Consider the following 72,089-nt stretch of genomic DNA (forward strand, 5'->3'; position numbering starts at 1 on the left):
TGAGAAACCAGAGTAAAACTTTCTACTGCAAACCTTTCCCTTTGTGCTAGATGAACGAACGTCTCTCCACATGCTCAGATCTGAGAGATAAGTGTGTGTGAGAGCCGTCCTTCACATAGATTGTTGGGAACACATAGTTTCTTTTCAGTTGCAAACTCCAGTCCATACATATATATGGGGAGGTACTATCTCCAACACGGTTTTAGAGTGCAAACTGCAGGAACTTCATATCGGCACTAGGAAACAGACTGAGAAACCAGAGTAAAAGTTTCTCTTGTAACCTGTTCACTTTGTGCTAGATGAACGAACATCTCTCCACAGGCTCAGTTCTGAGAGGTAAGCATTTGTGTAAGCCGTACTTCACCTAGCATGTTGGGAATACAAAGTTTCTTTTCACTTGCAAACACCACTCCTTAAATATATATGGGGAGGTACTAGCTCCAAATCGGTTTTACAGTGAAAACTGCAGGAACTTCAAACCGGCACTAGGAATCAAACTGAGAATCCAGAGTAAAAGTTTCTCCTGCAACCAGTTCCTTTTGTGCTAGATGAACAAACGTCTCTCCACAGGCTCAGTTCTGAGAGGTAAGTCTGTGTGAAAGCCGTACTTCACCTAGCATGTTGGGAACACAAAGTTTCTTTTCACTTGCAAACACCACTCCTTAAATATATATGGGGAGGTACTAGCTCCAAATCGGTTTTACAGTGAAAACTGCAGGAACTTCAAACCGGCACTAGGAATCAAACTGAGAATCCAGAGTAAAAGTTTCTCCTGCAACCCGTTCCCTTTGTGCTAGATGAACGAACGTCTCTCCACATGCTCAGTTCTGAGAGATAATTGTGTGTGGAAAGCCGTTTTTCACCAAGCTTGATGGGAACACAAAGTTTCTTTTATGTTGCAAACTCCTCTCCTTAAATATATATGGGGAGGTACAAGCTCCAACTCGGTTTTACAATGCAAACTGCAGGAATTTCAAACTGGCACTAGGAAACAGACTGAGAAACCAGAGTAAAAGTTTCTAATGCAACCCGTTCCCTTTGTGCTAGATGAATGAACGTCTCTCCCCATGCCCAGTTCTGAGAGATATTTGTGGGTGAAAGCCATCCTTAATCTAGCTTGTCGGGAACACATAGTTTCTTTTCAGTTGCTAACTCCACTTCATATATATATATGGGGAGGTTCTAGCTCCAACAAGGTTTTACAGTTAAAACTGCAGGAACTTCAAACCTGCACTAGGAATCAGACTGAAAAACCAGAGTAAATGTTTCTCCTGCAACCCGTTCAGTTTGTGCTAGATGAACGAACGTCTCTCCACAAGCTCAGTTCTGAGAGATTTTTGTGTGTGAAAGCCGTCCTTCAAATATCTTGTTGGGAACACAAAGTTTCTTTTCAGTTGCAAACTCCAATCCATACATATATATGGGGAATTTCTAGCTCCAACTCGGTTTTAGAGTGAAAACTGCATGAACTTCAAACCGGCACTAGAAAAAGACTGAGAAACCAGAGTAAAATTTCTCCTGCAACCCGTTCCCTTTGTGCTAGATGAACGAAAGTCTCTCCACATGCTCAGTACTGAGAGATAGGTGTGTGTGAAAGCCGTCCTTCACCAAGCTTGTTGGGAACACAAAGTTTCTTTTCAGTTGCAAACTCCACTCCTTACATATATATGGGGAGGTACAAGCTCCAACTCGGTTTTACAGTGCAATCTGTAGGAACTTCAAACTGGCACTAGGAAACAGACTGAGAAACCAGAGTAAATGTTTCTCCTGCAACCCGTTCCCTTTGTGCTAGATGAACGAACGTCTCTCCACATGCTCAGTTCTGAGAGATAAGTGTGTGTGAAAGCCGTATTCACCTAGCTTGTTGGGAACACATAGTTTCTTTTCAGTTGCAAACTCCATTCCATACATATATATGGGGATGTACAAGCTCCAACCTGATTTTACAGTGAAAACTGCAGGAACTTCAAAATGGCACTAGGAAACAGACTGAGAAACCAGAGTAATAGTTTCTCCTGCAACCCGTTCCGTTTGTGCTAGATGAACGAAAGTCTCTGCACATGCTCAGTTCTGAGATATAAGTGTGTGTGAAAGCCGTGCTTAATCTAGCTTGTTGGGAACACATAGTTACTTTTCAGTTGCTAACTCCACCCCATATATATATATGGGGAGGTTCTAGCTCCAACAAGGTTTTACAATTAAAACTGCAGGAACTTCAAACCGGCACTAGGAATCAGACTGAAAAACCAGAGTAAATGTTTCTCCTGCAACCCGTTCCCTTTGTGCTAGATGAACGAACGTCTCTCCACAAGCTCAGTTCTGAGAGATTTGTGTGTGTGAAAGCCGTCCTTCAACTATCTTGTTGGGAACACAAAGTTTCTTTTCAGTTGCAAACTCCACTCCATACATATATATGGGTAATTACCTGCTCCAACTCGGTTTTAGAGTGAAATCTGCAGGAACTTCAAACCGGCACTAGAAAAAGATTGAGAAACCAGAGTAAAATTTCTCCTGCAAACCGTTCCCTTTGTGCTAGATGAACGAAAGTCTCTCCACATGCTCAGTTCTGAGAGATAGGTGTGTGTGAAAGCCGTCCTTCACCATGCTTGTTGGGAACACAAAGTTTCTTTTCAGTTGCAAACTCCACTCCTTACATATATATGGGGAGGTACAAGCTCCAACTCGGTTTTACAATGCAAACTGCAGGAACTTCAAACTGGCACTAGGAAACAGACTGAGAATCCAGAGTAAAAGTTTCTCCTGCAACCCGTTCCCTTTGTGCTAGATGAACGAACGTCTCTCCACATGCTCATTTCTGAGTGATAAGTGTGTGTGAAAGCCGTCCTTCACCTAGCTTGTTGGGAACACAATGTTCCTTTTCAGTTGCAAACTCCACTCCATAAATATATATGGGGAGGTACTAGCTCCAACTCGGTTTTACAGTGAAAACTGCAGGAAATTCAAACCGGCAATAGGAAAGATACTGAGAAACCAGAGTAAAAGTTTCTCCTGCAAACCGTTCCCTTTGTGCTAGATGAACGAACGTCTATCCACATGCTCAGTTCTGAGAGATAAGTGTGTGTGAAAGCCGCCCTTCACATAGCTTGTTTGAAACACAAAGTTTCTTTTCAGTTGCAAACTCCACCCAATGCATATATATGGAGAGGTACTAGCTCCAACTCTATTTTACAGTGAAAACTGCAGGAACTTCAAACCGGCACTAGGAATCAGACTGAGAAAACAGAGTAAAAGTTGCTCCTGCAACCCGTTCTCTTTGTGCTAGATGAACGAACGTCTCTCCACATGCTCAGTTCTGAGAGATAAGTGTGTGTGAAAGCTGTCCTTCACCTAGATTGTTGGGAACAAAAAGTTTCATTTCAGTTGCAAACTCCACTCCATACATATATATGGGGAGGTACTAGCTCTAACTCGGTTTTAGAGTGCAAACTGCAGGAACTTCAAACCGGCACTAGGAAACAGACTGAGAAAACAGAGTAAAAGTTTCAACTGTAACCAGTTCCCTTTGTTCTAGATGAACGAACGTCTCTCCACAGGCTCAGTTCTGAGAGATAAGTGTGTGTGAAAGCCGTACTTCACCTAGCATGTTGGGAACACAAAGTTTTTTTCACTTACAAACACTACCCCTTACATATATAAGGGGAGGTACCAGCTCCAAATCGGTTTTACAGTGAAAACTGCAGGAACTTCAAACCGGCACTAGGAATCAAACTGAGAAACCAGAGAAAAAGTTACTCCTGCAACCCGTTCCTTTTGTGCTAGATGAACGAACGTCTCTCCACAGGCTCAGTTCTGAGAGATATGTGTGTGTGAAAGCCGTCCTTCAACTAGCTTGTTGGGAACACAAACTTTCTTTTCTGTTGCAAACTCCAATCCATAAATATATATGGGGAGGTACTAGCTCCAACTCGATTTTACAGTGGAAACTGCAGGAACTTCAAACCGGCACTAGGAAACTGACTGAGAAACCAGAGTAAAAGTTTCTCCTGCAACCCGATCCCTTTGTGCTAGATGAACGAAAGTCTCTCCACATGCACAGTTCTGAGAGATAAGTGTGTGTGAAAGCCATCTTCACCTAGCTTGTTGGGAACACATAGTTTCTTTTCTGTTGCAAACTCCAGTCCATACATGTATATGGGGAGGTACAAACTCCAACTCGATTTTACAGTGAAAACTGCAGGAACTTCAAACCGGCAGTAGGAATCAGACTGAGAAACCAGAGTAAAACTTTCTCCTGCAACCCTTTCCCTTTGTGCTAGATGAACGAACGTCTCTCCACATGCTCAGATCTGAGAGATAAGTGTGTGTGAGAGCCGTCCTTCACCTAGATTGTTGAGAACACAAAGTTTCTTTTCAGTTGCAAACTCCACTCCATACATATATATGGGGAGGTACTAGCTCCAACACGGTTTTAGAGTGCAAACTGCAGGAACTTCATATCGGCACTAGGAAACAGACTGAGAAACCAGAGTAAAAGTTTCTCCTGTAACCTGTTCAATTTGTGCGAGATGAACGAACATCTCTCCACAGGCTCAGTTCTGAGAGGTAACTCTGTGTGAAAGCCGTACTTCACCTAGCATGTTGGGAACACAAAGTTTCTTTTTACTTGCAAACACCACTCCTTAAATATATATGGGGAGGTACTAGCTCCAAATCGGTTTTACAGTGAAAACTGCAGGAACTTCAAACCGGCACTAGGAATCAAACTGAGAATCCAGAGTAAAAGTTTCTCCTGCAACCAGTTCCCTTTGTGCTAGATGAACGAAAGTCTCTCCACATGCTCAGTTCTGAGATATATGTGTGTGTGAAAGCCGTCCTTCACCAAGCTTAATGGGAACACAAAGTTTCTTTTCAGTTGCAAACTCCACTCCATACATATATATGGGGAGGTACTAGCTCTAACTCGGTTTTAGAGTGCAAACTGCAGGAACTTCAAACCGGCACTAGGAAACAGACTGAGAAAACAGAGTAAAAGTTTCTACTGTAACCAGTTCCCTTTGTTCTAGATGAACGAACGTCTCTCCACAAGCTCAGTTCTGAGAGATAAGTGTGTGTGAAAGCCGTACTTCACCTAGCATGTTGGGAACGCAAAGTTTTTTTCACTTGCAAACACTACCCCTTACATATATAAGGGGAGGTACCAGCTCCAAATCGGTTTTACAGTGAAAACTGCAGGAACTTCAAACCGGCACTAGGAATCAAACTGAGAAACCAGAGAAAAAGTTTCTCCTGCAACCCGTTCCCTTTGTGCTAGATGAACGAACGTCTCTCCACAGGCTCAGTTCTGAGAGATATGTGTGTGTGAAAGCCGTCCTTCAACTAGCTTGTTGGGAACACAAAGTTTCTTTTCTGTTGCAAACTCCAATCCATAAATATATATGGGGAGGTACTAGCTCCAACTCGATTTTACAGTGAAAACTGCAGGAACTTCAAACCGGCACTAGGAAACTGACTGAGAAACCAGAGTAAAAGTTTCTCCTGCAACCCGATCCCTTTGTGCTAGATGAACGAAAGTCTCTCCACATGCTCAGTTCTGAGGGATAAGTGTGTGTGAACGCCGTCCTTCACCTAGCTTGTTGGGAACACAAAGATTCTTTTCAGTTGCAAACTCAACTCCATACATATATATGGGTAGGTACTAGCACCAACTCTTTTTTACAGTGATAACTGCAGGAACTTCAAACCGGCACTAGGAATCAGACTGAGAAACCAGAGTAAAAGTTTTTCTTGCAACCCGTTCAATTTGTGCTAGATGAACGAACGTCTCTCCACATGCACAGTTCTGAGAGATAAGTGTGTGTGAAAGCCGTCTTCACCTAGCTTGTTGGGAACACATAGTTTCTTTTCTGTTGCAAACTCCAGTCCATACATATATATGGGGAGGTACAAACTCCAACTCGATTTTACAGTGAAAACTGCAGGAACTTCAAACCGGCAGTAGGAATCAGACTGAGATACCAGAGTAAAACTTTCTCCTGCAACCCTTTCCCTTTGTGCTAGATGAACGAACGTCTCTCCACATGCTCAGATCTGAGAGATAAGTGTGTGTGAGAGCCGTCCTTCACCTAGATTGTTGGGAACACAAAGTTTCTTTTCAGTTGCAAACTCCACTCCATACATATATATGGGGAGGTACTAGCTCTAACTCGGTTTTAGAGTGCAAACTGCAGGAACTTCAAACCGGCACTAGGAAACAGACTGAGAAAACAGAGTAAAAGTTTCTACTGTAACCAGTTCCCTTTGTTCTAGATGAACGAACGTCTCTCCACAAGCTCAGTTCTGAGAGATAAGTGTGTGTGAAAGCCGTACTTCACCTAGCATGTTGGGAACGCAAAGTTTTTTTCACTTGCAAACACTACCCCTTACATATATAAGGGGAGGTACCAGCTCCAAATCGGTTTTACAGTGAAAACTGCAGGAACTTCAAACCGGCACTAGGAATCAAACTGAGAAACCAGAGAAAAAGTTTCTCCTGCAACCCGTTCCCTTTGTGCTAGATGAACGAACGTCTCTCCACAGGCTCAGTTCTGAGAGATATGTGTGTGTGAAAGCCGTCCTTCAACTAGCTTGTTGGGAACACAAAGTTTCTTTTCTGTTGCAAACTCCAATCCATAAATATATATGGGGAGGTACTAGCTCCAACTCGATTTTACAGTGAAAACTGCAGGAACTTCAAACCGGCACTAGGAAACTGACTGAGAAACCAGAGTAAAAGTTTCTCCTGCAACCCGATCCCTTTGTGCTAGATGAACGAAAGTCTCTCCACATGCTCAGTTCTGAGGGATAAGTGTGTGTGAACGCCGTCCTTCACCTAGCTTGTTGGGAACACAAAGATTCTTTTCAGTTGCAAACTCAACTCCATACATATATATGGGTAGGTACTAGCACCAACTCTTTTTTACAGTGATAACTGCAGGAACTTCAAACCGGCACTAGGAATCAGACTGAGAAACCAGAGTAAAAGTTTTTCTTGCAACCCGTTCAATTTGTGCTAGATGAACGAACGTCTCTCCACATGCACAGTTCTGAGAGATAAGTGTGTGTGAAAGCCGTCTTCACCTAGCTTGTTGGGAACACATAGTTTCTTTTCTGTTGCAAACTCCAGTCCATACATATATATGGGGAGGTACAAACTCCAACTCGATTTTACAGTGAAAACTGCAGGAACTTCAAACCGGCAGTAGGAATCAGACTGAGATACCAGAGTAAAACTTTCTCCTGCAACCCTTTCCCTTTGTGCTAGATGAACGAACGTCTCTCCACATGCTCAGATCTGAGAGATAAGTGTGTGTGAGAGCCGTCCTTCACCTAGATTGTTGGGAACACAAAGTTTCTTTTCAGTTGCAAACTCCACTCCATACATATATATGGGGAGGTACTAGCTCCAACACGGTTTTAGAGTGCAAACTGCAGGAACTTCATATCGGCACTAGGAAACAGACTGAGAAACCAGAGTAAAAGTTTCTCCTGTAACCTGTTCAATTTGTGCTAGATGAACGAACATCTCTCCACAGGCTCAGTTCTGAGAGGTAAGTCTGTGTGAAAGCCGTACTTCACCTAGCATGTTGGGAACACAAAGTTTCTTTTCACTTGCAAACACCACTCCTTAAATATATATGGGGAGGTACTAGCTCCAAATCGGTTTTACAGTGAAAACTGCAGGAACTTCAAACCGGCACTAGGAATCAAACTGATCATCCAGAGTAAAAGTTTCTCCTGCAACCAGTTCCCTTTGTGCTAGATGAACGAACGTCTCTCCACAGGCTCAGTTTTGAGAGATAAATGTGTGTGAAAGCCGTCCTTCACCTAGCTTGTTGGGAACTCAAATTTTTTTTCACTTGCAAACTCCTCTCCATACATATATATGGGGAGGTACTAGCTCCAACCCGGTTTTACAGTGAAAACTGCAGGAAATTCAAACCGGCACTAGGCAACAGACTGAGAAACCAGATTAAAAGTTTCTCCTGCAAAACGTTCCCTTTGAGCTAGATGAAAGAACGTCTCTCCTCAAGCCCAGTTCTGAGAGATATTTGTGTGTGAAAGCCGTCCTTCAACTAGCTTGTTGGGAACACAAACTTTCTTTTCTGTTGCAAACTCCACTCCATATATATATATGGGGAGGTTCTAGCTCCAACACGGTTTTACAGTTAAAACTGCAGGAACTTCAAACCGGCACTAGGGATCAGACTGAAAAACCAGAGTAAATGTTTCTCCTGCAACCCGTTCACTTTGTGCTGGATGAACGAACGTCTCTCCACAAGCTCAGTTCTGAGAGATTTGTGTGTGTGAAAGCCTTCCTTCAACTATCTTGTTGGGAACACAAAGTTTCTTTTCAGTTGCAAACTCCACTCCATACATATATATGGGGAATTACTAGCTCCAACTCGGTTTTAGAGTGAAAACTGCAGGAACTTCAAACCGGCACTGGAAAAAGACTGAGAAACCAGAGTAAAATTTCTCCTGCAACCCGTTCCCTTTGTGATAGATGAACGAAAGTCTCTCCACATGCTCAGTTCTGAGATATATGTGTGCGTGAAAGCCGTCCTTCACCAAGCTTAATGGGAACACAAAGTTTCTTTTCAGTTGCAATCTCCACTCCTTACATATATATGGGGAATTACTAGCTCCAACTCGGTTTTAGAGTGAAAACTGCAGGAACTTCAAACCGGCACTGGAAAAAGACTGAGAAACCAGAGTAAAATTTCTCCTGCAACCCGTTCCCTTTGTGCTAGATGAACGAACGTCTCTCCACATGCTCAGTTCTGAGAGAAAATTGTGTGTGAAAGCCGTATTTCACCAAGCTTGATGGGAACACAAAGTTTCTTTTCAATTGCAAACTCCACTCCTTACATATATATGGGGAGGTACAAGCTCCAACTCGGTTTTACAATGCAAACTGCAGGAACTTCAAACTGGCACTAGGAAACAGACTGAGAAAACAGAGTAAAAGTTTCTACTGTAACCAGTTCCCTTTGTTCTAGATGAACGAACGTCTCTCCACAGGCTCAGTTCTGAGAGATAAGTGTGTGTGAAAGCCTTACTTCACCTAGCATGTTGGGAACACAAAGATTTTCACTTGCAAACACTACCCCTTACATATATAAGGGGAGGTACCAGCTCCAAATCGCTTTTACAGTGAAAACTGCAGGAACTTCAAACCGGCACTAGGAATCAAACTGAGAAACCAGAGAAAAAGTTTCTCCTGCAACCCGTTCCCTTTGTGCTAGATGAACGAACGTCTCTCCACAGGCTCAGTTCTGAGAGATATGTGTGTGTGAAAGCCGTCCTTCAACTAGCTTGTTGGGAACACAAACTTTCTTTTCTGTTGCAAACTCCAATCCATAAATATATATGGGGAGGTACTAGCTCCAACTCGATTTTACAGTGAAAACTGCAGGAACTTCAAACCGGCACTAGGAAACTGACTGAGAAACCAGAGTAAAAGTTTCTCCTGCAACCCGTTCCCTTTGTGCTAGATGAACGAACGTCTCTCCACATGCACAGTTCTGAGGGATAAGTGTGTGTGAAAGCCGTCTTCACCTAGCTTGTTGGGAACACATAGTTTCTTTTCTGTTGCAAACTCCAGTCCATACATATATATGGGGAGGTACAAACTCCAACTCGATTTTACAGTGAAAACTGCAGGAACTTCAAACCGGCAGTAGGAATCAGACTGAGAAACCAGAGTAAAACTTTCTCCTGCAAACCTTTCCCTTTGTGCTAGATGAACGAACGTCTCTCCACATGCTCAGATCTGAGAGATAAGTGTGTGTGAGAGCCGTCCTTCACCTAGATTGTTGGGAACACAAAGTTTCTTTTCAGTTGCAAACTCCACTCCATACATATATATGGGGAGGTACTAGCTCCAACACGGTTTTAGAGTGCAAACTGCAGGAACTTCATATCGGCACTAGGAAACAGACTGAGAAACCAGAGTAAAAGTTTCTCCTGTAACCTGTTCAATTTGTGCTAGATGAACGAACATCTCTCCACAGGCTCAGTTCTGAGAGGTAAGTCTGTGTGAAAGCCGTACTTCACCTAGCATGTTGGGAACACAAAGTTTCTTTTCACTTGCAAACACCACTCCTTAAATATATATGGGGAGGTACTAGCTCCAAATCGGTTTTACAGTGAAAACTGCAGGAACTTCAAACCGGCACTAGGAATCAAACTGATCATCCAGAGTAAAAGTTTCTCCTGCAACCAGTTCCCTTTGTGCTAGATGAACGAACGTCTCTCCACAGGCTCAGTTTTGAGAGATAAATGTGTGTGAAAGCCGTCCTTCACCTAGCTTGTTGGGAACTCAAATTTTTTTTCACTTGCAAACTCCTCTCCATACATATATATGGGGAGGTACTAGCTCCAACCCGGTTTTACAGTGAAAACTGCAGGAAATTCAAACCGGCACTAGGCAACAGACTGAGAAACCAGATTAAAAGTTTCTCCTGCAAAACGTTCCCTTTGAGCTAGATGAAAGAACGTCTCTCCTCAAGCCCAGTTCTGAGAGACATTTGTGTGTGAAAGCCGTCCTTCAACTAGCTTGTTGGGAACACAAACTTTCTTTTCTGTTGCAAACTCCACTCCATATATATATATGGGGAGGTTCTAGCTCCAACACGGTTTTACAGTTAAAACTGCAGGAACTTCAAACCGGCACTAGGGATCAGACTGAAAAACCAGAGTAAATGTTTCTCCTGCAACCCGTTCACTTTGTGCTGGATGAACGAACGTCTCTCCACAAGCTCAGTTCTGAGAGATTTGTGTGTGTGAAAGCCTTCCTTCAACTATCTTGTTGGGAACACAAAGTTTCTTTTCAGTTGCAAACTCCACTCCATACATATATATGGGGAATTACTAGCTCCAACTCGGTTTTAGAGTGAAAACTGCAGGAACTTCAAACCGGCACTGGAAAAAGACTGAGAAACCAGAGTAAAATTTCTCCTGCAACCCGTTCCCTTTGTGATAGATGAACGAAAGTCTCTCCACATGCTCAGTTCTGAGATATATGTGTGCGTGAAAGCCGTCCTTCACCAAGCTTAATGGGAACACAAAGTTTCTTTTCAGTTGCAATCTCCACTCCTTACATATATATGGGGAATTACTAGCTCCAACTCGGTTTTAGAGTGAAAACTGCAGGAACTTCAAACCGGCACTGGAAAAAGACTGAGAAACCAGAGTAAAATTTCTCCTGCAACCCGTTCCCTTTGTGCTAGATGAACGAACGTCTCTCCACATGCTCAGTTCTGAGAGAAAATTGTGTGTGAAAGCCGTATTTCACCAAGCTTGATGGGAACACAAAGTTTCTTTTCAATTGCAAACTCCACTCCTTACATATATATGGGGAGGTACAAGCTCCAACTCGGTTTTACAATGCAAACTGCAGGAACTTCAAACTGGCACTAGGAAACAGACTGAGAAAACAGAGTAAAAGTTTCTACTGTAACCAGTTCCCTTTGTTCTAGATGAACGAACGTCTCTCCACAGGCTCAGTTCTGAGAGATAAGTGTGTGTGAAAGCCTTACTTCACCTAGCATGTTGGGAACACAAAGATTTTCACTTGCAAACACTACCCCTTACATATATAAGGGGAGGTACCAGCTCCAAATCGGTTTTACAGTGAAAACTGCAGGAACTTCAAACCGGCACTAGGAATCAAACTGAGAAACCAGAGAAAAAGTTTCTCCTGCAACCCGTTCCCTTTGTGCTAGATGAACGAACGTCTCTCCACAGGCTCAGTTCTGAGAGATATGTGTGTGTGAAAGCCGTCCTTCAACTAGCTTGTTGGGAACACAAACTTTCTTTTCTGTTGCAAACTCCAATCCATAAATATATATGGGGAGGTACTAGCTCCAACTCGATTTTACAGTGAAAACTGCAGGAACTTCAAACCGGCACTAGGAAACTGACTGAGAAACCAGAGTAAAAGTTTCTCCTGCAACCCGTTCCCTTTGTGCTAGATGAACGAACGTCTCTCCACATGCACAGTTCTGAGGGATAAGTGTGTGTGAAAGCCGTCTTCACCTAGCTTGTTGGGAACACATAGTTTCTTTTCTGTTGCAAACTCCAGTCCATACATATATATGGGGAGGTACAAACTCCAACTCGATTTTACAGTGAAAACTGCAGGAACTTCAAACCGGCAGTAGGAATCAGACTGAGAAACCAGAGTAAAACTTTCTCCTGCAAACCTTTCCCTTTGTGCTAGATGAACGAACGTCTCTCCACATGCTCAGATCTGAGAGATAAGTGTGTGTGAGAGCCGTCCTTCACCTAGATTGTTGGGAACACAAAGTTTCTTTTCAGTTGCAAACTCCACTCCATACATATATATGGGGAGGTACTAGCTCCAACACGGTTTTAGAGTGCAAACTGCAGGAACTTCATATCGGCACTAGGAAACAGACTGAGAAACCAGAGTAAAAGTTTCTCCTGTAACCTGTTCAATTTGTGCTAGATGAACGAACATCTCTCCACAGGCTCAGTTCTGAGAGGTAAGTCTGTGTGAAAGCCGTACTTCACCTAGCATGTTGGGAACACAAAGTTTCTTTTCACTTGCAAACACCACTCCTTAAATATATATGGGGAGGTACTAGCTCCAAATCGGTTTTACAGTGAAAACTGCAGGAACTTCAAACCGGCACTAGGAATCAAACTGAGAATCCAGAGTAAAAGTTTCTCCTGCAACCAGTTCCCTTTGTGCTAGATGAATGAACGTCTCTCCACAGGCTCAGTTCTGAGAGATATGTGTGTGTGAAAGCCGTACTTCAACTAGCTTGTTGGGAACACAAACTTTCTTTTCTGTTGCAAACTCCAATCCATAAATATATATGGGGAGGTACTAGCTCCAACTCGATTTTACAGTGAAAACTGCAGGAACTTCAAACCGGCACTAGGAAACTGACTGAGAAACCAGAGTAAAAGTTTCTCCTGCAACCCGATCCCTTTGTGCTAGATGAACGAAAGTCTCTCCAAAGGCTCAGTTCTGAGAGATATGTGTGTGTGAAAGCCTTACTTCACCTAGCATGTTGGGAACACAAAGTTTTTTTCACTTGCAAACACTACCCCTTACATATATAAGGGGAGGTACCAGCTCCAAATCGGTTTTACAGTGAAAACTGCAGGAACTTCAAACCGGCACTAGGAATCAAACTGAGAAACCAGAGAAAAAGTTTCTCCTGCAACCCGTTCCCTTTGTGCTAGATGAACGAACGTCTCTCCACAGGCTCAGTTCTGAGAGATATGTGTGTGTGAAAGCCGTCCTTCAACTAGCTTGTTGGGAACACAAACTTTCTTTTCTGTTGCAAACTCCAATCCATAAATATATATGGGGAGGTACTAGCTCCAACTCGATTTTACAGTGAAAACTGCAGGAACTTCAAACCGGCACTAGGAAACTGACTGAGAAACCAGAGTAAAAGTTTCTCCTGCAACCCGATCCCTTTGTGCTAGATGAACGAAAGTCTCTCCACATGCTCAGTTCTGAGGGATAAGTGTGTGTGAACGCCGTCCTTCACCTAGCTTGTTGGGAACACAAAGATTCTTTTCAGTTGCAAACTCAACTCCATACATATATATGGGTAGGTACTAGCACCAACTCTTTTTTACAGTGATAACTGCAGGAACTTCAAACCGGCACTAGGAATCAGACTGAGAAACCAGAGTAAAAGTTTCTCCTGCAACCCGTTCCATTTGTGCTAGATGAACGGACGTCTCTCCACATGCACAGTTCTGAGAGATAAGTGTGTGTGAAAGCCGTCTTCACCTAGCTTGTTGGGAACACATAGTTTCTTTTCTGTTGCAAACTCCAGTCCATACATATATATGGGGAGGTACAAACTCCAACTCGATTTTACAGTGAAAACTGCAGGAACTTCAAACCGGCAGTAGGAATCAGACTGAGATACCAGAGTAAAACTTTCTCCTGCAACCCTTTCCCTTTGTGCTAGATGAACGAACGTCTCTCCACATGCTCAGATCTGAGAGATAAGTGTGTGTGAGAGCCGTCCTTCACCTAGATTGTTGGGAACACAAAGTTTCTTTTCAGTTGCAAACTCCACTCCATACATATATATGGGGAGGTACTAGCTCCAACACGGTTTTAGAGTGCAAACTGCAGGAACTTCATATCGGCACTAGGAAACAGACTGAGAAACCAGAGTAAAAGTTTCTCCTGTAACCTGTTCAATTTGTGCTAGATGAACGAACATCTCTCCACAGGCTCAGTTCTGAGAGGTAAGTCTGTGTGAAAGCCGTACTTCACCTAGCATGTTGGGAACACAAAGTTTCTTTTCACTTGCAAACACCACTCCTTAAATATATATGGGGAGGTACTAGCTCCAAATCGGTTTTACAGTGAAAACTGCAGGAACTTCAAACCGGCACTAGGAATCAAACTGATCATCCAGAGTAAAAGTTTCTCCTGCAACCAGTTCCCTTTGTGCTAGATGAACGAACGTCTCTCCACAGGCTCAGTTTTGAGAGATAAATGTGTGTGAAAGCCGTCCTTCAACTAGCTTGTTGGGAACACAAATTTTTTTTCACTTGCAACCTCCTCTCCATACATATATATGGGGAGGTACTAGCTCCAACCCGGTTTTACAGTGAAAACTGCAGGAAATTCAAACCGGCACTAGGCAACAGACTGAGAAACCAGATTAAAAGTTTCTCCTGCAAAACGTTCCCTTTGAGCTAGATGAAAGAACGTCTCTCCTCAAGCCCAGTTCTGAGAGATATTTGTGTGTGAAAGCCGTCCTTAAAATAGCTTGATGGGAACACATAGTTTCTTTTCAGTTGCTAACTCCACTCCATATATATATATGGGGAGGTTCTAGCTCCAACACGGTTTTACAGTTAAAACTGCAGGAACTTCAAACCGGCACTAGGGATCAGACTGGAAAACCAGAGTAAATGTTTCTCCTGCAACCCGTTCACTTTGTGCTAGATGAACGAACGTCTCTCCACAAGCTCAGTTCTGAGAGATTTGTGTGTGTGAAAGCCTTCCTTCAACTATCTTGTTGGGAACACAAAGTTTCTTTTCAGTTGCAAACTCCACTCCATACATATATATGGGGAATTACTAGCTCCAACTCGGTTTTAGAGTGAAAACTGCAGGAACTTCAAACCGGCACTGGAAAAAGACTGAGAAACCAGAGTAAAATTTCTCCTGCAACCCGTTCCCTTTGTGATAGATGAACGAAAGTCTCTCCACATGCTCAGTTCTGAGATATATGTGTGTGTGAAAGCCGTCCTTCACCAAGCTTAATGGGAACACAAAGTTTCTTTTCAGTTGCAAACTCCACTCCTTACATATATATGGGGAATTACTAGCTCCAACTCGGTTTTAGAGTGAAAACTGCAGGAACTTCAAACCGGCACTGGAAATAGACTGAGAAACCAGAGTAAAATTTCTCCTGCAACCCGTTCCCTTTGTGGTAGATGAACGAACGTCTCTCCACATGCTCAGTTCTGAGAGATAATTGTGTGTGAAAGCCGTATTTCACCAAGCTTGATGGGAACACAAAGTTTCTTTTCAATTGCAAACTCCACTCCTTACATATATATGGGGAGGTACAAGCTCCAACTCGGTTTTACAATGCAAACTGCAGGAACTTCAAACTGGCACTAGGAAACAGACTGAGAAAACAGAGTAAAAGTTTCTACTGTAACCAGTTCCCTTTGTTCTAGATGAACGAACGTCTCTCCACAGGCTCAGTTCTGAGAGATAAGTGTGTGTGAAAGCCTTACTTCACCTAGCATGTTGGGAACACAAAGTTTTTTTCACTTGCAAACACTACCCCTTACATATATAAGGGGAGGTACCAGCTCCAAATCGGTTTTACAGTGAAAACTGCAGGAACTTCAAACCGGCACTAGGAATCAAACTGAGAAACCAGAGAAAAAGTTTCTCCTGCAACCCGTTCCATTTGTGCTAGATGAACGAACGTCTCTCCACAGGCTCAGTTCTGAGAGATATGTGTGTGTGAAAGCCGTCCTTCAACTAGCTTGTTGGGAACACAAACTTTCTTTTCTGTTGCAAACTCCAATCCATAAATATATATGGGGAGGTACTAGCTCCAACTCGATTTTACAGTGAAAACTGCAGGAACTTCAAACCGGCACTAGGAAACTGACTGAGAAACCAGAGTAAAAGTTTCTCCTGCAACCCGATCCCTTTGTGCTAGATGAACGAAAGTCTCTCCACATGCTCAGTTCTGAGGGATAAGTGTGTGTGAACGCCGTCCTTCACCTAGCTTGTTGGGAACACAAAGATTCTTTTCAGTTGCAAACTCAACTCCATACATATATATGGGTAGGTACTAGCACCAAATCTTTTTTACAGTGATAACTGCAGGAACTTCAAACAGGCACTAGGAATCAGACTGAGAAACCAGAGTAATAGTTTCTCCTGCAACCCGTTCCCTTTGTGCTAGATGAATGAACGTCTCTCCACATGCACAGTTCTGAGGGATAAGTGTGTGTGAAAGCCGTCTTCACCTAGCTTGTTGGGAACACATAGTTTCTTTTCTGTTGCAAACTCCAGTCCATACATATATATGGGGAGGTACAAACTCCAACTCGATTTTACAGTGAAAACTGCAGGAACTTCAAACCGGCAGTAGGAATCAGACTGAGAAACCAGAGTAAAACTTTCTCCTGCAACCCTTTCCCTTTGTGCTAGATGAACGAACGTCTCTCCACATGCTCAGATCTGAGAGATAAGTGTGTGTGAGAGCCGTCCTTCACCTAGATTGTTGGGAACACAAAGTTTCTTTTCAGTTGCAAACTCCACTCCATACATATATATGGGGAGGTACTAGCTCCAACACGGTTTTAGAGTGCAAACTGCAGGAACCTCATATCGGCACTAGGAAACAGACTGAGAAACCAGAGTAAAAGTTTCTCCTGTAAACTGTTCAATTTGTGCTAGATGAACGAACATCTCTCCACAGGCTCAGTTCTGAGAGGTAAGTCTGTGTGAAAGCCGTACTTCACCTAGCATGTTGGGAACACAAAGTTTCTTTTGACTTGCAAACACCACTCCTTAATTATATATGGGGAGGTACTAGCTCCAAATCGCTTTTACAGTGAAAACTGCAGGAACTTCAAACCGGCACTAGGAATCAAACTGAGAATCCAGAGTAAAAGTTTCTCCTGCAAACAGTTCCCTTTGTGCTAGATGAACGAACGTCTCTCCACAGGCTCAGTTTTGAGAGATAAGTGTGTGTGAAAGCCGTCCTTCACCTAGCTTGTTGGGAACACAAATTTTTTTTCACTTGCAAACTCCTCTCCATACATATATATGGGGAGGTACTAGCTCCAACTCGGTTTTACAGTGAAAACTGTAGGAAATTCAAACCGGCACTAGGCAACAGACTGAGAAACCAGATTAAAAGTTTCTCCTGCAAAACGTTCCCTTTGAGCTAGATGAAAGAACGTCTCTCCTCAAGCCCAGTTCTGAGAGATATTTGTGTGTGAAAGCCGTCCTTAAAATAGCTTGTTGGGAACACATAATTTCTTTTCAGTTGCTAACTCCACTCCATATATATATATGGGGAGGTTCTAGATCCAACACGGTTTTACAGTTAAAACTGCAGGAACTTCAAACCGGCACTAGGGATCAGACTGAAAAACCAGAGTAAATGTTTCTCCTGCAACCCGTTCACTTTGTGCTAGATGAACGAACGTCTCTCCACAAGCTCAGTTCTGAGAGATTTGTGTGTGTGAAAGCCTTCCTTCAACTATCTTGTTGGGAACACAAAGTTTCTTTTCAGTTGCAAACTCCACTCCATACATATATATGGGGAATTACTAGCTCCAACTCGGTTTTAGAGTGAAAACTGCAGGAACTTCAAACCGGCACTGGAAAAAGACTGAGAAACCAGAGTAAAATTTCTCCTGCAACCCGTTCCCTTTGTGATAGATGAACGAAAGTCTCTCCACATGCTCAGTTCTGAGATATATGTGTGTGTGAAAGCCGTCCTTCACCAAGCTTAATGGGAACACAAAGTTTCTTTTCAGTTGCAAACTCCACTCCTTACATATATATGGGGAATTACTAGCTCCAACTCGGTTTTAGAGTGAAAACTGCAGGAACTTCAAACCGGCACTGGAAAAAGACTGAGAAACCAGAGTAAAATTTCTCCTGCAACCCGTTCCCTTTGTGCTAGATGAACGAACGTCTCTCCACATGCTCAGTTCTGAGAGATAATTGTGTGTGAAAGCCGTATTTCACCAAGCTTGATGGGAACACAAAGTTTCTTTTCAATTGCAAACTCCACTCCTTACATATATATGGGGAGGTACAAGCTCCAACTCGGTTTTACAATGCAAACTGCAGGAACTTCAAACTGGCACTAGGAAACAGACTGAGAAAACAGAGTAAAAGTTTCTACTGTAACCAGTTCCCTTTGTTCTAGATGAACGAACGTCTCTCCACAGGCTCAGTTCTGAGAGATAAGTGTGTGTGAAAGCCTTACTTCACCTAGCATGTTGGGAACACAAAGTTTTTTTCACTTGCAAACACTACCCCTTACATATATAAGGGGAGGTACCAGCTCCAAATCGGTTTTACAGTGAAAACTGCAGGAACTTCAAACCGGCACTAGGAATCAGACTGAGAAACCAGAGTAATAGTTTCTCCTGCAACCCGTTCCCTTTGTGCTAGATGAACGAACGTCTCTCCACATGCACAGTTCTGAGGGATAAGTGTGTGTGAAAGCCGTCTTCACCTAGCTTGTTGGGAACACATAGTTTCTTTTCTGTTGCAAACTCCAGTCCATACATATATATGGGGAGGTACAAACTCCAACTCGATTTTACAGTGAAAACTGCAGGAACTTCAAACCGGCAGTAGGAATCAGACTGAGAAACCAGAGTAAAACTTTCTCCTGCAACCCTTTCCCTTTGTGCTAGATGAACGAACGTCTCTCCACATGCGCAGATCTGAGAGATAAGTGTGTGTGAGAGCCGTCCTTCACCTAGATTGTTGGGAACACAAAGTTTCTTTTCAGTTGCAAACTCCACTCCATACATATATATGGGGAGGTACTAGCTCCAACACGGTTTTAGAGTGCAAACTGCAGGAACCTCATATCGGCACTAGGAAACAGACTGAGAAACCAGAGTAAAAGTTTCTCCTGTAACCTGTTCAATTTGTGCTAGATGAACGAACATCTCTCCACAGGCTCAGTTCTGAGAGGTAAGTCTGTGTGAAAGCCGTACTTCACCTAGCATGTTGGGAACACAAAGTTTCTTTTGACTTGCAAACACCACTCCTTAAATATATATGGGGAGGTACTAGCTCCAAATCGGTTTTACAGTGAAAACTGCAGGAACTTCAAACCGGCACTAGGAATCAAACTGAGAATCCAGAGTAAAAGTTTCTCCTGCAACCAGTTCCCTTTGTGCTAGATGAACGAACGTCTCTCCACAGGCTCAGTTTTGAGAGATAAGTGTGTGTGAAAGCCGTCCTTCACCTAGCTTGTTGGGAACACAAATTTTTTTTCACTTGCAAACTCCTCTCCATACATATATATGGGGAGGTACTAGCTCCAACTCGGTTTTACAGTAAAAACTGTAGGAAATTCAAACCGGCACTAGGCAACAGACTGAGAAACCAGATTAAAAGTTTCTCCTGCAAAACGTTCCCTTTGAGCTAGATGAAAGAACGTCTCTCCTCAAGCCCAGTTCTGAGAGATATTTGTGTGTGAAAGCTGTCCTTAAAATAGCTTCTTGGGAATACATAGTTTCTTTTCAGTTGCTAACTCCACTCCATATATATATATGGGGAGGTTCTAGATCCAACACGGTTTTACAGTTAAAACTGCAGGAACTTCAAACCGGCACTAGGGATCAGACTGAAAAACCAGAGTAAATGTTTCTCCTGCAACCCGTTCACTTTGTGCTAGATGAACGAACGTCTCTCCACAAGCTCAGTTCTGAGAGATTTGTGTGTGTGAAAGCCTTCCTTCAACTATCTTGTTGGGAACACAGTTTCTTTTCAGTTGCAAACTCCACTCCATACATATATATGGGGAATTACTAGCTCCAACTCGGTTTTAGAGTGAAAACTGCAGGAACTTCAAACCGGCACTGGAAAAAGACTGAGAAACCAGAGTAAAATTTCTCCTGCAACCCGTTCCCTTTGTGATAGATGAACGAAAGTCTCTCCACATGCTCAGTTCTGAGATATATGTGTGTGTGAAAGCCGTCCTTCACCAAGCTTAATGGGAACACAAAGTTTCTTTTCAGTTGCAAACTCCACTCCTTACATATATATGGGGAATTACTAGCTCCAACTCGGTTTTAGAGTGAAAACTGCAGGAACTTCAAACCGGCACTGGAAAAAGACTGAGAAACCAGAGTAAAATTTCTCCTGCAACCCGTTCCCTTTGTGCTAGATGAACGAACGTCTCTCCACATGCTCAGTTCTGAGAGATAATTGTGTGTGAAAGCCGTATTTCACCAAGCTTGATGGGAACACAAAGTTTCTTTTCAATTGCAAACTCCACTCCTTACATATATATGGGGAGGTACAAGCTCCAACTCGGTTTTACAATGCAAACTGCAGGAACTTCAAACTGGCACTAGGAAACAGACTGAGAAAACAGAGTAAAAGTTTCTACTGTAACCAGTTCCCTTTGTTCTAGATGAACGAACGTCTCTCCACAGGCTCAGTTCTGAGAGATAAGTGTGTGTGAAAGCCTTACTTCACCTAGCATGTTGGGAACACAAAGTTTTTTTCACTTGCAAACACTACCCCTTACATATATAAGGGGAGGTACCAGCTCCAAATCGGTTTTACAGTGAAAACTGCAGGAACTTCAAACCGGCACTAGGAATCAGACTGAGAAACCAGAGTAATAGTTTCTCCTGCAACCCGTTCCCTTTGTGCTAGATGAACGAACGTCTCTCCACATGCACAGTTCTGAGGGATAAGTGTGTGTGAAAGCCGTCTTCACCTAGCTTGTTGGGAACACATAGTTCCTTTTCTGTTGCAAACTCCAGTCCATACATATATATGGGGAGGTACAAACTCCAACTCGATTTTACAGTGAAAACTGCAGGAACTTCAAACCGGCAGTAGGAATCAGACTGAGAAACCAGAGTAAAACTTTCTCCTGCAACCCTTTCCCTTTGTGCTAGATGAACGAACGTCTCTCCACATGCGCAGATCTGAGAGATAAGTGTGTGTGAGTGCCGTCCTTCACCTAGATTGTTGGGAACACAAAGTTTCTTTTCAGTTGCAAACTCCACTCCATACATATATATGGGGAGGTACTAGCTCCAACACGGTTTTAGAGTGCAAACTGCAGGAACCTCATATCGGCACTAGGAAACAGACTGAGAAACCAGAGTAAAAGTTTCTCCTGTAACCTGTTCAATTTGTGCTAGATGAACGAACATCTCTCCACAGGCTCAGTTCTGAGAGGTAAGTCTGTGTGAAAGCCGTACTTCACCTAGCATGTTGGGAACACAAAGTTTCTTTTCACTTGCAAACAACACTCCTTAAATATATATGGGGAGGTACTAGCTCCAAATCGGTTTTACAGTGAAAACTGCAGGAACTTCAAACCGGCACTAGGAATCAAACTGAGAATCCAGAGTAAAAGTTTCTCCTGCAACCAGTTCCCTTTGTGCTAGATGAACGAACGTCTCTCCACAGGCTCAGTTTTGAGAGATAAGTGTGTGTGAAAGCCGTCCTTCACCTAGCTTGTTGGGAACACAAATTTTTTTTCACTTGCAAACTCCTCTCCATACATATATATGGGGAGGTACTAGCTCCAACTCGGTTTTACAGTAAAAACTGTAGGAAATTCAAACCGGCACTAGGCAACAGACTGAGAAACCAGATTAAAAGTTTCTCCTGCAAAACGTTCCCTTTGAGCTAGATGAAAGAACGTCTCTCCTCAAGCCCAGTTCTGAGAGATATTTGTGTGTGAAAGCCGTCCTTAAAATAGCTTGTTGGGAACACATAGTTTCTTTTCAGTTGCTAACTCCACTCCATATATATATATGGGGAGGTTCTAGATCCAACACGGTTTTACAGTTAAAACTGCAGGAACTTCAAACCGGCACTAGGGATCAGACTGAAAAACCAGAGTAAATGTTTCTCCTGCAACCCGTTCACTTTGTGCTAGATGAACGAACGTCTCTCCACAAGCTCAGTTCTGAGAGATTTGTGTGTGTGAAAGCCTTCCTTCAACTATCTTGTTGGGAACACAGTTTCTTTTCAGTTGCAAACTCCACTCCATACATATATATGGGGAATTACTAGCTCCAACTCGGTTTTAGAGTGAAAACTGCAGGAACTTCAAACCGGCACTGGAAAAAGACTGAGAAACCAGAGTAAAATTTCTCCTGCAACCCGTTCCCTTTGTGATAGATGAACGAAAGTCTCTCCACATGCTCAGTTCTGAGATATATGTGTGTGTGAAAGCCGTCCTTCACCAAGCTTAATGGGAACACAAAGTTTCTTTTCAGTTGCAAACTCCACTCCTTACATATATATGGGGAATTACTAGCTCCAACTCGGTTTTAGAGTGAAAACTGCAGGAACTTCAAACCGGCACTGGAAAAAGACTGAGAAACCAGAGTAAAATTTCTCCTGCAACCCGTTCCCTTTGTGCTAGATGAACGAACGTCTCTCCACATGCTCAGTTCTGAGAGATAATTGTGTGTGAAAGCCGTATTTCACCAAGCTTGATGGGAACACAAAGTTTCTTTTCAATTGCAAACTCAACTCCTTACATATATATGGGGAGGTACAAGCTCCAACTCGGTTTTACAATGCAAACTGCAGGAACTTCAAACTGGCACTAGGAAACAGACTGAGAAAACAGAGTAAAAGTTTCTACTGTAACCAGTTCCCTTTGTTCTAGATGAACGAACGTCTCTCCACAGGCTCAGTTCTGAGAGATAAGTGTGTGTGAAAGCCTTACTTCACCTAGCATGTTGGGAACACAAAGTTTTTTTCACTTGCAAACACTACCCCTTACATATATAAGGGGAGGTACCAGCTCCAAATCGGTTTTACAGTGAAAACTGCAGGAACTTCAAACCGGCACTAGGAATCAGACTGAGAAACCAGAGTAATAGTTTCTCCTGCAACCCGTTCCCTTTGTGCTAGATGAACGAACGTCTCTCCACATGCACAGTTCTGAGGGATAAGTGTGTGTGAAAGCCGTCTTCACCTAGCTTGTTGGGAACACATAGTTTCTTTCCTGTTGCAAACTCCAGTCCATACATATATATGGGGAGGTACAAACTCCAACTCGATTTTACAGTGAAAACTGCAGGAACTTCAAACCGGCAGTAGGAATCAGACTGAGAAACCAGAGTAAAACTTTCTCCTGCAACCCTTTCCCTTTGTGCTAGATGAACGAACGTCTCTCCACATGCACAGATCTGAGAGATAAGTGTGTGTGAGAGCCGTCCTTCACCTAGATTGTTGGGAACACAAAGTTTCTTTTCAGTTGCAAACTCCACTCCATACATATATATGGGGAGGTACTAGCTCCAACACGGTTTTAGAGTGCAAACTGCAGGAACCTCATATCGGCACTAGGAAACAGACTGAGAAACCAGAGTAAAAGTTTCTCCTGTAACCTGTTCAATTTGTGCTAGATGAACGAACATCTCTCCACAGGCTCAGTTCTGAGAGGTAAGTCAGTGTGAAAGCCGTACTTCACCTAGCATGTTGGGAACACAAAGTTTCTTTTCACTTGCAAACACCACTCCTTAAATATATATGGGGAGGTACTAGCTCCAAATCGGTTTTACAGTGAAAACTGCAGGAACTTCAAACCGGCACTAGGAATCAAACTGAGAATCCAGAGTAAAAGTTTCTCCTGCAACCAGTTCCCTTTGTGCTAGATGAACGAACGTCTCTCCACAGGCTCAGTTTTGAGAGATAAGTGTGTGTGAAAGCCGTCCTTCACCTAGCTTGTTGGGAACACAAATTTTTTTTCACTTGCAAACTCCTCTCCATACATATATATGGGGAGGTACTAGCTCCAACTCGGTTTTACAGTAAAAACTGTAGGAAATTCAAACCGGCACTAGGCAACAGACTGAGAACCCAGATTAAAAGTTTCTCCTGCAAAACGTTCCCTTTGAGCTAGATGAAAGAACGTCTCTCCTCAAGCCCAGTTCTGAGAGATATTTGTGTGTGAAAGCCGTCCTTAAAATAGCTTGTTGGGAACACATAGTTTCTTTTCAGTTGCTAACTCCACTCCATATATATATATGGGGAGGTTCTAGATCCAACACGGTTTTACAGTTAAAACTGCAGGAACTTCAAACCGGCACTAGGGATCAGACTGAAAAACCAGAGTAAATGTTTCTCCTGCAACCCGTTCACTTTGTGCTAGATGAACGAACGTCTCTCCACAAGCTCAGTTCTGAGAGATTTGTGTGTGTGAAAGCCTTCCTTCAACTATCTTGTTGGGAACACAAAGTTTCTTTTCAGTTGCAAACTCCACTCCATACATATATATGGGGAATTACTAGCTCCAACTCGGTTTTAGAGTGAAAACTGCAGGAACTTCAAACCGGCACTGGAAAAAGACTGAGAAACCAGAGTAAAATTTCTCCTGCAACCCGTTCCCTTTGTGATAGATGAACGAAAGTCTCTCCACATGCTCAGTTCTGAGATATATGTGTGTGTGAAAGCCGTCCTTCACCAAGCTTAATGGGAACACAAAGTTTCTTTTCAGTTGCAAACTACACTCCTTACATATATATGGGGAGGTACAAGCTCCAAATCTGTTTTACAGTGCAAACTGCAGGAACTTCAAACTGGCACTAGGAAACAGACTGAGAAACCAGAGTAAATGTTTCTCCTGCAACCCGTTCCCTTTGTGCTAGATGAACGAACGTCTCTCCACATGCTCAGTTCTGAGAGATAAGTGTGTGTGATAGCCGTATTCACCTAGCTTGTTGGGAACACATAGATTCTTTTCAGTTGCAAACTCCATTCCATACATATTTATGGGGATGTACAAGCTCCAACCTGATTTTACAGTGAAAACTGCAGGAAATTCAAACCGGCACTAGGAATCAGACTGAGAAACCAGAGTAAAAGTTTCTCCTGCATCCGATCCTTTGTGCTAGATGAACGAACGTCTCTCCACATGCTCAGTTCTGAGAGATAAGTGTGTGTGAAAGCCGTCTTCACCTAGCTTGTTGGGAACACATAGTTTCTTTTCAGTTGCTATCTCCAGTCCATACATATATATGGGGAGGTACAAGTTCCAACTCTGTTTTACAGTAAAAACTGCAGGAAATTCAAACCGGCACTAGGCAATAGACTGAGAAACCAGAGTAAAAGTTTCTCCTGCAAAACGTTCCCTTTGAGCTAGATGAAAGAACGTCTCTCTTCAAGCCCAGTTCTGAGAGTTATTTGTGTGTGAAAGCCATCCTTAAAATAGCTTGTTGGGAACACATAGTTTCTTTTCAGTTGCTAACTCCACTCCATATATATATATGGGGAGGTTCTAGCTCCAACTCGATTTTACAGTGAAAACTGCAGGAACTTCAAACCAGCACTAGGAATCAGACTGAGAACCCAGAGTAAAAGTTTCTCCTGCAACCAGTTCCCTTTGTGCTAGATGAACGAACGTCTCTCCACAAGCTCAGTTCTGAGAGATAAGTGTGTGTGAAAGCCGTCCTTCACCTAGCTTGTTGGGAACACAAAGTTTCTTTTCAGTTGCAAACTCCACTCCATACATATATATGGGGAATTACTAGCTCCAACTCGGTTTTAGAGTGAAAACTGCAGGAACTTCAAACTGGCACTAGAAAAAGACTGAGAAACCAGAGTAAAATTTCTCCTGCAACCCGTTCCCTTTGTGCTAGATGAACGAACGTCTCTCCACATGCTCAGTTCTGAGAGATAATTGTGTGTGAAAGCCGTATTTCACCAAGCTTGATGGGAACACAAAGTTTCTTTTCAATTGCAAACTCCACTCCTTACATATATATGGGGAGGTACAAGCTCCAACTCGGTTTTACAATGCAAACTGCAGGAACTTCAAACTGGCACTAGGAAACAGACTGAGAAACCAGAGTAAAAGTTTCTCCTGCAACCCGTTCCCTTGTGCTAGATGAACGAACGTCTCTCCACATGCCCATTTCTGAGAGATATTTGTGTGTGAAAGCCGTCCTTCAAATAGCTTGTTGGGAACACATAGATTCTTTTCAGTTGCTAACTCCACTCCATATATATATATGGGGAGGTTCTAGCTCCAACACGGTTTTACAGTTAAAACTGCAGGAACTTCAAACCGGCACTAGGAATCAGACTGAAAAACCAGAGTAAATTTTTCTCCTGCAACCCGTTCACTTTGTGCTAGATGAACGAACGTCTCTCCACAAGCTCAGTTCTGAGAGATCTGTGTGTGTGAAAGCCGTCCTTCGCCAAGCTTGTTGGGAAGACAAAGTTACTTTTCAGTTGCAAACTCCACTCCATACATATATATGGGGAGGTACAAGCTCCAACTCGATTTTACAGTGAAAACTGCAGGAACTTCAAACCAGCACTACGAATCAGACTGAGAACCCTGAGTAAAAGTTTCTCCTGCAACCTGTTCCCTTTGTGCTAGATGAACGAACGTCTCTCCACATGCTCAGTTCTGAGAGAAAAGTGTGTGTGAAAGCCGTCCTTCACCTAGCTTGTTGGGAACACAAAGTTTATTTTCTGTTGCAAACTCCACTCCATACATATATATATGGGGAATTACTAGCTCCAACTCGGTTTTAGAGTGAAAACTGCAGGAACTTCAAACCGGCACTAGAAATAGACTGAGAAACCAGAGTAAAATTTCTCCTGCAACCCGTTCCCTTTGTGCTAGATGAACGAACGTCTCTCCACATGCTCAGTTCTGAGAGATATTTGTGTGTGAAAACCGTCCTTCAACTAGCTTGTTGGGAACACATAGTTTCTTTTCAGTTGCTAACTCCACTCCATATATATATATGGGGAGGTTCTAGATCCAACACGGTTTTACAGTTAAAACTGCAGGAACTTCAAACCGGCACTAGGGATCAGACTGAAAAACCAGAGTAAATGTTTCTCCTGCAACCCGTTCACTTTGTGCTAGATGAACGAACGTCTCTCCACAAGCTCAGTTCTGAGAGATTTGTGTGTGTGAAAGCCTTCCTTCAACTATCTTGTTGGGAACACAAAGTTTCTTTTCAGTTGCAAACTCCACTCCATACATATATATGGGGAATTACAAGCTCCAACTCGGTTTTAGAGTGAAAACTGCAGGAACTTCAAACCGGCACTGGAAAAAGACTGAGAAACCAGAGTAAAATTTCTCCTGCAACCCGTTCCCTTTGTGATAGATGAACGAAAGTCTCTCCACATGCTCAGTTCTGAGATATATGTGTGTGTGAAAGCCGTCCTTCACCAAGCTTAATGGGAACACAAAGTTTCTTTTCAGTTGCAAACTACACTCCTTACATATATATGGGGAGGTACAAGCTCCAAATCTGTTTTACAGTGCAAACTGCAGGAACTTCAAACTGGCACTAGGAAACAGACTGAGAAACCAGAGTAAATGTTACTCCTGCAACCCGTTCCCTTTGTGCTAGATGAACGAACGTCTCTCCACATGCTCAGTTCTGAGAGATAAGTGTGTGTGATAGCCGTATTCACCTAGCTTGTTGGGAACACATAGATTCTTTTCAGTTGCAAACTCCATTCCATACATATTTATGGGGATGTACAAGCTCCAACCTGATTTTACAGTGAAAACTGCAGGAAATTCAAACCGGCACTAGGAATCAGACTGAGAAACCAGAGTAAAAGTTTCTCCTGCATCCGATCCTTTGTGCTAGATGAACGAACGTCTCTCCACATGCTCAGTTCTGAGAGATAAGTGTGTGTGAAAGCCGTCTTCACCTAGCTTGTTGGGAACACATAGTTTCTTTTCAGTTGCTATCTCCAGTCCATACATATATATGGGGAGGTACAAGTTCCAACTCTGTTTTACAGTAAAAACTGCAGGAAATTCAAACCGGCACTAGGCAATAGACTGAGAAACCAGAGTAAAAGTTTCTCCTGCAAAACGTTCCCTTTGAGCTAGATGAAAGAACGTCTCTCTTCAAGCCCAGTTCTGAGAGTTATTTGTGTGTGAAAGCCATCCTTCAAATAGCTTGTTGGGAACACATAGTTTCTTTTCAGTTGCTAACTCCACTCCATATATATATATGGGGAGGTTCTAGCTCCAACTCGATTTTACAGTGAAAACTGCAGGAACTTCAAACCAGCACTAGGAATCAGACTGAGAACCCAGAGTAAAAGTTTCTCCTGCAACCAGTTCCCTTTGTGCTAGATGAACGAACGTCTCTCCACAAGCTCAGTTCTGAGAGATAAGTGTGTGTGAAAGCCGTCCTTCACCTAGCTTGTTGGGAACACAAAGTTTCTTTTCAGTTGCAAACTCCACTCCATACATATATATGGGGAATTACTAGCTCCAACTCGGTTTTAGAGTGAAAACTGCAGGAACTTCAAACTGGCACTAGAAAAAGACTGAGAAACCAGAGTAAAATTTCTCCTGCAACCCGTTCCCTTTGTGCTAGATGAACGAACGTCTCTCCACATGCTCAGTTCTGAGAGATAATTGTGTGTGAAAGCCGTATTTCACCAAGCTTGATGGGAACACAAAGTTTCTTTTCAATTGCAAACTCCACTCCTTACATATATATGGGGAGGTACAAGCTCCAACTCGGTTTTACAATGCAAACTGCAGGAACTTCAAACTGGCACTAGGAAACAGACTGAGAAACCAGAGTAAAAGTTTCTCCTGCAACCCGTTCCCTTGTGCTAGATGAACGAACGTCTCTCCACATGCCCATTTCTGAGAGATATTTGTGTGTGAAAGCCGTCCTTCAAATAGCTTGTTGGGAACACATAGATTCTTTTCAGTTGCTAACTCCACTCCATATATATATATGGGGAGGTTCTAGCTCCAACACGGTTTTACAGTTAAAACTGCAGGAACTTCAAACCGGCACTAGGAATCAGACTGAAAAACCAGAGTAAATTTTTCTCCTGCAACCCGTTCACTTTGTGCTAGATGAACGAACGTCTCTCCACAAGCTCAGTTCTGAGAGATCTGTGTGTGTGAAAGCCGTCCTTCGCCAAGCTTGTTGGGAAGACAAAGTTACTTTTCAGTTGCAAACTCCACTCCATACATATATATGGGGAGGTACAAGCTCCAACTCGATTTTACAGTGAAAACTGCAGGAACTTCAAACCAGCACTACGAATCAGACTGAGAACCCTGAGTAAAAGTTTCTCCTGCAACCTGTTCCCTTTGTGCTAGATGAACGAACGTCTCTCCACATGCTCAGTTCTGAGAGAAAAGTGTGTGTGAAAGCCGTCCTTCACCTAGCTTGTTGGGAACACAAAGTTTCTTTTCAGTTGCAAACTCCACTCCATACATATATATATGGGGAATTACTAGCTCCAACTCGGTTTTAGAGTGAAAACTGCAGGAACTTCAAACCGGCACTAGAAATAGACTGAGAAACCAGAGTAAAATTTCTCCTGCAACCCGTTCCCTTTGTGCTAGATGAACGAACGTCTCTCCACATGCTCAGTTCTGAGAGATATTTGTGTGTGAAACCGTCCTTCAACTAGCTTGTTGGGAACACATAGTTTCTTTTCAGTTGCTAACCCCACTCCATATATATATATGGGGAGGTTCTAGCTTCAACACGGTTTTACAGTTAAAACTGCAGGAACTTCAAACCGGCACTAGGAAACTGACTGAGAAACCAGAGTAAAAGTTTCTCCGGCAACCCGATCCCTTTGTGCTAGATGAACGAAAGTCTCTCCACATGCTCAGTTCTGAGAGATAAGTGTGTGTGAACGCCGTCCTTCACCTAGCTTGTTGGGAACACAAAGTTTCTTTTCAGTTGCAAACCCCACTCCATACATATATATGGGGAGGTACTAGCTCCAACACGGTTTTAGAGTGCAAACTGCAGGAACTTCATACCGGCACTAGGAAACAGACTGAGAAACCAGAGTAAAAGTTTCTCCTGTAACCTGTTCAATTTGTGCTAGATGAACGAACATCTCTCCACAGGCTCAGTTCTGAGAGTTAAGTCTGTGTGAAAGCCGTACTTCACCTAGCATGTTGTGAACACAAAGTTTCTTTTCACTTGCAAACACCACTCCTTAAATATATATGGGGAGATACTAGCTCCAACTCGGTTTTACAGTGAAAACTGCAGGAACTTCAAAACGGCACTAGGAATCAAACTGAGAAACCAGAGTTAATGTTTCTCCGGCAACCCGTTCCCTTTGTACTAGGTAAACGAACGTCTCTCCACATGCTCAATTCTGAGAGATAAGTGTGTGTGAAAGCCGACTTCACCTAGATTGTTGGGAACACAAAGTTTCTTTTCAGTTGCAAACTCCCCTCCATACATATATAAGGGGATGTACTAGCTCCAACTCGGTTTTACAGTGAAAACTGCAGGAACTTCAAACCGGCACTAGGAAACACACTGAGAAACCAGAGTAAAAGTTTCACCTGTAACCCGTTCCCTTTGTGCTAGGTGAACGAGCGTCTCTCCACATGCTCAGTTCTGAGAGATAAGTGTGTGTGAAAGCCGACTTCACCTAGCTTGTTGGGAACACAAAGTTTCTGTTCAGTTGCAAACTCCACTCCATACATATATATGGGGAGGTACTAGCTCCAACACGGTTTTACAGTGCAAACTGCAGGAACTTCAAACTGGCACTAGGAAGCAGACTGAGAAACCAGAGTAATAGTTTCTCCTGCAACCCGTTCCCTTTGTGCTAGATGAACGAACGTCTCTCCACATGCTAAGATCTGAGAGATAAGTGTGTGTGAAAGCCGTCCTTCACCTAGCTTGTTGGGAACACAAAGTTTATTTTCTGTTGCAAACTCCACTCCATTCATATATATGGGTAGGTACAAGCTCCAACTCGGTTTTACACTGAAAAATGCAGGAACCTCAAACCGGCACTAGGAAACAGACTGTGAATTCAGAATAAAAGTTTCTCCTGCAACCCGTTCCCTTTGTGCTAGATGAACGAACGTCTCTCCACATGCTCAGTTCTGAGAGATAATTGTGTGTGAAAGCCGCCCTTCACCTAGCTTGTTGGGAACACAAAGTTTCTTTTCAGTTGCAAACCCCACTCCATACATATATATGGGGAGGTACTAGCTCCAACACGGTTTTAGAGTGCAAACTGCAGGAACTTCATACCGGCACTAGGAAACAGACTGAGAAACCAGAGTAAAAGTTTCTCCTGTAACCTGTTCAATTTGTGCTAGATGAACGAACATCTCTCCACAGGCTCAGTTCTGAGAGGTAAGTCTGTGTGAAAGCCGTACTTCACCTAGCATGTTGTGAACACAAAGTTTCTTTTCACTTGCAAACACCACTCCTTAAATATATATGGGGAGGTACTAGCTCCAACTCGGTTTTACAGTGAAAACTGCAGGAACTTCAAAACGGCACTAGGAATCAAACTGAGAAACCAGAGTTAATGTTTCTCCGGCAACCCGTTCCCTTTGTACTAGGTAAACGAACGTCTCTCCACATGCTCAATTCTGAGAGATAAGTGTGTGTGAAAGCCGACTTCACCTAGATTGTTGGGAACACAAAGTTTCTTTTCAGTTGCAAACTCCCCTCCATACATATATAAGGGGAAGTACTAGCTCCAACTCGGTTTTACAGTGAAAACTGCAGGAACTTCAAACCGGCACTAGGAAACACACTGAGAAACCAGAGTAAAAGTTTCACCTGTAACCCGTTCCCTTTGTGCTAGGTGAACGAGCGTCTCTCCACATGCTCAGTTCTGAGAGATAAGTGTGTGTGAAAGCCGACTTCACCTAGCTTGTTGGGAACACAAAGTTTCTGTTCAGTTGCAAACTCCACTCCATACATATATATGGGGAGGTACTAGCTCCAACACGGTTTTACAGTGCAAACTGCAGGAACTTCAAACTGGCACTAGGAAGCAGACTGAGAAACCAGAGTAATAGTTTCTCCTGCAACCCGTTCCCTTTGTGCTAGATGAACGAACGTCTCTCCACATGCTAAGATCTGAGAGATAAGTGTGTGTGAAAGCCGTCCTTCACCTAGCTTGTTGGGAACACAAAGTTTATTTTCTGTTGCAAACTCCACTCCATTCATATATATGGGTAGGTACAAGCTCCAACTCGGTTTTACACTGAAAAATGCAGGAACCTCAAACCGGCACTAGGAAACAGACTGTGAATCCAGAATAAAAGTTTCTCCTGCAACCCGTTCCCTTTGTGCTAGATGAACGAACGTCTCTCCACATGCTCAGTTCTGAGAGATAATTGTGTGTGAAAGCCGCCCTTCACCTAGCTTGTTGGGAATACAAATTTTCTTTTCAGTTGCAAACTCCATTCCATACATATATATGGGGAGGTACTAGCTCCAACTCGGTTTTAAAGTGCAAACTGCAGGAACTTCAAACCGGCACTAGGAAACAGTCTGAGAAACCAGAGTAAAAGTTTCTCCTGCAACCCGTTCCCTTTGTGCTAGATGAACGAAAGTCTCTCCACATGCTCAGTTCTGAGAGATAAATGTGTGTGAAAGCCTTCCTTCACCTAGCTTGTTGGGAACACAAAGTTTCTTTTCAGTTGCAAACTCCACTCTATACATATATATGGGGAGGTACTAGCTCCACCTCTGTTTTACATTGAAAACTGCAGGAACTTCAAACCAGCACTAGGAAACAGACTGAGAAAACTGAGTAAAAGTTTCTACTGCAACCCGTTCCATTTGTGCTAGATGAACGAACGTCCCTCCACATGCTCAGTTCTGAGAGATAAGTGTGTGTGAAAGCCGTCCTTCACCTAGCTTGTTGGGAACACAAAGATTCTTTTCAGTTGCAAACTCCATTCCATACATATATATGGTGAGGTACTAGCTCCATCGCGGTTTTACAGTGAAAACTGCAGGAACTTCAAACCGGCACTAGGAAAAAGACTGAGAAACCAGAGTAAAATTTTCTCCTGCAACCCGTTCCCTTTGTGCTAGATGAACGAACGTCTCTCCACATGTTCAGTTCTGAGAGATAATTGTGTGTGAAAGCCTTCCTTCACCTACCTTTTTGGGAACACAAAGTTTCTTTTCAGTTGCAAACTCCACTCCATACATATATATGGGGAGGTACTAGCTCCAACTCGGTGTTACAGTGAAAACTGCAGGAACTTCAAACCGGCACTAGGAAACAGACTGAGAAACCAGAGTAAAAGTTTCTCCTGCAGCCCGTTCCCTTTGGTCTAGATGAACGAACGTCTCTCCACATGCTCAGTTCTGAGAGGTAAGTGTGTGTGAAAGCCGTCCTTCACCTAGCTTGTTGGGAACACAAAGTTTCTTTTCACTTGCAAACTCCACTCCATATATATATATGGGGTGGTACGTTCTCCAAATCTGTTTTACAGTGAAAACTGCAGGAACTTCAAACCGGCACTAGGAAACAGACTGAGAAACCAGAGAAAGATTTTCTCCTGCAACCCGTTCCTTTTTTGCTAGATGAACGAACGTCTCTCCACATGCTCAGTTCTGAGAGATAAGTGTGTGTGAAAGCCGTAATTCACTTAGCTTGTTGGGAACACAAAGTTTATTTTCAGTTGCAAACTCCACTCCATTCATATATAAGGGGAGTTACGAGCTCCACTTCTGTTTTACAGTGAAAACTGCAGGAACTTCAAACCGGCACTAGGAAACAGACTGAGATACCAGAGTAAATTTTCTCCTGCAAACCATTCCCTTTGTGCTAGATGAACGAACGTCTCCCCACATGCTCAGTTCTGAGAGATAAGTGTGTGTGAAAGCCGTCCTTCACCTAGCTTGTTGGGAACACAAAGTTTCTTTTCAATTGCAAAATCCTCTCCATATATATATATGGGTAGGTACGAGCTTCAACTCTGTTTTACACTGAAAACTGCAGGAAATTCAAACCGTCACTAGGAAACAGACAGAGAAACCAGAGTAAAAGTTTCTTTTGCAACCCGTTTCCTATGTGCTAGATGAACGAACGTCTCTCCACATGCTCAGATCTGAGAGAAAAGTGTGTGTGAAAGCCGTCCTTCACCTAGATTGTTGGGAACACAAAGTTTATTTTCACTTGCAATCTCCACTCCATACATATATATGGGGAGGTACTAGCTCCAACTCGGTTTTACAGTGAAAACTGCAGGAACTTCAAACCAGCACTAGGAAACAGACTGAGAAACCAGAGTAAAAGTTTATCCTGCAACCCGCTCCCTTTGTGCTAGATGAACGAACGTCTCTCCACATGCTCAGTTCTGAGAGATAAGTGTGTGTGAAAGCCATCATTCACATAGCTTTTTGGGAACTCAAAGTTTCTTTTCAATATCCAACTCCACTCCATACATATATATGGGGATGTATGAGCTCCAACTCGGTTTTACAGTGAAAACTGCAGGAACTTCAAACCGGCACTAGGAAACAGACTGATTAACCAGAGTAAAAGTTTCGCTTGCAAACCGTTAACTTTGTGCTAGATGAACGAACGTCTCTACACATGCTCAGTTCTGAGAGATAAGTGTGTGTGAAAGCAGTACTTCACCTGGCTTGTTGGGAACACAAAGTTTCTTTTCAGTTGCAAACTCCACTCCATACATATATATGGGGATGTACGAGCTCCACCTCTGTTTTACAGTGAAAACTGCAGGAAATTCAAACCGGCACTAGGAAACAGACTGAGAAACCAGAGTAAAACATTTTCCTGCAAACAGTTCCTTTTGTCCTAGATGAACGAACGTCTCTCCACATGCTCAGTTCTGAGAGATAAGTGTGTGTGGAAGCCGTCCTTCACCTAGCTTGTTGGGAACACAAAGTTTATTTTCAGTTGCAAACACCACTCCATTCATATATATGGGGACGTATGAGCTCCAACTAGGTTTTACAGTGAAAACTGCAGGAAATTCAAACCGGCACTAGGAAACAGACTGAAAAACCAGAGTAAAAGTTTCTCCTGCAACCCGTTCCCTTTGTGCTAGATGAACGAAAGTCTCTCCACATGCTCAGTTCTGAGAGATAAGTGTGTGTGAAATCCGTATTTCAGCTAGCTTGTTGGGAACACAAAGTTTCTTTTCAGTTGCAAACTCCATTCCATAGATGTATATGGGGAGGTAATAGCTCCAACTCCTTTTTACAGTGAAAACTGCAGGAACTTCAAACCGGCACTAGGAAACAGACTGAGAAACCAGAGTAAAAGTGTCTCCTGCAAACCGTTCCCTTTGTGCTAGATGAACGAACGTCTCTAACATGCTCAGTTCTGAGAGATAAGTGTGTGTGAAAGCCGTCCTTCACATAGCTTGTTGGGAACACAAATTTTTTTTTCACTTGCAAAATCCACTCCTTACATATATATGGGGAGGTACGAGCTCCATCTCGGTTTTACAGTGAAAACTGCAGTAACTTCAAAACTTCAGTAGGAAACAGACTGAGAAAACTCAGTATAAGTTCTCCTGCAGCCCGTTCCCTTTGTGCTAGATGAACGAACGTCTCTCCACATGTTCAGTTCTGAGAGATAATTGTGTGTGAAAGCCTTCCTTCACCTAGCTTTTTGGGAACACAAAGTTTCTTTTCAGTTGCATACTCCACTCCATACGTATATATGGGGAGGTACAAGCTCCAACTCGGTTTTTAGTGAAAACTGCAGGAACTTCAAACTGGCACTAGGAAACAGACTGAGAAACCAGAGAAAGAGTTTCTCCTGCAACCCGTTCCTTTCTTGCTAGATGAACGAACGTCTCTCCACATGCTCAGTTCTGAGAGATAAGTGTGTGTGAAAGCCGTCCTTCACCTAGCGTGTTGGGAACACAAACTTTATTTTCAGTTGCAAACTCCACTCCATTCATATATAAGGGGAGCTACGAGCTCCACATGTGTTTTACAGTGAAAACTGCAGGAACTTCAAACCGGTACTAGGAAACAGACTGAGATACCAGAGTAAAAGTTTCTCCTGCAAACCGTTCCTTTTGTCCTAGATGAACGAACGTCTCTTCACATGCACAGTTCTGAGAGATATGTGTGTTTGAAAGCCGTCCTTCACCTAGCTTGTTGGGAACACAAAATTTCTTTTCAGCTGCAAACACCACTCCATACATATATATGGGGAGCTACTAGCTCCAAATCTGTTTTACAGTGAAAACTGCAGGAACTTCAAACCGGCACTAGGAAACAGACTGAGAATCCAGAGAAATACTTGCTACTGCAACCCGTTCCCTTTGTGCTAGATGAACGAACGTCTCTCCACATGCTCAGTTCTGAGAGATAAGTGTGTGTAAAATCCGTATTTCAGCTGCTTGTTGGGAACACAAAGTTTCTTTTAAGTTGCAAACTCCACTCCATAGATATATATGGAGAGGTAATAGCTACAACTCCGTTTTACAGTGAACACTGCAGGAACTTCAAACCGGCACTAGGAAACAGACTGAGAAACCAGAGTAAAAGTTCCACTTGCAACCCGTTTCCTTTGTGCTAGATGAACGAAATTCCCTCCATATACTCAGTTCTGAGAGATAAGTGTGTGTGAAAGCCGTCATTAACCTAGCTTGTTGGGAACACAAAGTTTCTTTTCACTTGCAAACACCATTCCATACATATATATGGGGAGGTACGAGCTCCAACTCGGTTTTATAGTGAAAAATGCAGGAAATTAAAACCGGCACTAGGAAACAGACTGAGAATCCAGAGTAAACTTTCTCCTGCAACCCGTTCCCTTTGTGCTAGATGAATGAACGTCTCCCCACATGCTCAGTTCTGAGAGATAAGTGAGTGTGAGAGCTGTCCTTCACCTAGCTTGTTGGGAACACAAAGTTTCTTTTCAATTGCAAAAACCACTCCATACATATATATGGGTAGGTACGATCTTCAACTCTGTTTTACAGTGAAAACTGCAAGAAATTCAAACCGTCACTAGGAAACAGACTGAGAAACCAGAGTAAAAGTTTCTCCTGCAACCCGTTTCCTATGTGCTAGATGAACGAACGTCTCTTCACATGCTCAGTTATGAGAGATAAGTGTGTGTGAAAGCCGTCCTTCACCTAGATTGTTGGGAACACAAAGTTTATTTTCACTTGCAATCTCCACTCCATACAAATATATGGGGAGGTACTAGCTCCAACTAAGTTTTACAGTGAAAACTGCAGGAACTTCAAACCAGCACTAGGAAACAGAGTGAGAAACCAGAGTAAAAGTTTCTCCTGCAACCCGTTCCCTTTGTGCTAGATGAACGAACGTCTCTCCACATGCTCAGTTCTGAGAGATAACTGTGTGTGAAAGCCGTCATTCACATAGCTTGTTGGGAACACAAAGTTTCTTTTCAATATCCAGCTCTACTCCGTACATATATATGGGGACGTACGAGCTCCAACTAGGTTTTACAGTGAAAACTGCAGGAAATTCAAACCGGCACTAGGAAACAGACTGAGAAATCAGAGTAAAAGTTTCTCCTGCCAACCGTTCCTTTTGTCCTCGATGAATGAACGTCTCTCCACATGCTCAGTTCTGAGGGATATTTGTGTTTGAAAGCCGTCCTTCACCTAGCTTGTTGGGAACACAATGTTTCTTTTCAGTTGCAAACACCAATCCATACATATATATGGGGAGCTACTAGCTCCAAATCTGTTTTACAGTGATAACTGCATGAACTTCAAACCGGCACTAGGAAACAGACTGAGAAACCAGAGAAAAACTTTTTCCTGCAACCCGTTCCCTTTGTGCTAGATGAACGAAAGTCTCTCCACATGCTCAGTTCTGAGAGATAAATGTGTGTGAAATCCGTATTTCAGCTAGCTTGTTGGGAACACAAAGTTTCTTTTCAGTTGCAAACTCCACTCCATAGAAATATATGGGGAGGTAATAGCTCCAACTCCTTTTTACAGTGAAAACTGCAGGAACTTCAAACCAGCACTAGGAAACAGACTGAGAAACCAGAGTAAAAGTTCCACTTGCAACCCGTTTCCTTTGTGCTAGATGAACGAAAGTCTCTCCACATGCTCAGTTCTGAGAGATAAGTGTGTGTGAAAGCCGTCCTTCACCTAGATGGTTGGGAACACAAAGTTTATTTTCACTTGCAATCTCCACCCCATACATATATTTGGCGAGGTACAAGCTCCAACTCGATTTTACAGTGAAAAGTGCAGGAACTTCAAACCGGCACTAGGAAACAGACTGAGAAACCAGAGTAAAAGTTTCTCCTGCAAACCGTTCCCTTTGTGCTAGATGAACGAACGTCTCTAACATGCTCAGTTCTGAGAGATAAGTGTGTGTGAAAGCCGTCCTTCACAAAGCTTGTTGGGAACACAAATTTTTTTTTCACTTGCAAACTCCATTCCTTACATATATATGGGGAGGTACGATCTCCAACTCGGTTTTACAGTGAAAACTGCAGTAACTTCAAACCGGCACTAGGAAACAGACTGAGAAACCTCAGTAAAATTTCTCCTGCATCCCGTTCCCTTTGTGCTAGATGAACGAACGTCTCTCCACATTCTAAGTTCTAAGAGAAATGTGTGATTGAAAGCCGTACTTCACCTAGCTTTTTGGGAAAACAAACTTTCTTTTCAGTTGCAAACTCCACTCCATACATATATATGGGTAGGTACTAGCTCCAACTCTGTTTTACAGTGAAAACTGCAGGAACTTCAAACCGGCACTAGGAAACTGACTGAGAAACCAGAGTAAAATTTTCTCCTGCAACCCGTTCCCTTTGTGCTTCATGAACGAACGTCTCTCCACATGCTCTGTTCTGACAGATAAGTGTGTGTGAAAGCCGTCTTCACCTAGCTTGTTGGCAACACTAATTTTTTTTTCACTTGAAAACCCCACCCCTTTCATATATATGGGGAGGTACGAGCTCCAAATCAGTTTTACAGTGCAAACTGCAGGAACTTCAAACCGGCAGTAGGAAACAGACTGAGAAACCAGAATAAAAGTTTCTCCTGCAACCCGTTCCTTTTTTGCTAGATGAACGAAAGTCTCTCCACATGCTCAGTTCTGAGAGATAAGTTTGTGTGAAAGCCGAACTTCACCTAGCATGTTGGGAACACAAAGTTTCTTTTCACTTGCAAACTACACTCCATATACATTTACGGGGTGGTATGATCTCCAAATCTGTTTTACAGTGAAAACTGCAGGAAATTCAAACCGGGACTAGGAAATAGACTGAGAAACCAGAGGAAAACTTTCTCCTGCAACCCGTTCCCTTTGTGCTAGATGAACGAACGTCTCTCCACATGCTCAGTTCTGAGAGTTAATTGTGTGTGAAATCCGTATTTCAGCCAGCTTGTTGGGAACACAAAGTTTCTTTTCAGTTGCAAACTCCACTCCATAGATATATATGGGGAGGTAATAGCTCCAACTCCGTTTTACAGTGAAAACTGCAGGAACTTCAAAACGGCACTAGGAAACAGACTGAGAAACCAGAGTAAAAGTTCCACTTGCAAACCGTTTCCTTTGTGCTAGATGAACGAAAGTCTCTCCAAATGCTCAGTTCTGAGAGATAAGTGTGTGTGAAAGCCGTCATTCACCTAGCTTGTTGGGAACTCAAAGTTTCTTTTCACTTGCAAACACCAGTCCATACATATATATGGGGAGGTACGAGCTCCAACTCGGTTTTACAGTGAAAACTGCAGGAAATTAAAACCGGCATTAGGAAACAGACAGAGAATCCAGAGTAAATTTTCTCCTGCAAACCATTCCCTTTTTGCTAGATGAACGAACGTCTCTCCACATGCTCAGTTCTGAGAGATAAGTGTGTGTGAAAGCCGTCCTTCACCTAGCTTGTTGGGAAGACAAAGTTTCTTTTCAATTGCTAAATCCACTCCATACATATATATGGGTATTTACGAGCTTCAACTCTGTTTTACAGTGAAAACTGCAGGAAATTCAAACCGTCACTAGGAAACAGACTGAGAAACCAGAGTAAATGTTTCCCTTGCAACCCGTTTCCTATGTGCTAGATGAACGAACATCTCTCCACATGCTCAGTTCTGAGAGATAAGTGTGTGTTAAAGCCGTCCTTCACCTAGATTGTTGGGAACACAAAGTTTATTTTCACTTGCAATCTCCAATGCATACATATATATGGGGAGGTACTAGCTCCAACTCGGTTTTACAGTGAAAACTGCAGTAACTTCAAACCAGCACTAGGAAACAGACTGAGAAACCAGAGTAAAAGTTTCTCCTGCAAACCGTTCCCTTTGTGCTAGATGAACGAACGTCTATCCACATGCTCATTTCTGAGAGATAAGTGTGTGTGAAAGCCATTATTCACATAGCTTGTTGGGAACACAAAGTTTCTTTTCAATATCCAACTCCACTCCATACATATATATGGGGACGTACGAGCTCCAACTCGGTTTTACTGTGAAAACTGCAGGAAATTCAAACCGGCACTAGGAAAAAGACTGAGAAACCAGACTAAAAGTTTCGCTTGCAAACCGTTAACTTTGTGCTAGATGAACGAACGTCTCTACACATGCTCAGTTCTGAGAGATATGTGTGTGTGAAAGCCGTACTTCACCTGGCTAGTAGGGAACACAAAGTTTCTTTTCAGTTGCAAACACCACTCCATACATATATATGGGGAGCTACTAGCTCCAAATCTGTTTTACAGTGAAAACTGCAGGAAATTCAAACCAGCACTAGGAAACAGACTGAGAAACCAGAGATAACTGTCTCCTGCAACCCGTTCCCTTTGTGCTAGATGAACGAAAGTCTCTCCACATGCTCAGTTCTGAGAGATAATTGTGTGTGAAATCCGTATTTCAGATAGCTTGTTGGGAACACAAAGTTTCCTTTCAGTTGCAAACTCCTCAACATAGATATATATGGGGAGGTACGAGTTCCAAATCTGTTTTACAGTGAAAACTGCAGGAACTTCAAACCGGCACTAGGAAACAGAATGAGAAACCAGAGTAAAATTCCTCCTTCCACCCGTTCCATTTGTGCTAGATGAACGAACGTCTCTCCACATGCTCATTTCTGAGAGTTAAATGTGTGTGAAAGCCGTCCTTCACCTAGCTTGTTGGGAACACAAAGTTTCTTTTCAGTTGTAAACACCACTACATACATATATAAGGGGAGGTACTAGCTCCAACTCGGTTTTACAGTGAAAAATTCAAGAACTTCAATCCGGCACTAGGAAAAAACTGAGAAACCAGAGTAACAGTTTCTCATGCCAACCGTTACCTTTGTGCTAGATGAAAGAACGTCTCTCCACATGCTCACTTCTGAGAGATAATTGTGTGTGAAAGCCGTATTTCACCTAGCTTGTTGGGAACACAAAGTTTCTTTTCACTTGCAAACCCCACTCCATACATATAATTGGGGAGCTAGTAGCTCCAACACGGTTTTACAGTGAAACTGAAGGAACTTCAAACAGGCACTAGGAAACAGACTGAGAAACCAGAGTAAAAGTTTCCCCTGCAACCTGTTCCCTTTTTGCTAGATGAACGAACGTCTCTCCACATGCTCAGTCCTGAGAGATAAGTGTGTGTGAAAGCCGCCCTTCACCTAGCTTGTTGGGAACACAAAGTTTCTTCTCAGTTCTAAACTCCACTCCATACATATATATGGGGACGTATGAGCTCCAACTCCGTTTTACAGTGTAAACTGCAGGAACTTCATAACGGCACTAGGAAACAGAAAGAGAAACCAGAGTAAATGTTTCTCCTGCATCCCGTTCCCTTTGTGCTACATGAACGAACGTCTCTCCACATGCTCAGTTCTGAGAGATAAGTGTGTGTGAAAGCCTTACTTCACCTAGCTTGTTGGGATCAGAAAGTTTCTTTTCAGTTGAAAACTCCTCTCCATATATATATATACGGAGGTAAGAGTTCCAAATCTGTTTTAAAGTGAAAACTGCAGGAACTTCAACACGCAGTAGGAAATAGACTGAGAAACCAGAGTAAAAGTTTCTCCTGCAAACCGTTCCCTTTGTGCTAGATGAACGAATGTCTCTCAACATGCTCAGTTCTGAGAGATAAGTGTGTGTGAAAGCCGCCCTTCATATAGCTTGTTGGGAACACAAAGTTTCTTTTAAGTTGCAGACTCCACTCCATTCATATATATGGGAAGGTACGAGCTCCAAATCGGTTTTACAGTGAAAACTGCAGGCACTTCAAACCGGCACTAGGAAACAGACTGAGAAACAAGAGTAAAAGTTCCTCCTTCAACCCGTTCCATTTGTGCTAGATGAACGAACGTCTCTCCACATGCTCAGTTCTGAGAGATAAGTGTGTGTGAAAGGCGTCCTTCACCTAGCTTTTTGGGAACACAAAGATTCTTTTCAGTTGCAAACACCACTCCATACAGATATATGGGGAGGTACTAGCTCCAACTCGGTTTTACAGTGAAAACTGCTAGAACTTCAATCCGGCACTAGGAAACAGACTGAGAATCCAGAGTAAAAGTTTCACATGCCACCCGTTCCCTTTGTGCTAGATGAACGAACGTCTCTCCACATGCTCAGGTCTGAGAGAAAAGTGTGTGTGAAAGCCGTCCTTCACCTAGCTTGTTGGGAACACAAAGTTTCTTTTCACTTGCAAACTCCACTCCATACGTATATATGGGGAGGTACGAGCTCCAACACGGTTTTACAGTGAAAACTGCAGGAACTTCCAATTGGCGCTAGGAAACAGATTGAGAAACCAGAGTAAATGATTCTCCTGCATCCCGTTACCTTTGTGCTAGATGAACGAAAGTCCATCCACATGCTCAGTTCTGAGAGATAAGTGTGTGTGAAAGCCGTCCTTCACCTAGCTTGTTGGGAACACAAAGTTTCTTTTAATTTGCAAACTCCACTCCATAAATATATATGGGGAGGTTCGAGTTCCAACACGGTTTTACAGTGAAAACTACAGGAACTTCATACAGGCAGTTGGAAACAGACAGAGAAACCAGAGTAAAACTTTCTCCTGCAACCCGTTCCTTTTGTGGTAGATGAACGAATGTCTCTCCACATGCTCAGTTGTGAGAGATAAGTGTGTTTGAAAGCCGTCCTTCATATAGCTTGTTGGGAACACAAATTTTCTTTTAAGTTGCAGACTCCACTCCATTCATATATATGGGTAGGTACGAGCTCCAACTCGTTTTTACAGTGAAAACTGCAGGAACTTCAAACAGGCAGTAGGAAACAGACTGAGAAACCAGAGTAAAATTTTCACCTGCAACCCGTTCCCTTTGTGCTAGACGAACGAATGTCTCTCCTTATGCTCAGTTCTGAGAGATAAATGTGTGTGAAAGCCGTCCTTCACCTAGATTGTTGGGAAAACAAAGCATCTTTTCACTTGCAAACTCCAATCCAAACATATATATGGGGAGGTACTAGCTCCAAATCTGTTTTACAGTGAAAACTGCATGAACATCAAACCGGCACTAGGAAACAGTCTGAGAAACCACAGTTAAGTTTCTCCTGCAACCCGTTCCCTTTGGGCTAGATGAACGAACGCCTCTCCACATGCTCAGATCTGGGAGATAAGTGTGTGTGAAAGAAGTCCTTCACCTGGCTTGTTGGGAACACAAAGTTTCTTTTAAGTTGCAAACTCCACTCCATACATATATATGGGGAGGTACTATCTCCAACTCTGTTTTACAGTGAAAATAGCAGGAACTTCAAACCGGCACTAGGAAACAGACTGAGAATGCAGAGAAAAAGTTCCTCCTTCAACCCGTTCCATTTGTGCTAGATGAACGAACGTCTATCCACATGCTCAGTTCTGAGAGATAAGTGTGTGTGAAAGCCGTCCTTCAAATAGCTTGTTGGGAACAGAAAGTTTCTTTTCAGTTGCAAACAACACTCCATACATTTATAAGGGGAGGTACAATCTCCAACACGGTTTTACAGTGAAAACTGGAAGAACTTCAATCCGGCACTAGGAAACAGACTGAGAAACCAGACTAAAATTTTCTCATGGAACCCGTTCCCTTTGTGCTAGATGAACGAACGTCTCTCCACATGCTCATTTCGGATAGATAATTGTGTGTGAAAGCCGTATTTCACCTAGCTTGTTGGGAACACAAAGTTTCTTTTCACTTGCAAACCCAACTCCATACATATACATGGGGAGCTACTAGCTCCAACTCGGTTTTACAGTGAAAAATGCAGGAATTTCAAACCGACACTAGGAAACAGACTGAGAAACCAGAGTAAAAGTTTCACCTGCAACCCGTTTCCTTTGTGCTAGATGAACGAACGTCTTTCCACATGCTCAGTTCTGAGAGATAGGTGTGTATGAAAGCCGCCCTTCACCTAGCTTTTTGGGAAAACAAAGTTTCTTTTCAGTTGCAAACTCCAATCCATACATATATAAGGGGAGGTACTAGCTCCAACTCGGTTTTACAGTGAAAACTGCAGGAACTTCAAACCGGCACTAGGAAACAGACTGAGAAACCAGAGTATATGTTTCTCCTGCAACCCGTCCCATTGTGCTAGATGAATGAACGTCTCTCCACATGCTCAGTTCTGAGAGATAAGTGTGTGTGAAAGCCTTCTTTCACCTAGCTTGTTGGGAACACAAAGATTCTCTATTGTTGCAAACACCACTCCATACATATATATGGGGAGGTAATATCTCCAACTCTGTTTTACAGTGAAAACTGCAGGAACTTCAAACCGGAACTAGGAATCAGACTGAGAAACCAGAGTAAAAGTTTCTCCAGCAACACGTTCCTTTTGTGCTAGATGAACGAACGTCTCTCCACATGCCCAGTTCTGTGAGATAAGTGTGTGTGAAAGCCGTACTTCACCTAGCTTGTTGGGAAAACAAAGCATCTTTTCACTTGCAAACTCCAATCCAAACATATATATGGGGAGGTACTAGCTCCAAATCTGTTTTACAGTGAGAACTGCAGGAACATCAAACCGGCACTAGGAAACAGTCTGAGAAACCACAGTTAAGTTTCTCCTGCAACCCGTTCCCTTTGGGCTAGATGAACGAACGCCTCTCCACATGCTCAGATCTGGGAGATAAGTGTGTGTGAAAGAAGTCCTTCACCTGGCTTGTTGGGAACACAAAGTTTCTTTTCAGTTGCAAACTCCAATCCATACATATATATGGGGAGGTACGAGCTCCAACTCTGTTTTACAGTGAAAACAGCAGGAACTTCAAACCGGCACTAGGAAACAGACTGAGAATGCAGAGAAAAAGTTCCTCCTTCAACCCGTTCCATTTGTGCTAGATGAACGAACGTCTATCCACATGCTCAGTTCTGAGAGATAAGTGTGTGTGAAAGCCGTCCTTCACCTAGCTTGTTGGGAACAGAAAGTTTCTTTTCAGTTGCAAACAACACTCCATACATTTATAAGGGGAGGTACAATCTCCAACACGGTTTTACAGTGAAAACTGGAAGAACTTCAATCCGGCACTAGGAAACAGACTGAGAAACCAGACTAAAAGTTTCTCATGGAAACCGTTACCTTTGTGCTAGATGAACGAACGTCTCTCCACATGCTCAATTCTGAGAGATAAGTGTGTGTGAAAGCGGCCCTTCACCTAGCTTGTTGGGAACACAAAGTTTCTTTTCACTTGCGAATTCCACTCCATAAATATATCTGGGGAGGTACGAGCTCCACGTGGTTTTACAGTGAAAACTGCAGGAACTTAAATACGGCACTAGGAAACAGACTGAGAAACCAGAGTAAAAGTTACTCCTGCAACCCTTTCCTTTGTGCAAGATGAATTAACGTCTCTCCACATGCTCAGTTCTGAGAGATAAGTGTGTGTGAAAGCCGTCCTTCACCTAGCTTGTTGTGAACACAAAGTTTCTTTTCAGGTTCAAACTCCACTCCATACATATATATGGGTGTTACTAGCTCCAAATCGATTTTACAGTGAAAACTGCAGGAACTTCAAACCGGCATTAGGAAACAGACTGAGAAACCAGAGTAAAACTTTCTCCTGCAAACCGTTCCTGTGTGCTAGATGAACGAACGTCTCTCCACATGCTCAGTTCTGAGAGATAATTGTGTGTGAAAGCCGTCCTACACCTAGTTTGTTGGGAACACATAGTTTCTTTTCAATTGCAAACCCCACTCCATACATATACTTGGGGAGCTAGTAGCTCCAACTCGGTTTTACACTGAAAACTGCAGGAACCTCAAACCGGCACTAGGAAACAGACTGAGAAACCAGAGTAAAAGTTTCCCCTGCAACCCGTTCCCTTGGTTCTAGATGAAAGAACGTCTCTCCACTTGCTCAGTTCTGAGAGATAAGTGTGTGTGAAATCCGTCCTTCACCTAGCTTGTTGGGAACACAAAGTTTCTTTTCAGTTGCAATCTCCATTCTATACATATATATGGGGAGGTACTAACTCCAATTCTGTTGTACATTGAAAACTGCAGGAACTTCAAACTGGCACTGGGAAACAGACTGAGAAAACAGAGAAAATGTGTCCCCTGCAACCCGTTCCCTTGGTGCTAGATGAACGAAAGTCTCTCCACTTGCTCAGTTCTGAGAGATAAGTGTGTGTGAAAGCCGTCATTCACCTAGCTTGTTGGGAACACAAAGTTTCTTTTCAGTTGCAAACTCCATTCCATACATATATATGGGGAGGTACTAACACCAATTCGGTTGTACATAGAAAACTGCAGGAACTTCAAACCGGCACTAGGAAACAGACTGAGAAAGCAGAGAAAAAGTGTCTCTTGCATTCCGTTCCCTTGGTGCTAGATGAACGAACGTCTCTCCACTTGCTCAGTTCTGAGAGATAAGTGTGTGTGAAAGCCGTCCTTCACCTAGCTTGTTGGGAACACAAAGTTTCTTTTCAGTTGCAAACACGATTCCATACATATATATGCGGAGGTACTAGCTCCAACTCGGTTTTACAGTGAAAACTGCAGGAACTTCAAATCGGCACTAGGAAACAGACTGAGAAAGCAGAGAAAAAGTGTCTCTTGCATTCCGTTCCCTTGGTGCTAGATGAACGAACGTCTCTCCACTTGCTCAGTTCTCAGAGATAAGTGTGTGTGAAAGCCGTCCTTCACCTAGCTTGTTGGGAACACAAAGTTTCTTTTCAGTTGCAAACCCATTCCATACATATATATGGGGAGGTAGTAACTCCAATTCGGTTGTACATTGAAAACTGCAGGAAATTCAAACCGGCACTAGGAAACAGACTGAGAAAGCAGAGAAAAAGTGTCTCTTGCATTCCGTTCCCTTCGTGCTAGATGAACGAAAGTCTCTCCACTTGCTCAGTTCTGAGAGATAAGTGTGTGTGAAAGCCGTCCTTCACCTAGCTTGTTGGGAACACAAAGTTTCTTTTCAGTTGCAAACTCCATTCCATACATATATATGGGGAGGTACTAACTCCAATTCGTTTGTACTTTGAAAACTGCAGGAACTTCAAACCGGCACTAGGAAACAGACTGAGAAAGCAGAGAAAAAGTGTCTCCTGCAACCCGTTCCCTTGGTGCTAGATGAACGAAAGTCTCTCCACTTGCTCAGTTCTGAGAGATAAGTGTGTGTGAAAGCCGTCCTTCACCTAGCTTGTTGGGAACACAAAGTTTCTTTTCAGTTGCAAACTCCATTCCATACATATATATGGGGAGGTACTAACTCCAATTCGGTTGTACATTGAAAACTACAGGAACTTCAAACCGGCACTAGGAAACAGACTGAGAAAGCAGAGAAAAAGTGTCTCCTGCAACCCGTTCCCTTGGTGCTAGATGAACGAACGTCTCTCCACTTGCTCAGTTTTGTGAGATAATTGTGTGTGAAAGCCGTACTTCAATTAGCTTGTTGGGAACACAAAGTTTCTTTTCAGTAGCAAACTCCACTCCATGCATATATATGGGGATGTACTAGCTCCAACTCGGCTTTACAGTGAAAACTGCTGGAACTTCAAACTGGCACTAGGAAACAGACTGAGAAAGCAGAGAAAAAGTGTCTCCTGCAACCCGTTCCCTTGGTTCTAGATGAAAGAACGTCTCTCCACTTGCTCAGTTCTGAGAGATAAGTGTGTGTGAAAGCCGTCTTTCACCTAGCTTGTTGGGAACACAAAGTTTCTTTTCAGTTGCAAACTCCATTCAATACATATATATGGGGAGGTACTAACTCCAATTCGGTTGTACATTGAAAACTACAGGAACTTCAAACCGGCACTAGGTAACAGACTGAGAAAGCAGACAAAAAGTGTCTCCTGCAACCCGTTCCCTTGGTGCTAGATGAACGAACGTCTCTCCACTTGCTCAGTTCTGAGAGATAAGTGTGTGTGAAATCCGTCCTTCACCTAGCTTGTTGGGAACACAAAGTTTCTTTTCAGTTGCAATCTCCATTCTATACATATATATGGGGAGGTACTAACTCCAATTCTGTTGTACATTGAAAACTGCAGGAACTTCAAATCGGCACTGGGAAACAGACTGAGAAAACAGAGAAAATGTGTCCCCTGCAACCCGTTCCCTTGGTGCTAGATGAACGAAAGTCTCTCCACTTGCTCAGTTCTGAGAGATAAGTGTGTGTGAAAGCCGTCCTTCACCTAGCTTGTTGGGAACACAAAGTTTCTTTTCAGTTGCAAACTCCATTCCATACATATATATGGGGAGGTACTAACTCCAATTCGGTTGTACATTGAAAACTGCAGGAACTTCAAACCGGCACTAGGAAACAGACTGAGAAAGCAGAGAAAAAGTGTCTCTTGCATTCCGTTCCCTTGGTGCTAGATGAACGAACGTCTCTCCACTTGCTCAGTTCTGAGAGATAAGTGTGTGTGAAAGCCGCCCTTCACCTAGCTTGTTGGGAACACAAAGTTTCTTTTCAGTTGCAAACACGATTCCATACATATATATGGGGAGGTACAAGCTCCAACTCGGTTTTACAGTGAAAACTGCAGAAACTTCAAACCGGCACTAGGAAACAGACTGAGAAAGCAGAGAAAAAGTGTCTCTTGCATTCCGTTCCCTTGGTGCTAGATGAACGAACGTCTCTCCACTTGCTCAGTTCTCAGAGATAAGTGTGTGTGAAAGCCGTCCTTCACCTAGCTTGTTGGGAACACAAAGTTTCTTTTCAGTTGCAAACTCCATTCCATACATATATATGGGGAGGTACTAACTCCAATTCGGTTGTACATTGAAAACTGCAGGAACTTCAAACCGGCACTAGGAAACAGACTGAGAAAGCAGAGAAAAAGTGTCTCTTGCATTCCGTTCCCTTGGTGCTAGATGAACGAAAGTCTCTCCACTTGCTCAGTTCTGAGAGATAAGTGTGTGTGAAAGCCGTCCTTCACCTAGCTTGTTGGGAACACAAAGTTTCTTTTCAGTTGCAAACTCCATTCCATACATATATATGGGGAGGTACTAACTCAAATTCGGTTGTACATTGAAAACTACAGGAACTTCAAACCGGCACTAGGTAACAGACTGAGAAAGCAGAGAAAAAGTCTCTCCTGCAACCCGTTCCCTTGGTGCTAGATGAACGAACGTCTCTCCACTTGCTCAGTTCTGAGAGATAAGTGTGTGTGAAATCCGTCCTTCACCTAGCTTGTTGGGAACACAAAGTTTCTTTTCAGTTGCAATCTCCATTCTATACATATATATGGGGAGGTACTAACTCCAATCCTGTTTTACATTGAAAACTGCAGGAACTTCAAACCGGCACTGGGAAACATAATGAGAAAACAGAGAAAATGTGTCCCCTGCAACCCGTTCCCTTGGTGCTAGATGAACGAAAGTCTCTCCACTTGCTCAGTTCTGAGAGATAAGTGTGTGTGAAAGCCGTCCTTCACCTAGCTTGTTGGGAACACAAAGTTTCTTTTCAGTTGCAAACTCCAATCCATACATATATATGGGGAGGTACTAACTCCAATTCGGTTGTACATTGAAAACTGCAGGAACTTCAAACCGGCACTAGGAAACAGACTGAGAAAGCAGAGAAAAAGTGTCTCTTGCATTCCGTTCCCTTGGTGCTAGATGAACGAACGTCTCTCCACTTGCTCAGTTCTGAGAGATAATTGTGTGTGAAAGCCGTCCTTCACCTAGCTTGTTGGGAACACAAAGTTTCTTTTCAGTTGCAAACTCCATTCCATACATATATATGGGGAGGTACAAGCTCCAACTCGGTTTTACAGTGAAAACTGCAGAAACTTCAAACCGGCACTAGTAAACAGACTGAGAAAGCAGAGAAAAAGTGTCTCTTGCATTCCGTTCCCTTGGTGCTAGATGAACGAACGTCTCTCCACTTGCTCAGTTCTCAGAGATAAGTGTGTGTGAAAGCCGTCCTTCACCTATCTTGTTGGGAACACAAAGTTTCTTTTCAGTTGCAAACTCCATTCCATACATATATATGGGGAGGTACTAACTCCAATTCGGTTGTACATTGAAAACTGCAGGAACTTCAAACCGGCACTAGGAAACAGACTGAGAAAGCAGAGAAAAAGTGTCTCCTGCAACCTGTTCCCTTGGTGCTAGATGAACGAATGTCTCTCCACTTGCTCAGTTCTGAGAGATAAGTGTGTGTGAAAGCCGTCCTTCACCTAGCTAGTTGGGAACACAAAGTTTCTTTTCAGTAGCAAACTCCACTCCATGCATATATATGGGGATGTACTAGCTCCAACTCGGCTTTACAGTGAAAACTGCAGGAACTTCAAACCGGCACTAGGAAACAGACTGAGAAAGCAGAGAAAAAGTGTCTCCTGCAACCCGTTCCCTTGGTTCTAGATGAAAGAACGTCTCTCCACTTGCTCAGTTCTGAGAGATAAGTGTGTGTGAAAGCCGTCTTTCACCTAGCTTGTTGGGAACACAAAGTTTCTTTTCAGTTGCAAACTCCATTCCATACATATATATGGGGAGGTACTAACTCCAATTCGGTTGTACATTGAAAACTACAGGAACTTCAAACCGGCACTAGGTAACAGACTGAGAAAGCAGACAAAAAGTGTCTCCTGCAACCCGTTCCCTTGGTGCTAGATGAACGAACGTCTCTCCACTTGCTCAGTTCTGAGAGATAAGTGTGTGTGAAAGCCGTCCTTCACCTAGCTTGTTGGGAACACAAAGTTTCTTTTCAGTTGCAATCTCCATTCTATACATATATATGGGGAGGTACTAACTCCAATCCTGTTTTACATTGAAAACTGCAGGAACTTCAAACCGGCACTGGGAAACAGACTGAGAAAACAGAGAAAATGTGTCCCCTGCAACCCGTTCCCTTGGTGCTAGATGAACGAATGTCTCTCCACTTGCTCAGTTCTGAGAGATAAGTGTGTGTGAAAGCCGTCCTTCACCTAGCTTGTTGGGAACACAAAGTTTCTTTTCAGTTGCAAACTCCATTCCATAAATATATATGGGGAGGTACTAACTCCAATTCGGTTGTACATTGAAAACTGCAGGAACTTCAAACCGGCACTAGGAAACAGACTGAGAAAGCAGAGAAAAAGTGTCTCTTGCATTCCGTTCCCTTGGTGCTAGATGAACGAACGTCTCTCCACTTGCTCAGTTCTGAGAGATAAGTGTGTGTGAAAGCCGTCCTTCACCTAGCTTGTTGGGAACACAAAGTTTCTTTTCAGTTGCAAACTCCATTCCATACATATATATGGGGAGGTACAAGCTCCAACTCGGTTTTACAGTGAAAACTGCAGAAACTTCAAACCGGCACTAGTAAACAGACTGAGAAAGCAGAGAAAAAGTGTCTCTTGCATTCCGTTCCCTTGGTGCTAGATGAACGAACGTCTCTCCACTTGCTCAGTTCTGAGAGATAAGTGTGTGTGAAAGCCGTCCTTCACCTATCTTGTTGGGAACACAAAGTTTCTTTTCAGTTGCAAACTCCATTCCATACATATATATGGGGAGGTACTAACTCCAATTCGGTTGTACATTGAAAACTGCAGGAACTTCAAACCGGCACTAGGAAACAGACTGAGAAAGCAGAGAAAAAGTGTCTCCTGCAACCTGTTCCCTTGGTGCTAGATGAACGAATGTCTCTCCACTTGCTCAGTTCTGAGAGATAAGTGTGTGTGAAAGCCGTCCTTCACCAAGCTTGTTGGGAACACAAAGTTTCTTTTCAGTTGGAAACTCCATTCCATATATATATATGTGGAGGTACTAGCTCCAACTCGGTTTTACAGTGAAAACTGCAGGAACTTCAAACCGGCACTAGGAAACAGACTGAGAAAGCAGAGAAAAAGTGTCTCCTGCAACCCGTTCCCTTGGTGCTAGATGAACGAACGTCTCTCCACTTGCTCAGTTCTGAGAGATAAGTGTGTGTGAAAGCCGTCCTTCAACTAGATTGTTGGGAACACAAAGTTTCTTTTCAGTTGCAAACTCCATTCCATACATATATATGGGGAGGTACTAACTCCAATTCGTTTGTACTTTGAAAACTGCAGGAACTTCAAACCGGCACTAGGAAACAGACTGAGAGAGCAGAGAAAAAGTGTCTCCTGCAACCCGTTCCCTTGGTGCTAGATGAACGAACGTCTCTCCACTTGCTCATTTTTGAGAGATAATTGTGTGTGAAAGCCGTACTTCAATTAGCTTGTTGGGAACACAAAGTTTCTTTTCAGTAGCAAACTCCACTCCATGCATATATATGGGGATGTACTAGCTCCAACTCGGCTTTACAGTGAAAACTGCAGGAACTTCAAACCGGCACTAGGAAACAGACTGAGAAAGCAGAGAAAAAGTGTCTCCTGCAACCCGTTCCCTTGGTTCTAGATGAAAGAACGTCTCTCCACTTGCTCAGTTCTGAGAGATAAGTGTGTGTGAAAGCCGTCTTTCACCTAGCTTGTTGGGAACACAAAGTTTCTTTTCAGTTGCAAACTCCATTCCATACATATATATGGGGAGGTACTAACTCCAATTCGGTTGTACATTGAAAACTGCAGGAACTTCAAACCGGCACTAGGAAACAGACTGAGAAAGCAGACAAAAAGTGTCTCCTGCAACCCGTTCCCTTGGTGCTAGATGAACGAACATCTCTCCACTTGCTCAGTTCTGAGAGATAAGTGTGTGTGAAAGCCGTCCTTCACCTAGCTTGTTGGGAACACAAAGTTTCTTTTCAGTTGCAATTTCCATTCTATACATATATATGGGGAGGTACTAACTCCAATTCTGTTGTACATTGAAAACTGCAGGAACTTCAAACCGGCACTAGGAAACAGACTGAGAAAGCAGAGAAAATGTGTCCCCTGCAACCCGTTCCCTTGGTGCTAGATGAACGAAAGTCTCTCCACTTGCTCAGTTCTGAGAGATAAGTGTGTGTGAAAGCCCTACTTCAATTAGCTTGTTGGGAACACAAAGTTTCTTTTCAGTAGCAAACTCCACTCCATGCATATATAAGGGGAGGTACAATCTCCATTTCGGTTTTACAGTAGAAAACTGAGGGAAATTCAAAGCGGCACGAGGAAACAGACTGAGAAAGCACAGAAAAAGTGTCTCCTGCAACCCGTTCCCTTGGTGCTAGATGAAGGAACGTCTCTCCACTTGCTCAGTTCTGAGAGATAAGTGTGTGTGAAAGCCGTCCTTTACCTAGCTTGTTGGGAACACAAAGTTTCTTTTCAGTTGCAAACTCCATTCCATACATATATATGGGGAGGTACTAACTCCAATTCGGTTGTAAATTGAAAACTGCAGGAACTTCAAACCGGCACTAGGAAACAGACTGAGAAAGCAGAGAAAAAGTGTCTCTTGCATTCCGTTCCCTTGGTGCTAGATGAAGGAACGTCTCTCCACTTGCTCAGTTCTGAGAGATAAGTGTGTTTGAAAGCCGTCCTTCACCTAGCTTGTTGGGAACACAAAGTTTCTTTTCAGTTGCAAACTCCATTCCATACATATATATGGGGAGGTACTAACTCCAATTCGGTTGTACATTGAAAACTGCAGGAACTTCAAACCGGCACTAGGAAACAGACTGAGAAAGCAGAGAAAAAGTGTCTCTTGCATTCCGTTCCCTTGGTGCTAGATGAACGAACATCTCTCCACTTGCTCAGTTCTGAGAGATAAGTGTGTGTGAAAGCCGTCCTTCACCTAGCTTGTTGGGAACACAAAGTTTCTTTTCAGTTGCAATTTCCATTCTATACATATATATGGGGAGGTACTAACTCCAATTCTGTTGTACATTGAAAACTGCAGGAACTTCAAACCGGCACTAGGAAACAGACTGAGAAAGCAGAGAAAATGTGTCCCCTGCAACCCGTTCCCTTGGTGCTAGATGAACGAAAGTCTCTCCACTTGCTCAGTTCTGAGAGATAAGTGTGTGTGAAAGCCCTACTTCAATTAGCTTGTTGGGAACACAAAGTTTCTTTTCAGTAGCAAACTCCACTCCATGCATATATAAGGGGAGGTACAATCTCCATTTCGGTTTTACAGTAGAAAACTGAGGGAAATTCAAAGCGGCACGAGGAAACAGACTGAGAAAGCACAGAAAAAGTGTCTCCTGCAACCCGTTCCCTTGGTGCTAGATGAAGGAACGTCTCTCCACTTGCTCAGTTCTGAGAGATAAGTGTGTGTGAAAGCCGTCCTTTACCTAGCTTGTTGGGAACACAAAGTTTCTTTTCAGTTGCAAACTCCATTCCATACATATATATGGGGAGGTACTAACTCCAATTCGGTTGTAAATTGAAAACTGCAGGAACTTCAAACCGGCACTAGGAAACAGACTGAGAAAGCAGAGAAAAAGTGTCTCTTGCATTCCGTTCCCTTGGTGCTAGATGAAGGAACGTCTCTCCACTTGCTCAGTTCTGAGAGATAAGTGTGTTTGAAAGCCGTCCTTCACCTAGCTTGTTGGGAACACAAAGTTTCTTTTCAGTTGCAAACTCCATTCCATACATATATATGGGGAGGTACTAACTCCAATTCGGTTGTACATTGAAAACTGCAGGAACTTCAAACCGGCACTAGGAAACAGACTGAGAAAGCAGAGAAAAAGTGTCTCTTGCATTCCGTTCCCTTGGTGCTAGATGAACGAACGTCTCTCCACTTGCTCAGTTCTGAGAGATAAGTGTGTGTGAAAGCCGTCCTTCACCTAGCTTGTTGGGAACACAAAGTTTCTTTTCAGTTGCAAACTCCATTCCATAAATATATATGGGGAGGTACTAACTCCAATTCGGTTGTACATTGAAAACTGCAGGAACTTCAAACCGGCACTAGGAAACAGACTGAGAAAGCAGAGAAAAAGTGTCTCTTGCATTCCGTTCCCTTGGTGCTAGATGAACGAACGTCTCTCCACTTGCTCAGTTCTGAGAGATAAGTGTGTGTGAAAGCCGTCCTTCACCTAGCTTGTTGGGAACACAAAGTTTCTTTTCAGTTGCAAACTCCATTCCATAAATATATATGGGGAGGTACTAACTCCAATTCGGTTGTACATTGAAAACTGCAGGAACTTCAAACCGGCACTAGGAAACAGACTGAGAAAGCAGAGAAAAAGTGTCTCTTGCATTCCGTTCCCTTGGTGCTAGATGAACGAACGTCTCTCCACTTGCTCAGTTCTGAGAGATAAGTGTGTGTGAAAGCCGTCCTTCACCTAGCTTGTTGGGAACACAAAGTTTCTTTTCAGTTGCAAACTCCATTCCATACATATATATGGGGAGGTACAAGCTCCAACTCGGTTTTACAGTGAAAACTGCAGAAACTTCAAACCGGCACTAGTAAACAGACTGAGAAAGCAGAGAAAAAGTGTCTCTTGCATTCCGTTCCCTTGGTGCTAGATGAACGAACGTCTCTCCACTTGCTCAGTTCTGAGAGATAAGTGTGTGTGAAAGCCGTCCTTCACCTATCTTGTTGGGAACACAAAGTTTCTTTTCAGTTGCAAACTCCATTCCATACATATATATGGGGAGGTACTAACTCCAATTCGGTTGTACATTGAAAACTGCAGGAACTTCAAACCGGCACTAGGAAACAGACTGAGAAAGCAGAGAAAAAGTGTCTCCTGCAACCTGTTCCCTTGGTGCAAGATGAACGAATGTCTCTCCACTTGCTCAGTTCTGAGAGATAAGTGTGTGTGAAAGCCGTCCTTCACCAAGCTTGTTGGGAAAACAAAGTTTCTTTTCAGTTGGAAACTCCATTCCATATATATATATGTGGAGGTACTAGCTCCAACTCGGTTTTACAGTGAAAACTGCAGGAACTTCAAACCGGCACTAGGAAACAGACTGAGAAAGCAGAGAAAAAGTGTCTCCTGCAACCCGTTCCCTTGGTGCTAGATGAACGAACGTCTCTCCACTTGCTCAGTTCTGAGAGATAAATGTGTGTGAAAGCCGTCCTTCAACTAGATTGTTGGGAACACAAAGTTTCTTTTCAGTTGCAAACTCCATTCCATACATATATATGGGGAGGTACTAACTCCAATTCGTTTGTACTTTGAAAACTGCAGGAACTTCAAACCGGCACTAGGAAACAGACTGAGAGAGCAGAGAAAAAGTGTCTCCTGCAACCCGTTCCCTTGGTGCTAGATGAACGAACGTCTCTCCACTTGCTCATTTTTGAGAGATAATTGTGTGTGAAAGCCGTACTTCAATTAGCTTGTTGGGAACACAAAGTTTCTTTTCAGTAGCAAACTCCACTCCATGCATATATATGGGGATGTACTAGCTCCAACTCGGCTTTACAGTGAAAACTGCAGGAACTTCAAACCGGCACTAGGAAACAGACTGAGAAAGCAGAGAAAAAGTGTCTCCTGCAACCCGTTCCCTTGGTTCTAGATGAAAGAACGTCTCTCCACTTGCTCAGTTCTGAGAGATAAGTGTGTGTGAAAGCCGTCTTTCACCTAGCTTGTTGGGAACACAAAGTTTCTTTTCAGTTGCAAACTCCATTCCATACATATATATGGGGAGGTACTAACTCCAATTCGGTTGTACATTGAAAACTGCAGGAACTTCAAACCGGCACTAGGAAACAGACTGAGAAAGCAGACAAAAAGTGTCTCCTGCAACCCGTTCCCTTGGTGCTAGATGAACGAACATCTCTCCACTTGCTCAGTTCTGAGAGATAAGTGTGTGTGAAAGCCGTCCTTCACCTAGCTTGTTGGGAACACAAAGTTTCTTTTCAGTTGCAATTTCCATTCTATACATATATATGGGGAGGTACTAACTCCAATTCTGTTGTACATTGAAAACTGCAGGAACTTCAAACCGGCACTAGGAAACAGACTGAGAAAGCAGAGAAAATGTGTCCCCTGCAACCCGTTTCCTTGGTGCTAGATGAACGAAAGTCTCTCCACTTGCTCAGTTCTGAGAGATAAGTGTGTGTGAAAGCCCTACTTCAATTAGCTTGTTGGGAACACAAAGTTTCTTTTCAGTAGCAAACTCCACTCCATGCATATATAAGGGGAGGTACAATCTCCATTTCGGTTTTACAGTAGAAAACTGAGGGAACTTCAAAGCGGCACGAGGAAACAGACTGAGAAAGCACAGAAAAAGTGTCTCCTGCAACCCGTTCCCTTGGTGCTAGATGAAGGAACGTCTCTCCACTTGCTCAGTTCTGAGAGATAAGTGTGTGTGAAAGCCGTCCTTTACCTAGCTTGTTGGGAACACAAAGTTTCTTTTCAGTTGCAAACTCCATTCCATACATATATATGGGGAGGTACTAACTCCAATTCGGTTGTAAATTGAAAACTGCAGGAACTTCAAACCGGCACTAGGAAACAGACTGTGAAAGCAGAGAAAAAGTGTCTCTTGCATTCCGTTCCCTTGGTGCTAGATGAAGGAACGTCTCTCCACTTGCTCAGTTCTGAGAGATAAGTGTGTTTGAAAGCCGTCCTTCACCTAGCTTGTTGGGAACACAAAGTTTCTTTTCAGTTGCAAACTCCATTCCATACATATATATGGGGAGGTACTAACTCCAATTCGGTTGTACATTGAAAACTGCAGGAACTTCAAACCGGCACTAGGAAACAGACTGAGAAAGCAGAGAAAAAGTGTCTCTTGCATTCCGTTCCCTTGGTGCTAGATGAACGAACGTCTCTCCACTTGCTCAGTTCTGAGAGATAAGTGTGTGTGAAAGCCGTCCTTCACCTAGCTTGTTGGGAACACAAAGTTTCTTTTCAGTTGCAAACTCCATTCCATACATATATATGGGGAGGTACTAACTCCAATTCGGTTGTACATTGAAAACTGCAGGAACTTCAAACCGGCACTAGGAAACAGACTGAGAAAGCAGAGAAAAAGTGTCTCTTGCATTCCGTTCCCTTGGTGCTAGATGAACGAACGTCTCTCCACTTGCTCAGTTCTGAGAGATAAGTGTGTGTGAAAGCCGTCCTTCACCTAGCTTGTTGGGAACACAAAGTTTCTTTTCAGTTGCAAACTCCATTCCATACATATATATGGGGAGGTACTAGCTCCAACTCTGTTTTACAGTGAAAACTACAGGAACTTCAAACCGGCACTAGGAAACAGACTGAGAAAGCAGAGAAAATGTGTCCCCTGCAACCCGTTCCCTTGGTGCTAGATGAACGAAAGTCTCTCCACTTGCTCAGTTCTGAGAGATAAGTGTGTGTGAAAGCCCTACTTCAATTAGCTTGTTGGGAACACAAAGTTTCTTTTCAGTAGCAAACTCCACTCCATGCATATATAAGGGGAGGTACAAGCTCCATTTCGGTTTTACAGTGAAAACTGAGGGAACTTCAAAGCGGCACGAGGAAACAGACTGAGAAAGCACAGAAAAAGTGTCTCCTGCAACCCGTTCCCTTGGTGCTAGATGAAGGAACGTCTCTCCACTTGCTCAGTTCTGAGAGATAAGTGTGTGTGAAAGCCGTCCTTTACCTAGCTTGTTGGGAACACAAAGTTTCTTTTCAGTTGCAAACTCCATTCCATACATATATATGGGGAGGTACTAACTCCAATTCGGTTGTAAATTGAAAACTGCAGGAACTTCAAACCGGCACTAGGAAACAGACTGAGAAAGCAGAGAAAAAGTGTCCCTTGCATTCCGTTCCCTTGGTGCTAGATGAAGGAACGTCTCTCCACTTGCTCAGTTCTGAGAGATAAGTGTGTTTGAAAGCCGTCCTTCACCTAGCTTGTTGGGAACACAAAGTTTCTTTTCAGTTGCAAACTCCATTCCATACATATATATGGGGAGGTACTAACTCCAATTCGGTTGTACATTGAAAACTGCAGGAACTTCAAACCGGCACTAGGAAACAGACTGAGAAAGCAGAGAAAAAGTGTCTCTTGCATTCCGTTCCCTTGGTGCTAGATGAACGAACGTCTCTCCACTTGCTCAGTTCTGAGAGATAAGTGTGTGTGAAAGCCGTCCTTCACCTAGCTTGTTGGGAACACAAAGTTTCTTTTCAGTTGCAAACTCCATTCCATACATATATATGGGGAGGTACTAACTCCAATTCGGTTGTACATTGAAAACTGCAGGAACTTCAAACCGGCACTAGGAAACAGACTGAGAAAGCAGAGAAAATGTGTCTCTTGCATTCCGTTCCCTTGGTGCTAGATGAACGAACGTCTCTCCACTTGCTCAGTTCTGAGAGATAAGTGTGTGTGAAAGCCGTCCTTCACCTAGCTTGTTGGGAACACAAAGTTTCTTTTCAGTTGCAAACTGCATTCCATACATATATATGGGGAGGTACTAGCTCCAACTCTGTTTTACAGTGAAAACTACAGGAACTTCAAACCGGCACTAGGAAACAGACTGAGAAAGCAGAGAAAAAGTGTCTCCTGCAACCCGTTCCCTTGGTGCTAGATGAACGAAGGTCTCTCCACTTGCTCAGTTCTGAGAGATAAGTGTGTGTGAAAGCCGTCCTTCACCTAGCTTGTTGGGAACACAAAGTTTCTTTTCAGTTGCAAACTCCATTCCATACATATATATGGGGAGGTACTAACTCCAATTCGGTTGTACATTGAAAACTGCAGGAACTTCAAACCGGCACTAGGAAACAGACTGAGAAAGCAGACAAAAAGTGTCTCCTGCAACCCGTTCCCTTGGTGCTAGATGAACGAACGTCTCTCCACTTGCTCAGTTCTGAGAGATAAGTGTGTGTGAAAGCCGTCCTTCACCTAGCTTGATGGGAACACAAAGTTTCTTTTCAGTTGCAATTTCCATTCTATACATATATATGGGGAGGTACTAACTCCAATTCTGTTGTACATTGAAAACTGCAGGAACTTCAAACCGGCACTAGGAAACAGACTGAGAAAGCAGAGAAAATGTGTCCCCTGCAACCCGTTCCCTTGGTGCTAGATGAACGAAAGTCTCTCCACTTGCTCAGTTCTGAGAGATAAGTGTGTGTGAAAGCCCTACTTCAATTAGCTTGTTGGGAACACAAAGTTTCTTTTCAGTAGCAAACTCCACTCCATGCATATATAAGGGGAGGTACAAGCTCCATTTCGGTTTTACAGTGAAAACTGCAGGAACTTCAAAGCGGCACGAGGAAACAGACTGAGAAAGCAGAGAAAAAGTGTCTCCTGCAACCCGTTCCCTTGGTGCTAGATGAAGGAACGTCTCTCCACTTGCTCAGTTCTGAGAGATAAGTGTGTGTGAAAGCCGTCCTTTACCTAGCTTGTTGGGAACACAAAGTTTCTTTTCAGTTGCAAACTCCATTCCATACATATATATGGGGAGGTACTAACTCCAATTCGGTTGTACATTGAAAACTGCAGGAACTTCAAACCGGCACTAGGAAACAGACTGAGAAAGCAGAGAAAAAGTGTCTCTTGCATTCCGTTCCCTTGGTGCTAGATGAACGAACGTCTCTCCACTTGCTCAGTTCTGAGAGATAAGTGTGTGTGAAAGCCGTCCTTCACCTAGCTTGTTGGGAACACAAAGTTTCTTTTCAGTTGCAAACTCCATTCCATACATATATATGGGGAGGTACTAACTCCAATTCGGTTGTACATTGAAAACTGCAGGAACTTCAAACCGGCACTAGGAAACAGACTGAGAAAGCAGAGAAAAAGTGTCTCTTGCATTCCGTTCCCTTGGTGCTAGATGAACGAACGTCTCTCCACTTGCTCAGTTCTGAGAGATAAGTGTGTGTGAAAGCCGTCCTTCACCTAGCTTGTTGGGAACACAAAGTTTCTTTTCAGTTGCAAACTCCATTCCATACATATATATGGGGAGGTACTAGCTCCAACTCTGTTTTACAGTGAAAACTACAGGAACTTCAAACCGGCACTAGGAAACAGACTGAGAAAGCAGAGAAAAAGTGTCTCTTGCAACCCGTTCCCTTGGTGCTAGATGAACGAAGGTCTCTCCACTTGCTCAGTTCTGAGAGATAAGTGTGTGTGAAAGCCGTCCTTCACCTAGCTTGTTGGGAACACAAAGTTTCTTTTCAGTTGCAAACTCCATTCCATACATATATATGGGGAGGTACTAACTCCAATTCGGTTGTACATTGAAAACTGCAGGAACATCAAACCGGCACTAGGAAACAGACTGAGAAAGCAGACAAAAAGTGTCTCCTGCAACCCGTTCCCTTGGTGCTAGATGAACGAACGTCTCTCCACTTGCTCAGTTCTGAGAGATAAGTGTGTGTGAAAGCCGTCCTTCACCTAGCTTGTTGGGAACACAAAGTTTCTTTTCAGTTGCAAACTCCATTCCATACATATATATGGGGAGGTACTAACTCCAATTCGTCTGTACTTTGAAAACTGCAGGAACTTCAAACCGGCACTAGGAAACAGACTGAGAGAGCAGAGAAAAAGTGTCTCCTGCAACCCGTTCCCTTGGTGCTAGATGAACGAACGTCTCTCCACTTGCTCAGTTTTGAGAGATAATTGTGTGTGAAAGCCGTACTTCAATTAGCTTGTTGGGAACACAAAGTTTCTTTTCAGTAGCAAACTCCACTCCATGCATATATATGGGGATGTACTAGCTCCAACTCGGCTTTACAGTGAAAACTGCAGGAACTTCAAACCGGCACTAGGAAACAGACTGAGAAAGCAGAGAAAAAGTGTCTCCTGCAACCCGTTGCCTTGGTTCTAGATGAAAGAACGTCTCTCCACTTGCTCAGTTCTGAGAGATAAGTGTGTGTGAAAGCCGTCTTTCACCTAGCTTGTTGGGAACACAAAGTTTCTTTTCAGTTGCAAACTCCATTCCATACATATATATGGGGAGGTACTAACTCCAATTCGGTTGTACATTGAAAACTGCAGGAACTTCAAACCGGCACTAGGAAACAGACTGAGAAAGCAGAGAAAAAGTGTCTCTTGCATTCCGTTCCCTTGGTGCTAGATGAACGAACGTCTCTCCACTTGCTCAGTTCTGAGAGATAAGTGTGTGTGAAAGCCGTCCTTCACCTAGCTTGTTGGGAACACAAAGTTTCTTTTCAGTTGCAAACTCCATTCCATACATATATATGGGGAGGTACTAACTCCAATTCGGTTGTACATTGAAAACTGCAGGAACTTCAAACCGGCACTAGGAAACAGACTGAGAAAGCAGAGAAAAAGTGTCTCTTGCATTCCGTTCCCTTGGTGCTAGATGAACGAACGTCTCTCCACTTGCTCACTTCTGAGAGATAAGTGTGTGTGAAAGCCGTCCTTCACCTAGCTTGTTGGAAACACAAAGTTTCTTTTCAGTTGCAAACACCATTCCATACATATATATGGGGAGGTACTAACTCCAATTCGGTTGTACATTGAAAACTGCAGGAACTTCAAACTGGCACTAGGAAACAGACTGAGAAAGCAGAGAAAAAGTGTCTCTTGCATTCCGTTCCCTTGGTGCTAGATGAACGAACGTCTCTCCACTTGCTCACTTCTGAGAGATAAGTGTGTGTGAAAGCCGTCCTTCACCTAGCTTGTTGGGAACACAAAGTTTCTTTTCAGTTGCAAACTCCATTCCATACATATATATGGGGAGGTACTAGCTCCAACTCTGTTTTACAGTGAAAACTACAGGAACTTCAAACCGGCACTAGGAAACAGACTGAGAAAGCAGAGAAAAAGTGTCTCCTGCAACCCGTTCCCTTGGTGCTAGATGAACGAAGGTCTCTCCACTTGCTCAGTTCTGAGAGATAAGTGTGTGTAAAAGCCGTCCTTCACCTAGCTTGTTGGGAACACAAAGTTTCTTTTCAGTTGCAAACTCCATTCCATACATATATATGGGGAGGTACTAACTCCAATTCGGTTGTATATTGAAAACTGCAGGAACTTCAAACCGACACTAGGAAACAGACTGAGAAAGCAGACAAAAAGTGTCTCCTGCAACCCGTTCCCTTGGTGCTAGATGAACGAACGTCTCTCCACTTTCTCAGTTCTGAGAGATAATTGTGTGTGAAAGCCGTCCTTCACCTAGCTTGTTGGGAACACAAAGTTTCTTTTCAGTTGCAATTTCCATTCTATACATATATATGGGGAGGTACTAACTCCAATTCTGTTGTACATTGAAAACTGCAGGAACTTCAAACCGGCACTAGGAAACAGACTGAGAAAGCAGAGAAAATGTGTCCCCTTCAACCCGTTCCCTTGGTGCTAGATGAACGAAAGTCTCTCCACTTGCTCAGTTCTGAGAGATAAGTGTGTGTGAAAGCCCTACTTCAATTAGCTTGTTGGGAACACAAAGTTTCTTTTCAGTAGCAAACTCCACTCCATGCATATATAAGGGGAGGTACAAGCTCCATTTCGGTTTTACAGTGAAAACTGCAGGAACTTCAAAGCGGCACGAGGAAACAGACTGAGAAAGCAGAGAAAAAGTGTCTCCTGCAACCCGTTCCCTTGGTGCTAGATGAAGGAACGTCTCTCCACTTGCTCAGTTCTGAGAGATAAGTGTGTGTGAAAGCCGTCCTTTACCTAGCTTGTTGGGAACACAAAGTTTCTTTTCAGTTGCAAACTCCATTCCATACATATATATTGGGAGGTACTAACTCCAATTCGGTTGTACATTGAAAACTGCAGGAACTTCAAACCGGCACTAGGAAACAGACTGAGAAAGCAGAGAAAAAGTGTCTCCTGCAACCCGTTCCCTTGGTGCTAGATGAACGAAGGTCTCTCCACTTGCTCAATTCTGAGAGATAAGTGTGTGTGAAAGCCGTCCTTCACCTAGCTTGTTGGGAACACAAAGTTTCTTTTCAGTTGCAAACTCCATTCCATACATATATATGGGGAGGTACTAACTCCAATTCGGTTGTACATTGAAAACTGCAGGAACTTCAAACCGGCACTAGGAAACAGACTGAGAAAGCAGACAAAAAGTGTCTCCTGCAACCCGTTCCCTTGGTGCTAGATGAACGAACGTCTCTCCACTTGCTCATTTCTGAGAGATAAGTGTGTGTGAAAGCCGTCCTTCACCTAGCTTGTTGGGAACACAAAGTTTCTTTTCAGTTGCAATTTCCATTCTATACATATATATGGGGAGGTACTAACTCCAATTCTGTTGTACATTGAAAACTGCAGGAACTTCAAACCGGCACTAGGAAACAGACTGAGAAAGCAGAGAAAATGTGTCCCCTGCAACCCGTTCCCTTGGTGCTAGATGAACGAAAGTCTCTCCACTTGCTCAGTTCTGAGAGATAAGTGTGTGTGAAAGCCCTACTTCAATTAGCTTGTTGGGAACACAAAGTTTCTTTTCAGTAGCAAACTCCACTCCATGCATATATAAGGGGAGGTACAAGCTCCATTTCGGTTTTACAGTGAAAACTGCAGGAACTTCAAAGCGGCACGAGGAAACAGACTGAGAAAGCAGAGAAAAAGTGTCTCCTGCAACCCGTTCCCTTGGTGCTAGATGAAGGAACGTCTCTCCACTTGCTCAGTTCTGAGAGATAAGTGTGTGTGAAAGCCGTCCTTTACCTAGCTTGTTGGGAACACAAAGTTTCTTTTCAGTTGCAAACTCCATTCCATAGATATATATGGGGAGGTACTAACTCCAATTCGGTTGTACATTGAAAACTGCAGGAACTTCAAACCGGCACTAGGAAACAGACTGAGAAAGCAGAGAAAAAGTGTCTCTTGCATTCCGTTCCCTTGGTGCTAGATGAACGAACGTCTCTCCACTTGCTCAGTTCTGAGAGATAAGTGTGTGTGAAAGCCGTCCTTCACCTAGCTTGTTGGGAACTCAAAGTTTCTTTTCAGTTGCAAACTCCATTCCATACATATATATGGGGAGGTACTAACTCCAATTCGGTTGTACATTGAAAACTGCAGGAACTTCAAACCGGCACTAGGAAACAGACTGAGAAAGCAGAGAAAAAGTGTCTCTTGCATTCCGTTCCCTTGGTGCTAGATGAACGAATGTCTCTCCACTTGCTCAGTTCTGAGAGATAAGTGTGTGTGAAAGCCGTCCTTCACCTAGCTTGTTGGGAACACAAAGTTTCTTTTCAGTTGCAAACTCCATTCCATACATATATATGGGGAGGTACTAGCTCCAACTCGGTTTTACAGTGAAAACTGCAGGAACTTCAAACCGGCACTAGGAAACAGACTGAGAAAGCAGAGAAAAAGTGTCTCCTGCAACCCGTTCCCTTGGTTCTAGATGAAAGAACGTCTCTCCACTTGCTCAGTTCTGAGAGATAAGTGTGTGTGAAAGCCGTCTTTCACCTAGCTTGTTGGGAACACAAAGTTTCTTTTCAGTTGCAAACTCCATTCCATACATATATATGGGGAGGTACTAACTCCAATTCGGTTGTACATTGAAAACTACAGGAACTTCAAACCGGCACTAGGTAACAGACTGAGAAAGCAGACAAAAAGTGTCTCCTGCAACCCGTTCCCTTGGTGCTAGATGAACGAACGTCTCTCCACTTACTCAGTTCTGAGAGATAAGTGTGTGTGAAATCCGTCCTTCACCTAGCTTGTTGGGAACACAAAGTTTCTTTTCAGTTGCAATCTCCATTCTATACATATATATGGGGAGGTACTAACTCCAATTCTGTTGTACATTGAAAACTGCAGGAACTTCAAACCGGCACTGGGAATCAGACTGAGAAAACAGAGAAAATGTGTCCCCTGCAACCCGTTCCCTTGGTGCTAGATGAACGAAAGTCTCTCCACTTGCTCAGTTCTGAGAGATAAGTGTGTGTGAAAGCCGTCCTTCATCTAGCTTGTTGGGAACACAAAGTTTCTTTTCAGTTGCAAACTCCTTTCCATACATATATATGGGGAGGTACTAACTCCAATTCGGTTGTACATTGAAAACTGCAGGAACTTCAAACCGGCACTAGGAAACAGACTGAGAAAGCAGAGAAAAAGTGTCTCTTGCATTCCGTTCCCTTGGTGCTAGATGAACGAATGTCTCTCCACTTGCTCAGTTCTGAGAGATAAGTGTGTGTGAAAGCCGTCCTTCACCTAGCTTGTTGGGAACACAAAGTTTCTTTTCAGTTGCAAACTCCATTCCATACATATATATGGGGAGGTACTAGCTCCAACTCGGTTTTACAGTGAAAACTGCAGAAACTTCAAACCGGCACTAGGAAACAGACTGAGAAAACAGAGAAAAAGTGTCTCTTGCATTCCGTTCCCTTGGTGCTAGATGAACGAACGTCTCTCCACTTGCTCAGTTCTCAGAGATAAGTGTGTGTGAAAGCCGTCCTTCACCTAGCTTGTTGGGAACACAAAGTTTCTTTTCAGTTGCAAACTCCATTCCATACATATATATGGGGAGGTACTAACTCCAATTCGGTTGTACATTGAAAACTGCAGGAACTTCAACCCGGCACTAGGAAACAGACTGAGAAAGCAGAGAAAAAGTGTCTCCTGCAACCCGTTCCCTTGGTGCTAGATGAACGAACGTCTCTCCACTTGCTCAGTTTTGAGAGATAATTGTGTGTGAAAGCCGTACTTCAATTAGCTTGTTGGGAACACAAAGTTTCTTTTCAGTAGCAAACTCCACTCCATGCATATATATGGGGATGTACTAGAACCAACTCGGCTTTACAGTGAAAACTGCAGGAACTTCAAACCGGCACTAGGAAACAGACTGAGAAAGCAGAGAAAAAGTGTCTCCTGCAACCCGTTCCCTTGGCTCTAGATGAAAGAACGTCTCTCCACTTGCTCAGTTCTGAGAGATAAGTGTGTGTGAAAGCCGTCTTTCACCTAGCTTGTTGGGAACACAAAGTTTCTTTTCAGTTGCAAACTCCAGTCCATACATATATATGGGGAGGTACTAACTCCAATTCGGTTCTACATTGAAAACTACAGGAACTTCAAACCGGCACTAGGTAACAGACAGAGAAAGCAGACAAATAGTGTCTCCTGCAAACCGTTCCCTTGGTGCTAGATGAACGAACGTCTCTCCACTTGCTCAGTTCTGAGAGATAAGTGTGTGTGAAATCCGTCCTTCACCTAGCTTGTTGGGAACACAAAGTTTCTTTTCAGTTGCAAACTCCATTCCATACATATATATGGGGAGGTACTAACTCCAATTCGCTTGTACATTGAAAACTGCAGGAACTTCAAACCGGCACTAGGAAACAGACTGAGAAAGCAGAGAAAAAGTGTCTCTTGCATTCCGTTCCCTTGGCGCTAGATGAACGAACGCCTCTCCACTTGCTCAGTTCTGAGAGATAAGTGTGTGTGAAAGCCGTCCTTCACCTAGCTTGTTGGGAACACAAAGTTTCTTTTCAGTTGCAAACTCCATTCCATACATATATATGGGGAGGTACAAGCTCCAACTCGGTTTTACAGTGAAAACTGCAGAAACTTCAAACCGGCACTAGGAAACAGACTGAGAAAGCAGAGAAAAAGTGTCTCTTGCATTCCGTTCCCTTGGTGCTAGATGAACGAACGTCTCTCCACTTGCTCAGTTCTCATAGATAAGTGTGTGTGAAAGCCGTCCTTCACCTAGCTTGTTGGGAACACAAAGTTTCTTTTCAGTTGCAAACTCCATTCCATACATATATATGGGGAGGTACTAGCTCCAACTCGGTTTTACAGTGAAAACTGCAGGAACTTCAAACCGGCACTAGGAAACAGACTGAGAAAGCAGAGAAAAAGTGTCTCCTGCAACCCGTTCCCTTGGTTCTAGATGAAAGAACGTCTCTCCACTTGCTCAGTTCTGAGAGATAAGTGTGTGTGAAAGCCGTCTTTCACCTAGCTTGTTGGGAACACAAAGTTTCTTTTCAGTTGCAAACTCCATTCCATACATATATATGGGGAGGTACTAACTCCAATTCGGTTGTACATTGAAAACTACAGGAACTTCAAACCGGCACTAGGTAACAGACTGAGAAAGCAGACAAAAAGTGTCTCCTGCAACCCGTTCCCTTGGTGCTAGATGAACGAACGTCTCTCCACTTACTCAGTTCTGAGAGATAAGTGTGTGTGAAATCCGTCCTTCACCTAGCTTGTTGGGAACACAAAGTTTCTTTTCAGTTGCAATCTCCATTCTATACATATATATGGGGAGGTACTAACTCCAATTCTGTTGTACATTGAAAACTGCAGGAACTTCAAACCGGCACTGGGAATCAGACTGAGAAAACAGAGAAAATGTGTCCCCTGCAACCCGTTCCCTTGGTGCTAGATGAACGAAAGTCTCTCCACTTGCTCAGTTCTGAGAGATAAGTGTGTGTGAAAGCCGTCCTTCATCTAGCTTGTTGGGAACACAAAGTTTCTTTTCAGTTGCAAACTCCTTTCCATAAATATATATGGGGAGGTACTAACTCCAATTCGGTTGTACATTGAAAACTGCAGGAACTTCAAACCGGCACTAGGAAACAGACTGAGAAAGCAGAGAAAAAGTGTCTCTTGCATTCCGTTCCCTTGATGCTAGATGAACGAATGTCTCTCCACTTGCTCAGTTCTGAGAGATAAGTGTGTGTGAAAGCCGTCCTTCACCTAGCTTGTTGGGAACACAAAGTTTCTTTTCAGTTGCAAACTCCATTCCATACATATATATGGGGAGGTACTAGCTCCAACTCGGTTTTACAGTGAAAACTGCAGAAACTTCAAACCGGCACTAGGAAACAGACTGAGAAAACAGAGAAAAAGTGTCTCTTGCATTCCGTTCCCTTGGTGCTAGATGAACGAACGTCTCTCCACTTGCTCAGTTCTCAGAGATAAGTGTGTGTGAAAGCCGTCCTTCACCTAGCTTGTTGGGAACACAAAGTTTCTTTTCAGTTGCAAACTCCATTCCATACATATATATGGGGAGGTACTAACTCCAATTCGGTTGTACATTGAAAACTGCAGGAACTTCAACCCGGCACTAGGAAACAGACTGAGAAAGCAGAGAAAAAGTGTCTCCTGCAACCCGTTCCCTTGGTGCTAGATGAACGAACGTCTCTCCACTTGCTCAGTTTTGAGAGATAATTGTGTGTGAAAGCCGTACTTCAATTAGCTTGTTGGGAACACAAAGTTTCTTTTCAGTAGCAAACTCCACTCCATGCATATATATGGGGATGTACTAGCTCCAACTCGGCTTTACAGTGAAAACTGCAGGAACTTCAAACCGGCACTAGGAAACAGACTGAGAAAGCAGAGAAAAAGTGTCTCCTGCAACCCGTTCCCTTGGCTCTAGATGAAAGAACGTCTCTCCACTTGCTCAGTTCTGAGAGATAAGTGTGTGTGAAAGCCGTCTTTCACCTAGCTTGTTGGGAACACAAAGTTTCTTTTCAGTTGCAAACTCCATTCCATACATATATATGGGGAGGTACTAACTCCAATTCGGTTGTACATTGAAAACTACAGGAACTTCAAACCGGCACTAGGTAACAGACAGAGAAAGCAGACAAATAGTGTCTCCTGCAAACCGTTCCCTTGGTGCTAGATGAACGAACGTCTCTCCACTTGCTCAGTTCTGAGAGATAAGTGTGTGTGAAATCCGTCCTTCACCTAGCTTGTTGGGAACACAAAGTTTCTTTTCAGTTGCAAACTCCATTCCATACATATATATGGGGAGGTACTAACTCCAATTCGCTTGTACATTGAAAACTGCAGGAACTTCAAACCGGCACTAGGAAACAGACTGAGAAAGCAGAGAAAAAGTGTCTCTTGCATTCCGTTCCCTTGGCGCTAGATGAACGAACGTCTCTCCACTTGCTCAGTTCTGAGAGATAAGTGTGTGTGAAAGCCGTCCTTCACCTAGCTTGTTGGGAACACAAAGTTTCTTTTCAGTTGCAAACTCCATTCCATACATATATATGGGGAGGTACAAGCTCCAACTCGGTTTTACAGTGAAAACTGCAGAAACTTCAAACCGGCACTAGGAAACAGACTGAGAAAGCAGAGAAAAAGTGTCTCTTGCATTCCGTTCCCTTGGTGCTAGATGAACGAACGTCTCTCCACTTGCTCAGTTCTCATAGATAAGTGTGTGTGAAAGCCGTCCTTCACTTAGCTTGTTGGGAACACAAAGTTTCTTTTCAGTTGCAAACTCCATTCCATACATATATATGGGGAGGTACTAACTCCAATTCGGTTGTACATTGAAAACTGCAGGAACTTCAAACCGGCACTAGGAAACAGACTGAGAAAGCAGAGAAAAAGTGTCTCTTGCAATCCGTTCCTTGGTGCTAGATGAACGAACGTCTCTCCACTTGCTCAGTTCTGAGAGATAAGTGTGTGTGAAAGCCGTCCTTCACATAGCTTGTTGGGAACACAAAGTTTCTTTTCAGTTGCAAACTCCATTCCATACATATATATGGGGAGGTACTAACTCCAATTCGGTTGCACATTGAAAACTACAGGAACTTCAAACAGGCACTAGGTAACAGACAGAGAAAGCAGACAAATAGTGTCTCCTGCAAACCGTTCCCTTGGTGCTAGATGAACGAACGTCTCTCCACTTGCTCAGTTCTGAGAGATAAGTGTGTGTGAAAGCCCTACTTCAATTAGCTTGTTGGGAACACAAAGTTTCTTTTCAGTAGCAAACTCCACTCCATGCATATATAAGGGGAGGTACAAGCTCCATTTCGGTTTTACAGTGAAAACTGCAGGAACTTCAAAGCGGCACGAGGAAACAGACTGAGAAAGCAGAGAAAAAGTGTCTCCTGCAACCCGTTCCCTTGGTGCTAGATGAAGGAACGTCTCTCCACTTGCTCAGTTCTGAGAGATAAGTGTGTGTGAAAGCCGTCCTTTAACTAGCTTGTTGGGAACACAAAGTTTCTTTTCAGTTGCAAACTCCATTCCATACATATATATGGGGAGGTACTAACTCCAATTCGGTTGTACATTGAAAACTGCAGGAACTTCAAACCGGCACTAGGAAACACACTGAGAAAGCAGAGAAAAAGTGTCTCTTGCATTCCGTTCCCTTGGTGCTAGATGAACGAATGTCTCTCCACTTGCTCAGTTCTGAGAGATAAGTGTGTGTGAAAGCCGTCCTTCACCTAGCTTGTTGGGAACACAAAGTTTCTTTTCAGTTGCAAACTCCATTCCATACATATATATGGGGAGGTACTAGCTCCAACTCGGTTTTACAGTGAAAACTGCAGGAACTTCAAACCGGCACTAGGAAACAGACTGAGAAAACAGAGAAAATGTGTCCCCTGCAACCCGTTCCCTTGGTGCTAGATGAACGAAAGTCTCTCCACTTGCTCAGTTCTGAGAGATAAGTGTGTGTGAAAGCCGTCCTTCATCTAGCTTGTTGGGAACACAAAGTTTCTTTTCAGTTGCAATCTCCATTCTATACATATATATGGGGAGGTACTAACTCCAATTCGGTTGTACATTGAAAACTGCAGGAACTTCAAACCGGCACTAGGAAACAGACTGAGAAACAGAGAAAAAGTGTCTCTTGCATTCCGTTCCCTTGGTGCAAGATGAACGAACGTCTCTCCACTTGCTCAGTTCTGAGAGATAAGTGTGTGTGAAAGCCGTCCTTCACCTAGCTTGTTGGGAACACAAAGTTTCTTTTCAGTTGCAAACTCCATTCCATACATATATATGGGGAGGTACTAACTCCAATTCGGTTGCACATTGAAAACTACAGGAACTTCAAACAGGCACTAGGTAACAGACTGAGAAAGCAGACAAAAAGTGTCTCCTGCAAACCGTTCCCTTGGTGCTAGATGAACGAACGTCTCTCCACTTGCTCAGTTCTGAGAGATAAGTGTGTGTGAAAGCCGTCCTTCACCTAGCTTGTTGGGAACACAAAGTTTCTTTTCAGTTGCAAACTCCATTCCATACATATATATGGGGAGGTACTAACTCCAATTAGTTTGTACTTTGAAAACTGCAGGAACTTCAAACCGGCA

This window comes from Camelus dromedarius, chromosome 33 (genome assembly GCF_036321535.1).
Source record: "Camelus dromedarius isolate mCamDro1 chromosome 33, mCamDro1.pat, whole genome shotgun sequence".
Lineage (NCBI taxonomy): Eukaryota > Metazoa > Chordata > Mammalia > Artiodactyla > Camelidae > Camelus > Camelus dromedarius.